General features: G+C 38.5%; 1 non-coding gene across 1 annotated transcript; it reads left to right on the top strand.

The window, feature by feature from the left end:
* The first annotated feature begins 53034 nt into the window (after nt 1–53034).
* On the top strand, nt 53035–53096 carry LOC143678558 (U7 small nuclear RNA). The gene has a single exon (XR_013173345.1). It is a non-coding gene; the product is annotated as a U7 small nuclear RNA (small nuclear RNA).
* The last annotated feature ends 18785 nt before the right edge of the window (nt 53097–71881 follow it).

The raw sequence follows: 71881 nt of genomic DNA, 5'->3' as shown, positions 1-71881 counted from the left end.
CTAACTTAAAGTTCAATTAAGTAAGTGAAATTTGCAGAAGTCCTGCATTCCACATTAACTCAAGGATTATCCACTCAACAATTTCTTGGCCACCACGTATAATGTACGAAGCATTGGAGTAGGCACAAGTGAAATAATAAAATAAATCAAACAATGTCCCTACCCTAAGAAGCTAGCGATCAGATAAGAGTTCTGCTCAGTTTTTAGCTGTGTGAGTTTGAGCAAATCATATAACTTTAAAGCCTTGGTTTCTTCCTTTGTGAAAAGGGAAATAAAATAATATCTATCTACCTGTATTAGTCCTGGCAGGCTAACAGCTACAACAAACCCTCAAATTTTAGTGCCTTAGCACATTAAAAGTTTATTTCTCATCAAGGGCGGGACTCAACAAGGAATTGGGGTGCCCAGGGTGCAAAATTTAAGGAGGCACTCATCCTGCATTTGTCTGGCACTGAGAGGAAGTGACTACTTAAATTTTCCACCCTAAATGCCTTATTCACCTAAGTCTAGTCCTGGCTGTGTTTCTTGCTTCACAGGAGAATGTGAGTCAGCAGGGGTTTCTGTCTCACATTGCTATTTAGGGACTCAGCACACTTCCATCTTGTAGCTCTTACCACCTGTTGATCTTTACAGCATTCTCCATTCAGCTGGCATATGGGGCAAGAAGCAAGGACTGCATACAGGAGTTTTTCTTATGGTCTATGCCTAGAAGTAAAATATATCCTTTTGCTCACATTTCATTGACTAGCTCTCCATCTCATAGCCAAAGAAGGCTGAAAATATTAGTCTAGCTGTCTACTGAGGAAGAAGAGAAAATGGGCATTGGTGAGTCTAATGGTCTCTGCCACCCTATCTTTCACACAAGAGTGTATGGGAATCAATTTAGATAATATGTAAAGGTGTTTCATAAATGCTACAATGCATTCGGTGTAGATATTGCCTATTATTTTAAAAATATTCTTATGACTTTGTGTAGTATAGGACTAGTGCTATATGAGAGCCCTAAGCAGTGATTTGGGTACACATGGGAGGAAGAGACGGTAGATGAGATGAGGTCCAGCGGAGGATGTATGACAGAAGGATGGACAGAAATCTGATAGGCGAAGAGGTGAGTTGGGGCATACCAGGATGAGAATATGTGTGACAAGCAGCTGTGACTCATATGGACCAGATCAGTGAGAATTGAGAGACAACTCAGGGCAGCAACCACATCCTTCTTAAACCATGCTTGCACTTGCCCTCAGCTCACCCTAACTTCCACCCTAAGATTCTATGCCCAGCCCTAATCCTAAGAGGCATTTATTTTTCTTTTTCTCACTGCTTCCCCTGATTCTACTTTGTAAAACTTTTAAAAAGTATCTGGCAAGGCAGGACTTCCTTTGGAAAATCTAAGAGGTGAGGACCCTAAGAGAGCCAAGACAGAACCTCTTCAGCAGTTGGAAGAGGGCAAATGTTGGGGAAATAAAGCATTGTTTTTATTATTCTAATTTTATTAAACTGCTCTATTACTAGTGGCAGCATAGCATTGAGTCAGAAACTAAGTACTGCAACTTAAAACCTCGGATAACTTGGGTGGAGGAGACATAAACACCCAGAGTCAGGTAGACTGCAGTCAAAACCTATATTCACGTCTGGCCTCCAAGGTATCCCTTTGTTGTGGCATTGCATCAGGCTTCTCTAGTGTTGATGAAGAATCAGACAAATGAGAACAACCTGCTGCCAAGGGGCCTAGGCAAGTTGGAGGAGAACTTCAACCCTTCAGGATTAACCTGATCCCTCCAGGAAGGTTCATGATTAAAGTGCAGTTGAACTTAACCTAGATGAGTTTACCTAGCCTGAGCTGCCTGTGGTGGCCTGGGCCTTCTGAAAGTATGAAAAGACTTGTAAGGATCAGAGGACCTACATTTAGAGCAAACCTAAACTTCTTGGGCATGCCACTGACTCTCAGTTTACATGGAATTCCATGGTGACCCAAAAAGAGGTTAAGTTCTGATCCGTGGGTTCCTCCCAGTGACACAAAAAGAGGAACCAAGTTGCAAAACATGGTCAGTCCCAGTAAGGACCAGAGAACCCAGGGGAAGGTATGCAACCTGAAGTAAACACATTAGGACTGGTGAGAAGAGGTTTAGTATGAAAATGCTTAGGCTATTTCCTAAAAACACCTTGAAATATTTGTCAGTGCCATGGAGGACAGCACCAGTTCTATGCCAGTTTCCCACTTTCTCAGCTCCAAAAGGCCCCAGGTAGCTCAAATTTAACACTTATTAATTCAGTCTTGCCCTATAGTGAGCCACATCTGATCAAATCAGAGTTTGCACCAGGGGCCCATTTCTCACCAGTGGAGGGGGTTTAAGATGACTTTGTTCTAAAGTAAGTTTCCTGAGGCCTGTGCATGGCCACTAAGCCCAGCTTTTTCCCTAGACATCGCCTGCATAGCCAACTCTATGTGCTATACCTGCTCACATGGAGGTCTCTACCCAACCATCATATAGTTCTCTCTCTGGTCTGTCATCCATTGGCCAAGCTTTTGTTCCAAACCAAATGGGGTTTCCAAGGTCACAGAGTTATCAAAATCTTGTTTGATTTTGCATGTAGCAATTCCTGCTAGTATGAGATGCTGTGTTTACTAGGCTTTGTCAGGGTTCTCTAGAGAAACAGAACCAACAGGAGAGATCTGTAAATATGAGATTTTTAAAGGTGTCTCATGTAACCATGGGAATGGAAGAGTCCAAAATCCATAGGACAGGCTGTGAAGCTGGGGCTCCAATGAATGGTCTGGATGAACTCTACAAGAGAGGCTTACAGGCTGAAGAAGCAATGAGAGAGTCTCTCTTCTCCCTTAAAAGCCTTCAACTGATTGGATTATCTTGTCATGGGGTCATGCTTCAGTTGATTGTAGATGTGATCAGCCACAGATACAATCAACTAACTGATGACTTAATACATCAGCCCTCCAGTGTATCAACCAGCAACAAAATATCCTTGCAGCAATGGTCAGACCATTGCATGCCTAACCAAGACAACTGGGCATAATCATTTGGCATCAGCCACCAGAACCTAACCATCACACAGGCCCTGAGGAGTATGGATGTGTCCTTCTCAGCTCTGCGTAAGGTAAAGTGGGTCCAAATCAAGATGGGCCTTGGCTGCCATTACAGGGTCTAATAATGATGACAATAACAAGTTGATATCAGACTGTGTTGGGATGAGCTCACACAGGAATCTTTAACTTTTCTGTCATGGTATTAAATTGCGTACACTTTCTAAAATGTTCCACTAATTTTAACAAATGAAAAATTGTTGCAAAAATTTCTTATTCTCTAAGCTCTTATGAAACAATTTGCATTTAAAGGTGTCTTAAGTGGTAATATTTCTCAACTACTATTACTGCTGAGATTTAAATTGCATATAAATTAAAATGCTAAAATGTGGATAAATATAACATAATCAGTAAGATTTATTCTCTGTAACTGTACAGGAAATACTTTAATTTAGAATTTTCCTCAGTTAAACCATGTTTTAAGGTATTACAAAAGAAACTAAATGCCTATTTATATTAATACCATACGTTTCCTCTTTTTTTTGTTGTTTTCTTATTAAAATAAGATCAGGAAGTGTGAGACACCCAACTTCATTCTTCTTTTCAAGATGGCTTTGGCTATTGAGGCCTCCTTACCCTTCTATATAAATCTGAAGATTGGCTTTTCCATTTCTACAAAGAAAGTTGTTGGGAATTTTATTGGGATTGTATTGAATCTGTAAACCACTTTGGGTAGAAATGACATCTTAATATTTGGTATTTCAGTCCAAGAACATGCAATTTCTATTTATTTAGGTCTTCTTTCATTTCTTTTAGCAATGTTCTGTAGTTTTCTATGTACAAGACCTTTTTATTTTTGGTTACTTTAATTCTTAGGTATTTGATTCTTTTAGTTGATATTGTGAATGAGGTTTTTATTCTTGATTTCTTCTTCTAATTGTTCATTATAAATTTATAGGAATGCTACTGATATATGCATGTTCATCTTGTATTCCACTACTTTGCTGAATTCATTGATTAAATTGAGGAGATTTGTTATGGAATTTTTTTCAGGATTTTATGTATATGTCATTTGCAAATAAGGAAAGTTTTTCACCTTCTTTCCAATTTGGATTCTTTTATTTCTTTTTTTTTTTTTGCCTAATTGCTTGGGCTTGAACTTTCAGTACAATGTTGAATAACAATGGTGGCAGTGAGCATCCTTTTCTTGTTCTTGATCTTAGTGGGGAAGCTTTCAGTCTTTACATTAAATAAGAGGATAGCTGTGGTTTTTCATATAGGTAATTTATCACGTTAAAATGTTTCTTTCTATTCGCTGTTTTTAAATGTTTCATCAAGAAGGATGTTGGATTTTATGACATGCCTTTTCTCTCTCAATTGAGATGGTCATGCAGTTTTTTATCCCTCATTCTTTTAATGAGGTGAATTATTTTCTTATGTTGAACCACCCTTACATATCAGGATAAATCCACCTAATCATGGATTATACTTATTTTAATGTATGTTGGCTTTGATTTGTTAGTATTCAGTTGAGGGTTCTATATCTGTATTGATAAAATACATTAGTCCATACTTTTTTTTCCTTGTAGTATCTTTATCAGGCTTTGGTATAAGGGTGATTTGGGCCTCATAAAATGAATTAGAGAATGTTCCCTCCTCTTCCATTGTTTGGAAGAGTTTGAGCAGGATTGGTGTAGATTCTTGGAATTTTTGTTAAAATTTCCTTATGAAGTCATCTGGTCCTGTGCCTTTCTTTGTTGGGAGGTTATGATTACTGATTCAATTTCTCTACTAGTTTTGGTCTGCTGAGTTCTTTTAGTTCTTCTTGAGTCAGTGTAGGTAGGTAGTTTTATTGTTTATAAGAATTTGTCCATTTCATCTAGATTATTTAATTTGTTGGCATAAGTTTACCATAGTATCCTCTTAAAGTCTTTTTTTTTTATTTTTATTTTTTTTTATTTTTTTATTTTTTTTATTAACGGAAAGAAAAAAAAAGGAAATTAACACAACATTTAGAAATCATACCGTTCTACATATGCACTCAGTAATTCTTAACATCATCACATAGATGCATGATCATTGTTTCTTAGTACATTTGCATCGGTTTAGAGGAACTAGCAACACAACAGAAAAAGATATAAAATGTTAATATAAAGAAAAGAAATAAAAGTAGTAATAATAATAAACAACAACAACAACAAACAAACAAACACGCAATCAAAAACAAAAAAAACCCTATAGCTCAGATGCAGCTTCATTCAGTGTTTTAACATGATTACTTTACAATTAGGTATTATTGTGCTGTCCATTTTTGAGTTTTTGTATCTAGTCCTGTTGCACAGTCTGTATCCTTTCAGCTTCAATTACCCATTGTCTTACCCTGTTTCTAACTCCTGCTGAACTCTGTTACCAATGACATATTTCAAGTTTATTCTCGAATGTCCGTTCACATCAGTGGGACCATACAGTATTTGTCCTTTAGTTTTTGGCTAGACTCACTCAGCATAATATTCTCTAGGTCCATCCATGTTACTACATGGTTCATAAGTTTATCTTGTCTTAAAGCTGCATAATATTCCATCGTATGTATATACCACAGTTTGTTTAGCCACTCTTCTGTTGATGGAGATTTTGGCTGTTTCCATCTCTTTGCAATTGTAAATAACGCTGCTATAAACATTGGTGTGCAAATGTCCGTTTGTGTCTTTGCCCTTAAGTCCTTTGAGTAGATACCTAGCAATGGTATTGCTGGGTCATATGGCAATTCTATATTCAGCTTTTTGAGGAACCGCCAAACTGCCTTCCACAGTGGTTGCACCCTTTGACATTCCCACCAACAGTGGATAAGTGTGCCTCTTTCTCCGCATCCTCTCCAGCACTTGTCATTCTCTGTTTTGTTGATAATAGCCATTCTGGTGGGTGTGAGATGAAATCTCATTGTGGTTTTGTTTTACATTTCTCTAATAGCCAGGGACATTGAGCATCTCTTCATGTGCCTCTTGGCCATCCGTATTTCTTCTTCTGGTAGGTGTCTGTTCAAGTCTTTTTCCCATTTTGTAATTGGGTTAGCTGTCTTTTTGTTGTTGAGTTGAACAATCTCTTTATAAATTCTGGATACTAGACCTTTATCTGATATGTCGTTTCCAAATATTGTCTCCCATTGTGTAGGCTGTCTGTCTACTTTCTTGATGAAGTTCTTTGATGCACAAAAGTGTTTAATTTTGAGGAGCTCCCATTTATTTATTTCTTTCTTCAGTGCTCTTGCTTTAGGTTTAAGGTCCATAAAACCGCCTCCAGTTGTAAGATTCATAAGATATCTCCCTACATTTTCCTCTAACTGTTTTATGGTCTTAGACCTAATGTTTAGATCTTTGATCCATTTTGAGTTAATTTTTGTATAAGGTGTGAGATACGGGTCTTCTTTCACTAATTCTGAATACATGAACAGAAATGGAAAACCTCTTCAAAAACCAAATCAATAAATTGAGGGAGGACATGAAGAAGGCATGGGATCAACAAAAAGAAGAAATGGAAAGTCTGAAAAAACAAATCACAGAACTTATGGAAGTGAAGGATAAAGTAGAAAAGATGGAAAAAACAATGGATACCTACAATGGTAGATTTAAAGAGACAGAGGCTAGAATCAGTGAACTGGAGGATGGAACATCTGAAATCCAAAAAGAAACAGAAACTATAGGGAAAAGAATGGAAAAATTTGAGCAGGGGCTCAGGGAACTGAATGATAATATGAAGTGCACAAATATACGTGTTGTGGGTGTCCCAAAAGGAGAAGAGAAGGGAAAAGGAGGAGAAAAACTAATGGAAGAAATTATCACTGAAAATTTCCCAACTCTTATGAAAGACCTAAAATTACAGATCCAAGAAGTGCAGCACACCCCAAAAAGAATAGATCCAAATAGGCATTCTTCAAGACACTTACTAGTTAGAATGTCAGAGGTCAAAGAGAAAGAGAGGATCTTGAAGGCAGCAAGAGAAAAACAATCCATCACATACAAGGGAAACCCAATAAGACTATGTGTAGATATCTCAGCAGAAACCATGGAAGTTAGAAGACAGTGGGATGATATATTTAAATTACTAAAAGAGAAAAACTGCCAACCAAGACTCCTATATCCAGCAAAATTGTCCTTAAAAAATGAGGGAGAAATTAAAACATTTTCAGACAAAAAGTCACTGAGAGAATTTGTGACCAAGAGACCAACTCTGCAAGAAATACTAAAGGGAGCACTAGAGTCAGATACAAAAAGACAAAAGAGAGAGGTGTGGAGAAGAGTGTAGAAAGAAGGAAAATCAGATATGATATATATAATACAAAAGGCAAAATGGTAGAGGAAAATATTATCCAAACAGTAATAACACTAAATGTTAATGGACTGAATTCCCCAATCAAAAGACATAGACTGGCAGAATGGATTAAAAAACAGGATCCTTCTATATGCTGTCTACAGGAAACACATCTCAGACCCAAATATAAACATAGGTTGAAAGTGAAAGGTTGGGAAAAGATATTTCATGCAAATAACAACCAGAAAAGAGCAGGAGAAGCTATACCAATATCCAAGAAATTAGACTTCGAATGTAAAACAGTTAAAAGAGACAAAGAAGGACACTATCTACTAATAAAAGGAACAATTAAACAAGAAGACATAACAATCATAAATATTTATGCACCGAACCAGAATGCCCCAAAATACGTGAGGAATGCACTGCAAACACTGAAAAGGGAAATAGACACATATACCATAATAGTTGGAGACTTCAATTCGCCACTCTCATCAATGGACAGAACATCTAGACAGAGGATCAATAAAGAAATAGAGAATCTGAATATTACTATAAATGAGCTAGACTTAACAGACATTTATAGGACATTACATCCCACAACAGCAGGATACACCTTTTTCTCAAGTGCTCATGGATCATTCTCAAAGATAGACCATATGCTGGGTCACAAAGCAAGTCTTAACAAATTTAAAAAGATTGAAATCATACACAACACTTTCTCAGATCATAAAGGAATGAAGTTGGAAATCAATAATAGATGGAGTGCCAGAAATTCACAAATACGTGGAGGCTCAACAACACACTCTTAAACGACAAGTGGGTCAAAGAAGAAATTGCAAGAGAAATTAGTAAATACCTCGAGGCAAATGAAAACGAAAACACGACATATCAAAACCTATGGGACGCAGCAAAGGCAGTGCTAAGAGGGAACTTTATTGCCCTAAATGCCTATATCAGAAAAGAAGAAAAGGCAAAAATTCAGGAATTAACTGTCCACTTGGAAAAACTGGAGAAAGAACAGCAAACTAACCCCAAAGCAAGCAAAAGGAAAGAAATAACAAAGATTAGAGCAGAAATAAATGAAACTGAGAACATGAAAACAATAGAGAAAATCAATAAGACCAGAAGTTGATTCTATGAGAAAATCAATAAGATTGATGGGCCCTTAGCAAGATTGACAAAAAGACGAAGAGAGAGGACACAAATAAATAAGATCAGAAATGGAAGAGGAGACATAATCACTGACCTCACAGAAATAAAGGAGGTAATAACAGGATACTATGAACAACTTTACGCTAATAAATACAACAATGTAGATGAAATGGACAAGTTCCTAGAAAGGCATGAACAGCCAACTTTGACTCAAGAAGAACTAGATGACCTCAACAAACCAATCACAAGTAAAGAAATTGAATCAGTCATTCAAAAGCTTCCTAAAAAGAAAAGTCCAGGAGCAGACGGCTTCACATGTGAATTTTATCAAACATTCCAGAAACAATTAGTACCAACTCTCCTCAAACTCTTCAAAAAAATCGAAGTGGAGGGAAAACTACCTAATTCATTCTATGAAGCCAACATCACCCTCATACCAAAACCAGGCAAAGATATTACAAAAAAAGAAAACTACAGACCAATCTCTCTAATGAATATAGATGCAAAAATCCTCAACAAAATTCTAGCGAATCGAATCCAACAACACATTAAAAAGAATTATACATCATGACCAAGTAGGATTCATCTCAGGTATGCAAGGATGGTTCAACATAAGAAAATCAATTAATGTAATACACCATATCAACAAATCAAAGCAGAAAAATCACATGATCATCTCAATTGATGCAGAGAAGGCATTTGACAAGATTCAACATCCTTTCCTGTTGAAAACACTTCAAAAGATAGGAATACAAGGAAACTTCCTTAAAATGATAGAGGGAATATATGAAAAACCCACAGCTAATATCATCCTCAATGGGGAAAAATTGAAAACTTTCCCCCTAAGATCAGGAACAAGACAAGGATGTCCATTATCACCACTATTATTCAACATCGTGTTGGAGGTTCTAGCCAGAGCAATTAGACAAGAAAAAGAAATACAAGGCATCAAAATTGGAAAGGAAGAAGTAAAACTATCACTGTTTGCAGACGATATGATACTATACGTTGAAAACCTGGGAAAATCCACAACAAAACTACTAGAGCTAATAAATGAGTACAGCAAGTAGCAGGTTACAAGATCAGCATTCAAAAATCTGTAGCATTTCTATACACTAGTAATGAACAAGCTGAGGGGGAAATCAAGAAATGAATCCCATTTACAATTGCAACTAAAAGAATAAAATACCTAGGAATAAATTTAACTAAAGAGACAAAAAACCTATACAAAGAAAACTACAAAAAACTGTTAAAAGAAATCACAGAAGACCTAAATAAATGGAAGGGCATACTGTGTTCATGGACTGGAAGACTAAATATAGTTAAGATGTCAATCCTACCTAAATTGATTTACAGATTCAATGCAATACCAATCAAAATCCCAACAACTTATTTTTCAGAAATAGAAAAACCAATAAGCAAATTTATCTGGAAGGGCAGGGTGCCCCGAATTGCTAAAAGTATCTTGAGGAAAAAAAACGAAGCTGGAGGTCTCATGCTGCCGGACTTTAAGGCATATTATGAAGCCACAGTGGTCAGAACAGCATGGTATTGGCATAAAGATAGATATATCGACCAATGGAATCGAATAGAGTGCTCAGATATAGACCCTCTCATCTATGGACATTTGATCTTTGATATGGCAGTCAAGCCAACTCACCTGGGACAGAACAGTCTCTTCAATAAATGGTGCCTAGAGAACTGGATATCCATATGCAAAAGAATGAAAGAGGACCCATATCTCACACCCTATACAAAAGTTGACTCAAAATGGATCAAAGATCTAAACATTAGGTCTAAGGCCATAAAACAGTTAGAGGAAAATGTAGGGAGATATCTTATGAAACTTACAATTGGAGGCAGTTTTATGGACCTTAAACCTAAAGCAAGAGCACTGAAGAAAGAAAGAAAGAAATAGGAGCTTCTCAAAATTAAACACTTTTGTGCATCAAAGAACTTCATCAAGAAAGTAGAAAGCCTACACAATGGGAGACAATATTTGGAAACGACATATCAGATAAAGGTCTAGTATCCAGAATTTATAAAGAGATTGTCCAACTCAACAACAAAAACACAGCCAACCCACTTACAAAATTGGGAAAAGACTTGAACAGACACCTCTCAGAAGAGGAAGTACAAATGGCCAAAAGGCACATGAAGAGATGCTCAATGTCCCTGGCCATTAGAGAAATGCAAATCAAAACCACAATGAGATATCATCTCACACCCACCAGAATGGCCATTATCAACAAAACAAAAAATGATAAGTGCTGGAGAGGATGCGGAGAAAGAGGCACACTTATCCACTGTTGGTGGGAATGTCAAATGGTGCAAGCACTGTGGAAGGCAGTTTGGCGGTTCCTCAAAAAACTGAATATAGAATTGCCATACGACCCAGCAATACCATTGCTAGGTATCTACTCAAAGGACTTAAGGGCAAAGACACGAACGGACATTTGCACACCAATGTTTATAGCAGCGTTATTTACAATTGCAAAGAGATGGAAACAGCCAAAATGTCCATCAACAGACGAGTGGCTAAACAAACTGTGGTATATACATACGATGGAATATTATGCAGCTTTAAGACAGAATAAACTTATGAAGCATGTAATAACATGGATGGACTAGAGAACATTATGCTGAGTGAGTCTAGCCAGAAACTAAAGGACAAATACTGTATGGTCCCACTGATATGAACCGACATTCGAGAATAAACTTGGACTATGTCATTGGTAACAGAGACCAACAGGACTTAGAAACAGGATAAGATAATGGGTAATTGGAGCTGAAGAGATACAGACTGTGCAACAGGACTAGATACAAAAACTCAAAAATGGACAGCACAATAATACCTAATTGTAAAGTAATCATGTTAAAATACTGAATGAAGCTGCATCTGAGCCTTAGTTTTTTTTTTGTTTGTCTGTTTGTTTATTTGTGTCTTTTTTTTTTACTATTAGTATTACTTTTATTTTTTTCTCTATATTAACATTCTATATCTTTTTCTGTTGTTTTGCTAGTTCTTTTCCTAGATCGATGCAAACGTACTAAGAAATGATGATCATGCATCTATGTGATGATGTTAAGAATTGCTGATTGCATATGTAGAATGGAATGATTTCTAAATGTTGTGTTAATTTCTTTTTTTTCTTTAATTAATAAAAAAAAAGTCTAGTTGGTTTCAAATATCATTCAAGTCTTTTATTACCTTATTGATCTGTCTGGATGTTCTAGTCATTGTTGAAAATGATGTACTAGAGTTCCCTCCTATTAATGTAGAAATATTTCTCTCTTCATATGTATCTGCATTTGTTTCATGTTTTTTGGGGGGCTCTGCTAGTGGGTGCATTTATACTCATAATTTTTACAATTTCTTGTTTAATTGACCCCCTTTTCAGTATATAATGACCATCTTTCTCCCACGTGACAGTTTTTTACTTAAAGTCTTTTTTAATTGATATTAGCATAGCTACTATAGTTCTTTATTGGTTAAGACTTACATTGTTTATTTTTTCCATCCCTTCATTTTCAGCTTATTTATGTCTGAAATTAAGGTGAGTCTCTTGTAAACAGAACATAGTTGGGTCTTGCTGTTTAATAGTATATATCATACTAATAACAGGCTTTGACTGGACATTTTAATCCATTTACATTTAAAGTCACTACTAAAAATGGAGGATTTTCCTCACGATTTTGCAATTTAGTCTTTGTAAGTGTTATATCTTTTTGTCCCTCCATTTTTTTGTTAATACTTACTTTCATGTTTATTTTTTGTATTGAACCCCTTGTCATTTCTATCTGGATATATTTTTTCATATATTTTCATGTGATTAAAATCTAACACCCCCAATATATAGCAATCATATTTATTTTGACACCAACTTGACTTCAATAGCATACACACACATTATTCCTATACTCCTTCATCTCCTCACTCTTTTTGTACTTATTAAAATTGTATCTTTGTATACTGTATGTCCAAAATGACAGATATATCATTACTTTTTCTGCATTTATGTTTTAGCACCTGTAGGAAGTAAGAAATGGAGTTACATACCAAAAATTTGATACAATAGCATTGGCATTTAAATTACCCAAGTGGTTGATTTGACTAGAGCCCTTTATTTCTTTGTGCAATTTTTTTGTTTTCCTGACACTGTCTAGTGTCTTTTCCTTTCAGTTTGAAGAGCTCCCTTTAGCATCGCTTGTAGGGCAGGTCTAGTGTTGATGAGCTTCTTCAGCTTTTGTTTATCTGTTAATCTCTTAATCTCTTCCTCATTTCTGAAAGAGAATTTTCTTGGATATAAAATTCTTTTATTTGGCTTCTTTTTTCTTTCAGTACTTTAAGTATTTCAACTCACTGCTTTCTTTACTCCATAGTTTCTGATGAGAAATCAGCACTTAATCTAATTGGGACTCCCTTGTCCATAAAATGATGCTATTGCCTTACAGCATTCACAACTCTCTCCTTGTCCTTTGCATTTGAAAGAGTCATCAGCATGTGTGGGATGTATTTTTCTTCATATTCTTCCTGTTTGCTGTCTGGGTTTCTTGGATGTGCATAGTCATGTCTTATGGTAAATTTGCAAAGCTTTCTGGCATTATTTCTTTGAATATTCCTTCTGTCCCTTTCTTTATTGTCCTTCTGGGACTCCTGTGATGCATATATTGAGGTGCTTCATGGTGTCCCAGAGGTCTCTCCAGCTATTTTTGCTTTTTATATATTTTTTCATTGTGTTCCTCAGTCTGATTCATTTCAATTGTCATATTTTCAGGTTAGCTGTTTCTTTCTTCTGTCAATTTGCTATTGACACCTTCCTGAGTATTTTACACATCAGTCATTTTGGTCTTCAACTCCAGCAGTCCTGTTTAAAATTTTTCTTTCTTTATGGAGATTCTCTTGTTTTTCATTCTTTCTTTCCTGATAGCCTTTAGCTCTTTCTCTTTATTTTCTTTCATCTCTTTGAGCACATTAATGATCATCTATTAAATGTCTTTGTCCAGTATGTCCACAGTATGGTCTTCTACAATGATTTTTCTTGATCTATCTTATTCCTCTGATGGGCCATCATATATTATTTCTTTGATTGTTCTATAATCTTTTATTGCACACTGTACATTTTAATATTTGAAAATATTAACTCTGGGATTTATTCTTTGAGATGTTTATTTCTTGGGTTTCTAACCAGCTGATGATATGACAGAGATTTATTTCAGTATTGAGAGCTAAGCAAACCTAAGCAAAAAACATCTTCCACGTCTTTGCAAATTGCTTTTGCATTGGTTGGTGCTCTCCTTCAGAGTCTTTTATTAGGAAGGTCAGCTCAAGGCAAATCAAAGTGAAGGGTCCTCCCTGTGTCTTGTCCTGGTCCTGATCTTGCTAATGGCCTTAGGAGTTCTCTTGTTTACAGGAGTTTGAATATTTCCACTACTTTCCAGGAAACAGAGCTTTTCCCTCTCCTGGCTCTTCAGCACTGCAGGACTTTTGCTGATAAGCCTTTAGTCCAGGCTACCACTTCGATTGTTTCTTACAGGTTTTCATTGTCTCAAACTACCTTTGTCTTGCCACAAATTCTTAGAGAGAGGTCCCACTGGAGAGGAATTTCCAAAGTTTCTCTTTCAGAGCACCTGGCTCCAAACTGCTCTGGGAAGGGGTTAGGAGATGAGACCAGTAAGAACACTAGGTGCTTCTTCCAGTGTTCTCCAAATCTGTACTTTCTTGATGTGGCCCTTGCCCAGGCAATGCAGACCTTCAACTATCCTCTGCATCTTTGAGGGAGCAAATGTACCGTATTTAAGTCTGTTTTGCTGCCTCTTCCAGGTGGAGGTTGGTACAATGGCTGACCTCACAGCTGGGCCCCAAGTGATCTGAAGTAGCTCATTAAAAACAGTGATCAGCAAGTGACCTGCACACTTCTCTGTTTTGGGGAATTGGATTTTTCTGTCCCCCTCTGACACCATTAAGCTATGCCAATGACCAGATCCAGCTCCTGCTGCTGCAATAGTGGGCTGGCAACTGCCAGGCAAAGAGAGCATTTTGCTGGTATTTACCAGCATTTACCAGCCTCTTCCTCTGGCTCTTCTTTGGATACTGCACAGTGTCCTACCGGATTCCAGAGTTTCATATACTTTATTCAGACAGTTCCTGCCTGTTTAGTAGTTCTCTGGTGAATCACTACAGGAAACTCCTGCTTTGCCACAGCCCCACAATTCCAGGAATATAGAGTTTTGTTGTTCCATTTGGGTTGATTATCAAGACCATTAAGTGTAGCAAATCAAGCTTTACAGCTAAACCAAGATGCAATGTTTCCTGAGTAAACTGAAAATAAGAATATTATACAAACTCGTTGGACAATGATAAAGTGAAAAACCAGCCCTGACAGAGGTCTGCCACTCAAAGAAAACATGTGAACATATTTCTGTTGAAAAGAAGGATGTTCACAGAACTCTATCAAGACCACCTCTATAATTCTTTTTGAACATGGCAAAAAAAAGTGTATTGTCCAAATGACAAAATAACAAAACATCCCCTTTTCCTGGCTATTTTAGTTTGCTAGCTGCCAGAATGCAACAAACCAGAAATAGGATGGCTTTTAAAAGGGGGGAGTTTATTAAGTTGCAAGTTTATAGTTCGAAAGCCATGAAAATGTCCCAATTAAAGCAAGTCTATAAAAAATGTCTAAATTAAGGCACCAAGAGGTTACCATTGATCAAAAAAGGCTGATGAAATCCAGGGTTCCTCTCAACTGGAAAGGCGCATGGTGAACATGGTGATGTCTGCTAGCTTTCTCTCCAGGCTTCTTATTTCATGAAGCTCCCCTGGGGGCAATTTCCTTCTTGATCTCCAAAGGTCTCTGACTGCATGGGCTCTATCATGCTGAAGCTTTTTCCAAAATGTTTCCCCTTTTAAAGGATTCCAGTAAACTAATCAAGACCTACATGGAATGGGTGGAGCCACATCTCTCTCTAATGAAAGGTTAATACCCACAATTGGGCACGTCACATCTCTGTGGAGATAATCTAATCAATCCCCAGCCTGCAATATTGAATAGGGATTAAAAGAAAGCCCCCACAAGTTTGGATCAGGATTAAAATATGGCTTTTCTAGGGGTATATAATCCTTTCAAGCCATCACACTGGCTAATATGACTTATTGATGCTTCTTTAAAGATTAAAAGAAAATATACAACTTTAGTACTGCATTCTTCCCACCTCCTGGTTAGGATTGATTAGAACATCCAAATATAATATTACCCCCACTTTCTGACATCAACCAAACCAGAGTACACCCACGTATTGGGGATTGAGTCACATTCCCCACAAAAGGCATGCTTATGTCCAATGCTTGGTCTGTGGGTGCAAACCCATTTGTAAATAGAACCTTTGAAGTTGTTATTATTAAGATATGCTCAAATTGAGTGGAGGTGGGCTTTAATCTATTGTGGCTCAAAGGAAATTGGTCACAGAAAAGAGGCCATGAAAAGCTATAAGCTGGAAGGGAAAAAAGAGGACATTGGCATGGGATGGAAAAGCAAAGAACCCCAAAGATTGCTGGCAGCCAGTCCCAGAACACTGCAGTCTTTTGGGAGAAAATATAACAATGCTGATGCACCAGTTTGAACTTCTCTTGGCTTCAAAATCAAGAGCCAATAAATTTCCATTGTCTAAGCCAACTTGTCACCCGAACCCTCCCCCAAATGACCTTTAACATGAGTCTACATCCTATAGTAGGTCCTTCGTAATACCCTCTTACTGAGATACCTCATAACTCCCCATGGTGTATTTTCTCCCTTTATGTGGACTAGCCAATAAATCCAAATTTGTTTGACTCCAAGTATGTTCCTAGTCAGCTCTAATTGAGGGGCATCAATAACAGAAATATGCTTCCTTGATGTTCATTCAACTGTTCTGAACTGGGAGAGTAATGCATTCCTAAGAGACATTTGGGAATGGTAGGATGCTTTTAGTTGTTACAATAACAGCATAACTTGGGCATTTGATGGAGACCAGCCAGGTAGTGGAACTATCTCATATAAACTATGTCTGTCTAAAACAGCAACAATGCTGAGAATTACTAGGTCATTGATCATTCCTAAGAAACCTCAGTAAGTATAAGTCCACACATCAGTCCTTCTGGACATAAACAATAACTGCAAGTCTCCTTCTATTTCATACCAGTTCATAGGACATTTCTTGGCTCGGCTCCCTGTTGTCATTTGGGCAGGATCTACCTCACCAGTAGTATAAAAGTGAAGGAAGTCTTGTGGGTATTTGCTAATTCTCCCATTCAACAAACATTGACTGTACATGTTACAATGTGCCAGGCAGTGTGCCAAGTTTGAGATACCAAGAGAAAAATGTATGGCTGTCTCCTTTATGGAGCTCAGAGTTCACTGAGGGTAGGCAGACCTTATAATGCAATGTAATGTGATGGTAAGAGAAGCCTGCATGAGGTGCTGAAGTGGTGGGTGGAAGGGAGGAGAGCTCTAGGAGGGGAACATGGTAAAGGGGAAACTACCAAGGAACAGCTACTTAAGCTAGGATAGAAAGCACAGGTTTTCCAGGCAGAGAGAACTAGCAGTTAATGAAAATATGAAACACATGGTGTGCTTGGGAAACAAAATGTGAGATAGCTGCTAAATTAGATGTAATCTTGGGGAGTCAGAATAGACAGATCATGAAAAGCCTGCTTCTGGACACCACCTGCGTTTCTTTACTCACGGACCTGCATCACTACAGCCTCTGCTTCGTCATCACATCTTGTCTAATTCTGACTCTCCTGCTTCCCATTCTTCATTATAAGGACTCTTATGATGACACTGACTCTGCTCAGATAACCCAGGGTAACCTCCCCATCACAAGATCCTCAACTTAATCATATCTGCAAAAATCCCTTTTGCCATGAAGGTGACATACTTACAGATTCTGGGGATTAGGACACGGATGTACTTGGGGGAGGGGGCATTATTTAGTCTACCACAGCCAATATACAGAGCAATGTTCACTGTAATACTGAAGTGCACAAAGCAAAAAGTGGTTTGTGTGAGAACAGCATGAAGACAGCTCCAGCCTTTTTCTAAGGGATATGGACTTGATAATAAAGAGCAGTGATGTGATCAGGTTTATATTGCAGCTAATGGTAAGGATGAGTTGGAGGAGAGAGGGAGGGCTATTTCTTTGAAGTTAACCATCCTCATATTGGTTTAAGTCTCCCATTACCAAAAGGACAGTGTACTAAATCTTTCTGCGAGCAGGTTCAGGAAATAATAAATGCAACACCAGTCTTAGATTATTTCCATAAATCTAACTCTTGGTCTCATCTCACATCAGGGAAGTTTGCTTCGTCCCTTGGCCATCTTCCAGAGATTTGAGGCTGCCTTTGTTTCTCCCAGATCATGGCCTCTTCATCTCTTTCATCCCCCATGGAGCCTTCATGAAAGGAAGACTCCAGGGTTGTGAACTAACAAAAAGAGCTTCAGTTAATTTATTGAACATTTTTGGCTCAATTTATTGACAGTCTCCATCAAGCATTCTCCTAGCTGCAACCACGTACGTTACTTTAAGACCTTCAACAAGTATTTGAGATGGTTGCCAATGCAGTATCTCCATTTCACACTGAGAACTAAGTTTCAGACAGGTCACGGGACGTTTTCAGAGCAGCCCGGTAAAGCCGGTTTTCCTGATTGTGAATCCAATGCACTTTCCACTGCACCACAATGTCCCAAATGCCAAAGCTGGCTTGCACAGTAGCCCCTACTGTGACCCTGGAAGGCATAAACGGAAAAATTTGATTATGGGCAAATACTGTAAAATAGTTCCAATATTTTACTATCATTTTTATTATATTTCAAAAACCTTCATTGATTTTGTTCATAGAAAAGAGTAATGAAGGTTATTCACTGGTGGTCTTATTGTCCAAAGCAGTTTGTAAATCTTTTCCTTGCAAGAATGAGAGTAAAAGCCATTTTGTGTATGCTTTGTGATTGGATATGGGAACTTTTTTCAAGCGGCTTCTTGTATGGCCCCACTTATGCCTCCGATGATACTAAGGCAGGGGAGGACATCTCTTCCATGTGGTGACATTGAGGCGTCTGTGTTTCAGGAAGTCTGTGACTAACTCAAGGTCACTCAGCCCAACATGTGAGGTTCCCCAGCTTGCCAGAAAAGCAGTAAGCATCAAAGCCACAAGCTCTTTGCTCTCAGCATTTTAAAAATTTCCTTTGGTAATATGACATGTAAAAATGAAAAGAATATGAGCTCTGAAGCCAGGTAGAACTACTGCATTTCTCTCCAGTTCTACCCTGTAGAGCAGGGAAAATGCCCACTTTGCTAAATTGAGAGGATTAAATGAAATAACGTGTGTGAAGCACCAGCGCAGTGCCTTTTGCAGAGTGAGGAGGTGCTGAACAAATGGCAGTTCCTTTTCCTCTTTCCAGCCGACACACAATCTCTAGAGTTTACCTCTCAGCCCGTTTCAGTGTGTGGCTGACACTGGTGAGGAATAGATTTTCCTCGCTGACATTTCATCTCCACCCGCAGATTTCTGTTTCACTGAGCCTGGGAATAGCTCAAGTAGGCTGTGACCTCGGCAAGCACCCTTGAGAGGCTCTTGAGGTGCCTTGAGAAATTGCACAGGAGGCGCTCTGCATCTGGGTTGGATCTATTATTCATGCATGCATGTTTCCGAGAGCACAGTAATTTAGAGTCTCTCAGAGAGCACACTCTGCAGCAACCATAAACCACGTTCCATGTGCTCCAGGGGAAAATTATCTTTTCCTTGCTTAAGTGAGGGGTCATGCAAGAGGATTCACACAGATTAAGCAGGGGAGCAAGGAGATGGGCGGGAGGCTGTCCAGTACTTTCCAGAGAGAACTGCCAGACTCCTGCAATGGGTTAAATCTCCACTGTTGCCATTTTTTTTCTGGATGACCTTCCAGAGTTTCCATTCCCTAATTTGTAAAATGAAACACTGGGACTAGACATTCTTAAAGTTATGCGAGTCAAACAGCTCTAGTGGACCCCCTGTTCAATCCCTTGCTCCCTGCATGACCCTACAGCAAGAAACTAAATCCTCTCCACAAGTAAATAGGCTAATTGATGCCCGTCTTTAGTGTTTCAAGAATCAGAAACAATATACAGCACCTGGTACATTGAGACAAGACTATATGTATGTGTTGTGTGTGTATTTATAATTTATATCTTCATAATTCTATTTTTTATAAAAGGATACATGGTCTTTTTGTCTACAGAGAATATATCAAATGCTGAAGCACAGAATTCCAGAAAATTTACCACTGAGATGGCAAATTAACAAACAGTAATTCATACTGTACATAGTAAGGAGTGAAGATGAAAATAAATAAAACTAAAGGATGGAGCACCCATCTATTTTGAGTTGCTGAAAATAAGATTAGGAAAATGCACGGAAAGAAATTTTGGAGATATGGTCAGTGCTGATTTCCAGTTTTATTCATTTATTATCATTATAATGTGAGGAATCTGGGTGTGGCTGCAGTCCTTTCCTCCTGCTGCAGTGCCAGATTCTCATCTCCATTCCCCCCAGAGTTCCGCTCCTCTGCGGAGAATGAAGGGCAGTGCTGGATGTTAGCTGGGATTGAGGCTTCAGCAGCCCCAGGTGTGTCCTGTGCCCTGGCGCTGGGACTGTGCCGGGGACTGGCCAGAGCCTCCTGCCTCCGGCTGAGGACCTGACTTACCACAAGCCCCTTTACAGCTCTCCGGGGATTTCCTCTTCCTTCAAGCCCAATCCTGTCAGAATGTTTCCTCTTTTACCACTGGACCCAGACTCGGCCTTTTCTCAAGTTTTCCTTGTGCTTACGGTGATGCAGACTGCGCCTGAAAGCTTCTGGCTTAAATGCAGAGCCTGAGGTAAGAGAACAGCACTGCCCAAGCCTGAAAACGTGGAGTTCCAATTGGGTTTGGTGACGCCAGCACCAGGGCGGACAGGAGGCAGAGCATGGGGATGCCCCATAGGTAGGTGAATGCTGAGGTTTCATTCTTCTTGAATGTGGAGTTTCTTGTACTCGTCTCTACTCAGACAGTCCCCAGGACATCAGAGAGTTACACTGGGGCAATCCTAAGAGCCAGAACATCCCTCTTTAGTTGCTGAGGATGTTTGTTTTATCTCTCTCCAGCCTACACAAAAAATAATCCATCTGTAAAGTATCATTCTGAAATTCTTAGATTTTTAAAGTTATATAGAACCTCAAAGATCATCTTTTCCAATTCCCTCATTTAACAGACCAGGAAACAGAGGTCATTCTCAAGTTCACACAAGGGAAGCCTGAACTAAAACCCGGATCTCTTAACCATGCCCTATGCTCAAAGAGTCACACAGATTATGGTACTACCCCCATCGGCCCCATTTTATTACTTGTTTGGGCATACGTGAGATTTGGAAGAGGCTGAAATCTCCAAAATACTGGAGCTCTTACGAGCCTCAAAAGGGGAATGGTTATTTTGCTGGCTGTTTTTGATCACTGGATTTTGCTTCCAGGCTGGCATGGTTTGGGAAAATGAATGCCTGTCACTCCAACAGCTGTAGTTCGAGGTAACTCCGCACTGTGATAGAAAGCATTGATCTCTGAGGTCCCTTTAACATTTTAATTAATCTTTGATTAACAGCCCTCAGCCACAGAGGGTCTCCATGACCCCTCAAGCCATCCTAGGTTAGTTCCTCACAGCTTCAGGCAGCTGGAAAGTCAGCCATCAGGCATTTCCAGGCCAAGAGCCCTCACAAGGGCTCAGTTAAACACAGCCCAGGCAATTCTGCGCTGTCCACCTGGGAGGCGAGACTCATCCAGAAGCTTCTCAGGTTACTGTGCCCTTTATGCATGATGGAGAACCAAAGCTATCCAAGCTTCTGGAAAAAAAATGGTGCAGCCCTGTGAGAGGGCTCTGTGATGGCATAAGAAACACTCTGAATCCCACCTTGGATACTTCTAGAGTGGACTTCACCAAGATCCGCTGAACTAAGGTCAAGACTTTATAAGGGTAACAATAGGATCAGCTACAAAGAAACTGAACTTGCCTCATATAAGTTTACACACAGTAATTTATTTCAGATTGACTCAACAACTTCTTTAGGACATTAGCGAAGTCCTGTGTCATCAAGGTGCTATATGTCTCAGTTTGTGTTGGGGGTCTTGTTTCTGGGCCACCACTCATTGAGTAAATGCATATTTATTAAGTGGGCACCACATGACAGGCACAACACTAGCTTCCACTATTGGAGTCATGAAAAGAGCACAATGCCTGTTGACAAGGAGTTCCCTGACTCATGTGGCATGAGAACCACAAGCAGGCAGATTCAGTACTGGGTGATGAGGACCATAAAGGGAGATGGGACCCCATGACACCTAAAAGAGCACTGAGGCATCTGGAGACATTTCCTTGGGCAGATCTATCTAAACAGAAGTCTGAAAGACAAACAATAGATGTGCAGATGAAGGTAGGAGAGCACACAGAAGGCCTCATTAGAGAGGTCTGGAAGAGAGAAATAGCATGGGGAGTTTGGGAAATACTGCAATGGCTCAGGATGACTTGAAAACAGATCTGGAGGTAGAAAAGTGGAAAAGAGAAGGCTAGACAGCGGCCAGGGCATGAAAGGTCTTAAATGCCAGGGTAAGGAATATAGAATCTATTAGGAAGGAAAGCCAGAGCCATTAATGGGTTTAAGAAGGAGCAATGCGATCAGATTTACTCTTTGAAAGATTCCACTAGCTCCAATATGGAGAATGGATTAGGGGTGATGGGGAAGTTTGGGGAAAGGCAAATGTGTTAAGAGTAATCAGGGTAAGAGAGAAAGGTAGCTTGTATTATATATGTGGCAATGGGAATGGAGAGGTGGACAGATTTAAGAGCTATTAAAAAGTCTGAATCCAAAGCCAAAGGTGACTGATTGCAGAGCTGCGGAAGGCTACTCAGCCATCTGCTTTTGAATCTTGAATTTTTCCACATAAGAGCGGTTGACTCATACAAATGTCCATGTCCAAATTCTGAAATCCACCCTCTAAGGGTGGATGGCACTGTCTCTCTAGATAAAAATCAGTGACTTAAGCTACAACCCAGTCTTTAGTGTACAATATACTGAGTCCTTGAACTCAGGTCTTTCCAACATTGGAAAGTGTTCCCCTTCCACAAGTTTCTTATTTGCTCTGAGGCAGTTTCTTTATCTACAAAATAAGAACAAGCAATTCTAAATTGTGATGCTGATATAAAGATTAAATAAACTAACTACATGTAGCTCATACAGGGATGCTTGGGGTATAATGGTTGCTCCAGAAATATTAGTTTTCTTTCCCTACCCCCCCCATATATCCAATGTAACAAATTTTTGTTATTAGAAAAGTTATAGATTTACAGACATATCATGCATAAAATGCAGAGTTCCCATACACCACCCTGTTATTAACACCTTATATTAGCGTGGTACATTTGTTACAATTCATGAAAGAACATTTTTATAATTGTGCTATTAACCATAGCCCATTATTTACAATAGGGTTCAGTTTGTGTTGTAAAATCCTATTTTTAAAAAATTTTTTATTCTAGTAACATATGTACAACCTAAAATTTCCCCTCTTAACCCATATTCACATTAATAATTCAGTACTGTTGATTACATTCACAATGTTGGCTACCATCAGCACCATTCATTACCAAGCTTTACTATCAACCCAAATAAAAACTCTGTACAGTTTAAGCATTAACTCCTCATTCCCCAATGTTCCATTTTTGCTTCCTTGATGCTAATTTACATGTTAAATCTGCATCAAGTGATTGCTTATTTTACCAAGTAAGCTTTGGGGTAGTCATCCCTTAGAGTAAGCCGCATTGAGTCATACTCTTGTATAATCCCTCTCTCCTTGAGTGTGGCAGAAGCAGTGACTTGCTTCTCGCCAAAAGAATATGGCAAAGGTGATGAGATTATGTTGCATTACATGGCAAAGATGAAGGTGCTTTTCATATGTAAAGTCCCCAATCAGTTTGCCTTTAAGTAAATCAAAAGGAAGATTACCCTGGATGGGTCTGACCTAATCAGGCAATTAGCAAAAAAGGGCTTAAGCCTTCCCTGAGTTCAGAGACAGAAACTAGCACAGAGATTCACCTGCTGTCCTTAAAGAAGAAAGTTGCCGTCTTGTGAGAGGGCCACGTGACAGAATTGCCAGTGACTTGCAGTTGATGAGAGCAATTTTTGCCCAATAGCCAGCAAGAAAATAGGGACAAGGTAATTCTATGCATAACTATGTGTACTTGCAGGAAGACACTAAAATCCAAAAAGGAGCACAGCCCATCTGAGACCTTGATTTATGCCTGAGCAGAGGACCCAGCTAAGGCATTCCCAGATTCCTGCCCCACAGAAATTATGAGAAATAAGTGTTTGTTATTTTTAAGCTGCTAAATGTGTGGCAATTTGTTCCACAGCAACAGAGGGTCAGAACAGTTTTTAAAGCATATTTCTGCTTTGTGCCTGTTCTAGTTTGCTAGCTGCTAGAATGCGATATACCAGAAACAGAATGGCTTTTAAAAGGGGGAATTTATTAAGTTGCAAGTTTACAGTTCTAAGGCTGTGCAGATGTCCCAATTAAAGCAAGTCTATAGAAATGTCCAAGTTAAGACCCGAAAACAAGTTACCTTCATTCAAGAAAAGCTAATGAAGTTCAAGGTGAACGTATGGTGAACATGGTGAAGTCTGCTAGCTTTTCTCTCCAGGCTTCTTGTTTCATGAAGCTCCCCAGGGGGTCATTTCCTTCTTCATCTCCAAAGGGCTCTGTGGCTCTGAAACTTTTTCCAAAATGTCTCCTTTTTAAAAGGATTCCAGTAAACTAATCAAGACCCACCTGGAATGGGTGGAGCCACATCTCCCTCTAATCAAAGGTTAATACACACGATTTGATGTGGCACATCTCTGTGGAGATAATCTAATCAAGTTTCCAGCCTACAGTACTGAATAGGGATTAAAAGAAACAGCTGCCTCCCCAAGATGGATCAGGATTAAAACATGGATTTTCTAGGGTACATAACCCTTTCAAACTGGGACAGTGCCATTCATTATTTATTGTCCCAACAGAGCCAGTAACTCCTTCTTGAATTTCATGGATAAATCTTGTTAGAGAACTCAGAGACTGGCATACGCTTGTTCTTAATCTAATCTCTTGCAATAAGCTGACCTCCACAAACTCATATGCAAGCTATCTAAGACCATGGATCATTGAATTCCTTTTTAATCTCAAGGAAGATGTGTTAGAACTCTACTTGAGGGGAGTGGCAGATCTGAAGACCTCTTTGAGGGTGTGTGTGTATATATATAAAATAATTATTATTATTATGCATGGTCTGGGAATCGAACTCAGCTCTCCCTCATGGAAGGCAAGTTCTATCACTGAACCACCGTGTACCTATAAATATTATTTTTATTTTAAGATAAATGTGACAACAGCTAGCGAGTTGTCATTTTCTTGGGGTAGAAAAGGCTTTCTCTGAAAGTAAAATTTGGGCCCTGTGGATCTAAGACAGCAAACATCAATATGCACAAATTTAAAAAACTTTAAAGCTTTAGGATCAGCAGCCACAAAACAGGCAAGGATTGCATTTAAGATAAAAAGAAGGAGATATCGATAAAAATGCAGTGGGACATATTTGGATAGAAGAAACACTGTGAGCAAAAATGCGGAGGAAAAAATATGGAGGAAGCATGCATTAAAATCAAGGAGATTAGATTAAAACTGAAAGATAGATTGCAAGTAAAGGAGAAAGGAAAGCAATATTGAGAGACAACTAGCAGCTAAAATGTAGAGGGCAAGGCCACAGAATGAGAATTTTTCAAAAGGAAAGTAACAGGCTACAAAGTATACATCAGGAAAATTAATTTGGCAGAGTAGGATGGTTTGGAGGGAAAACCTCCAAAGTGAAAGTGGAGAGAAGCCTTTGTGTATCTAGATGAGTGGTAATATGAATTTGAATTTGTTGGAGCATGGTGGAAATGGAATAGAAATGAGAAATATAAATTTGTTAGGGATCCCTCCTGAACTAAAATTCCAAATCCTGTGAGTGTAAGAATCTTAATTCCATGTGATTAAGAGTTCATACTGTAGCCCCTCATTTCCAGAGAAAGATTCTGAGAATCCAGTGGGTTTTTCCCAAGGTCACACAGCAAATTAGTCACCAAGTCAGCATCAGTCATAGAATTGACAAATTTAAAGAAAACTCTACGATCCTCTTGTCTGAAGCCATCTTCAACAGCATCATAGTCCAGTGCTCTTACTACAATCCCATTGTACTAAGATTGTAATAAGATTTACTACAATCCCATGCTGTCAACTATGCTGAAGAAAATTTATATCATAAATCGATGATTCCAAATTCTTTACCAGACTTTTGTTTATTTATTACCATTTTTTTCTGAGCATCTCTTAAGATGTGAAACATGGCCCCCATTTGACAATGTCAAGTGTGGATCTGCCTACAATGGCATTGGGAGATAATACATTTCTCTTATATCTTTCTTCATTGGCTGGGTTTCACAGGATAGTTTATCAAAATCTTGTGGACTTTTCTTCTGGCTCTTTGTCAAAAGCTTAAGAAAGACAGTCTATTTGCATGTTAAGATGAGGAAAAAGAACAACCATTTTAAAAGATAAGAGTTGGAATTTATAAGGTTTTACAAAGTGTTATTTCTTTCACTGAGAGAAAATAAAAATGGGAGATAATAAGGAGAGGCAATGGTATTACAGATAGCATCTTTTAGAGGGTTTTGAAACCTGGTATAATTTATCATTATATAAGATGCTTTGGTCTGCAAGATCAAGAGCAACTGACGTGATCTATCTACACACAGCCAATTGAATTGCCTCTTCAGAATCCTAGACAAACATTTCATTAGTTGCCATTCATCAGTAAATTGGGATGAAATGCCAAAACACTTCTTTAAAAAAGCTGGATTGCATTTCCTACATATGGTGCTTTAAAAAATAATCATTTATATTGCACTTTTCTTTTAAGTGTTCAAACTATGCTGTTTTCTAAATATTTGCATAATCTTCATGACCCTCTTTTTCAGTTACAAGTATTATTCTGTTCATTTTTTTGGGGAATGTGGGGGGAGGTACAAACTATTCCTACATAAGAAGTTCGTCTGAATTTAGCCAAGAAAACATGATTTCATGAAGAAAGCTTCAGTTCAATCAGACAATTGCTGTGTTACTTTTTGCCTGAAGTTGGCAGGTGTTTGACCAAAATGACTCAGTAGCCACTGTCAAAAATCTGAAAGTGGATGCGATGGAGAGGTTTAATTTAATGTGACTACCTAGAGTTATATGTTAAGAAAAATTCTGAGATAACATTGTGGATTCAAAAATAGGAAAATGGTCAATTAGGCATATCATCTATAGCTTTGCATTGCACAGTTGGTGAACCATTAGCTTTATATTTTCCATCCTTAACTGGAAGCAATGATGGAGTAAAAGGGGTGTCCAGATTTCACAATTTAGCAAACTGAAGATTTCTATTTCCAACCGAGTAAAGAATGTAGCTGCAGATTAATTGACAAGAAGATATTAAATTTAAAAATAAGTTGGTTTGAGGATTCTGGGAAGATGGCAAAGTACAAAGGTCCAGGAATCAGTCCCTCCATGTATTAGTCAGGGTTTTCTAGGAAAACAAAACCAACAGGAGATATCCATAAATATGAGATTTATAAAAGTATCTCACACAACTGTGGGGGGATGCATGAGTCCAAATTCCGTACATCTGGCCACAAGCTAGCAACTCTGATGGAGGTCTTTGATGGATTTTCCCAAAGAGGCTGGATGGTTGAAGCAGAAACAAAAATTCTCTCTTCTGTGTATGGTGATGTTGTCACCTCTCCCTTAAAAGTCTTCAACTGATTGGATTGAATCCAACTGATTGGATTGTCTCATTGCAGAAGACACTCCCTTGATTGTAGATGTAATCAGCCACAGATGCAATCAACTGACTGATAACTTAATAACCAGCCTCCTGGTTTATTAACCAGCCATGAACTGTCCTTGCAATAATGGTTAGTTAGGTCAGTATTTGGTTGACCAGATGATTGGGCGCCAAATTGACGCATCACCAAGCCAAATTGACGCATGTTCCCAACAGTAGTACCATACCAGAAAAACTATTAGATAGACAGGAACAGTTTGAACCAATTATTTCAAAACTCCAGAGTCCAATAAAAAACTTTAGTATCCAGGGAAAAGCAGGAGGAAGAGGCAATAAAGTAGTGGCAAATACCACTGAATTACACTCTCCAGGAAGTGGCTACCATCCCCCATCCCCCACCTCATGACAGACAGCAGAGAGGTACTTCTGCAGCTTATTGGTGCTAGATTGTGACATAAAGAGCCAGTTCATCAAGATCTGGTGTTGTACAGTCCAATCACTAATCACTGCTTTTGATTAGCTAGGGGCTCAGCTCTGAGGGCTTCCATTGTCTCACTTGACCAGCCAGCCAAAGTTGGTGGTGTCTTCTAGTTTATTAGCTGCCAGAATGCAAAATACCAGAAATGGAATGGTTTTAAAAGGGAAATTTAATACGTTGCTAGTTTACATTTCTAAGGCTGAGAAAATGTTCCAATTAAGCAAGTCTATAGAGATGTCCAATCAAAGGCATCAAGAGAAAGATACGGTTCAAGAAGGCCGATGAAGTTCAGGGTTTCTCTCTCAGCTGGAAGGGCACATGGCAAACATGGTGGTGTCTGCTGGCTTTCTTGTGGCTTTACAAAAAGGGAGTGTCTCCAAAATGTTTCCTCTTTTAAAGGATTCCAGTAAGCAACTCCACCTTCAATGGGTGGAGACACACCTCCATGGAAATCATCTAATCAAAAGTTACCACCCACAATTGGGTGGGTCACATCTCCATGCAAACAATCAAAATGCTTGCAGCCAGTAATATTGAATGAGGATTAAAGGACACAGCTTTTCTGGGGTCCACCATAGATTCAAACCAGCACATGATGGAAACTTAAAGACAGTGTATTTCTTCAGAACTATGGAGAAGAATTGAAGAGGCTGCATTTTCTGGGCAAGTGTGGAGTTGAGAAAGCCCAGCTTGATGAATCATGGGAGAAGCTCTGGTTCCCTTTCTGGCCCCATTCTGCCCTCATCCCCAGAGAAATGTGGAGCTAGCCAAGTGCTCTTTATGGGTCCTATCCTTGTTCCAGCTGGTAAAGACAGGCTTGGAAAAATAGTCTCCTGCATGGCCTCTGCTTTAGTATCCTGAGCTTCTTAGGAAAATACCATGAAATGGGAGGGTTTAAATAATGCAAGTCATTTTTTCAGAATTTCAAGACTAAAAGACAATCCAAATCAAGGAATGATCAAAGCTACTCCTTCTTCCCAAAGACTGACATTCTGTGGCTGACTACCAGCAGTAGGTGGTCGTTAGCTTGTCATGTGGCAAGGCTTGTGACACTGATTCCTGGCCTCTTCCTTCTCTTCCTGGTTCCCTTGATGTTCCACTTCTGGATGCTCACTCTGTGGCTTTCTCTCTTTATGTCTGAATTTCATTCTGCTTATAAAGGATTCCAGAAATAGGATTAAGACCCATCCTGATTGAGGTGGGATATATCTTAACTGAAGTAACCTCATCAAAACATCCTACCTACAATGGATTCACACCTCTAGGGATAGATTAGGTTTAAGAACATGTTTTTTTGAATCTACATACAGATTCAAACGACCAAACGTAACCCTCTGGACCTCAGAAACCATGTTCTTTTTATATACTAAATACATTCATTTCATTACAATACCCCAGAAACAAAGTATGAATTCTCATCAAAAATCGGCTATGACTATGGTCTGCTTTGTGGTACAATTACCCTCTGTCTGTGGACCTATGAAATTTAGAGAACAAGTTACCTTCTTATTATATGTAATGGAGGAACAGATAAAGGATGAACATTCCCATTCCAATAGGAAAAAAATTGAAAGAAAATAGGGATAATGGGTCACGAACAATCCCAAACCCAACAGGGCAAATTCCATTAGATTTCAAGGTCTGAGCATCATCTCTTCTTTTAGTTTGCTATTCCTGGTCGAATACAGTACACCAGAAATGGACCGGCTTTCATAAAGGGGATTTATCTAGTTTTAAATGTACAGTTCTTTGGAGGAAAAGCAGTTGACTTTCCTCTGGCTTTCACTGGCACATATCAAGGCATACGGGACGTCTGCTGGCCTTCCCTCCTGGCTTCTGGGTTCAAACAGCTTTGACCAGGACTTCCTTTCTGCATCTCCAAAAGTCTTGGCCTGAGCTGGCTGTAAACTCTGAGCTGCACTGTCCTGGGATGCTGAGTTCAGTCTCTCTTTTGTGACTCTCCTTTTTAAGCCTCCAGATAATCAAGCTAAATATCATGCATTGCAGAAGGCACTCCCTTAGCTGACCTCAGATGTAATCAACCATAGATAAATTTTACATGTTCATGATTTAAGTCCACAGCAATAGAATAACTGGGCACAATCACCTGCTCAAATTGACACCAAAACATAACTACTACAGAGTCTATCCCTTATCAACTTGGTAACTGTGATGGTTAGGTTCAGGTGTCAACTTGGCCAGCTGATGGTACCCACTTGTCTGGTCAGGCAAGCACTGGCCTGACCATTGCTGAAAGGATATTTCCTGGCTGGTGATAAATTGGAAGATGGGTGTATTAAATCATCAGTCAGTTGATTGCATATGTGGCTGATTACATCTGTGATCAACTAAGGTATGTCCCACAATGAGATAATCCCTAATCAGTTGAAGGCTCTTAAGGAAGAGAAGAGAATCTTTCACTGCTTCTTTAGCCAGTGAGACTCTCCTGTGGAGTTCGTCTATTTTCTTCATCAGAACCACCAGCTTCACAGCCTGCCCTATGGATTTTGGACTCTTCCATTCCCACAGTTGCATGAAATACCTTTATAATCTCATAGTCACAGATCTCTCCTGTTGGTTGTTTCTCTAGAGAACCTGACGAACACAACTTGGTACTGGGAGTGGTTCTTGAGAAAAAAGAATCTTTAAAATGGGCTTTTATAATTGGTTTTCTACTCTTACTAGACTCAAAGGCACTAATGACTCTTTCCAATAATTGAGGTGGCACTGACAGTCCATGGGTTAAGTTGGCAGAGATACTCAAAATATCACCATTAGATTTTGCCAATTGTATGCTTATACAAAGCAAGGCTCTGGGTAAGGATGTTTGTGACACCTTTATGGAGTTTTGTGGAGTTAAGTAGTATAATGATGTTGGCTGGTTGTTGGACATGCTGGATACAGTGATAAGGGAAAAGGATGAGCTGAAGCCTTCAAATTTGCACCTTGCATGCTGTATGAACAATGTAAAAGTTTCCATATGTACCCTGAAAGAGAATCTTATTTCCTGTGGTCACAGATTTGAGATCTCTGAAAAGTAGACACAAAGCTTCATTGTGCAAATAGCAGATTTATAACATAAATTAAAATCTCAACCTTGCAGAGTATCTACATTAAAATAAAGGCTTTGACTGGAAAATAATGGGATCCTGAAATGTGGAGTGGTGATATATGCCTTGATAATGATGACAATGGGAAGACTGTGTCCCTGAACTGCTGAACCTTTGCTAGATAGATCTGTAATGGACTGCCCTGAGGAAAGAGATTCCCAGCCTCCAAACTGCCTTGAGAAAATAGCTTCCTGGACTTCAGTCTTCCCCAGAAGAGTCTGCCATCCAAACTCCACCTAATGAAATTAACTCTTTAGTGACTGCTAACTATGTAACCACCTCCTCTGGGAAAACAACACTCACTCCTCTCTCTGGAATGACTAATTCCGTTTAACCAGAGGAAACTGAAGGGGAAATGCTCTGTGGTAATTGGCTTGAGAGACACTGCTATTTTTTCATGACCCACCCCCACCACCTCTCTTTTCTTCAAGACCTATAACTAGACTAAAGTCCCAATAGGCCCCTAAAGGTGAGGTGCAAAATGTGACCCAAGAGAAAGTATGCTATACTTCAAAAGAACTGCATGAGTTTTCCAACCTATTCTGATAGACAGAAATCTGGGGAACATGTGTGGGAATAGATATTAAGGGTGTGGGATAATGATGAAAGGAATATTAAAGTTGGATCAAGCTGAACTTATTGATATGGGCCCACTAAGTAGAGATTCTGCATTCAATGTTGTAGCTCAAAGGGCATTAACAGTTTAGATGGTTAGCTGAAACATGGATCCCACATTACCTGAGCTAGAGATACCAGAACTGACCTGGTAGAATATGGATGAGGTGATCCAGATGCTTAGAAAGATTAAAATGTTAGAGTGAATTTATCATGGAAGACCTGCTCACACACCCCAGGATGTCCGGAGGACACATCTTTCACCAGAACCTTGAGAAATAAATTTGTGAGACTAACCCCATCATCCCTGAAGAGCTTTGTAGTTGCCCTTCTCTGTATGTCAGAAAATACTGTGGGAACTGTTGTCACTGAGCTGGAATCCTTAAACTCAGTGGGGATGATTGGATCCTGAGTCTGCAGAATCCATGTGGCAACAATTAATCACCATAGATGAGGTGGGTGTGGCCACCATAATAGATAGCAGACTCAAAGCAGCAGTCAAAATAATCTGACTCACAGAGAACTCTGTTGTTGGTTAGTAGATCATTGGTACCTAGAAGTGCAATAGATGGACAGTCTGCTAACTTCTTGTTTGAGCTGTAAAAGCAGAAGAATTCTAGGTTGAGTGAACAGCAGTCTGACCTGAATTACAAAAACAAAGAGTCATGGTTCTCTAATCAATTCCTAGACTTGAGAGAGTTTACAGACCTTGAGGCCCTTAAATGAGAGGAGGGTTGGTTACCCTTGAGGAAGGAACCTTTTACATGCCCAAAATTTATAGTTAAACTTCTTCTCAGCCTTACCCAAGGATACCTATGACCTTTTACCATGGTGACTGTGCACTGGGGAAAAGGAAATGATCAGATATTCAGGGATTATTGGATGCTGGCTCAGAAGTGACACCAATTTCAAGAGACCCAAGACATTACTCTGGTCCACTAGTCAGAGTAGAGGCTTATAGGAATCAGGTCATTGGAGTTTTAGCACAAGTCCATCTCACAGTGGTTCCAGTGTAGTTATTTCCCCGGTTCTAGAATGCACAATTTGAACTGACATAATCAGCAACTGGCAGAATCCCCACATTGGTCTCTGACTCATGGCATGAAACCTATTATGGTAGGAAAGGCCAAGCTTAAGCCACTAGAACTTCCCCTATCTAGCAAAATAGTGAATCAGAAGTGATACTATATTCCTGGAGGGATTGAGGAGATTAGTGCCACTCTTAAGGACTTGAAAGACTCAGAAGTGGTGAGTCCCACCACATCCCCTTTCAATTCTCTTATTTCACCTGTGTGGAAAACAGATGGGACTTGGAGGCTGACAGTGAATTAGCATAAACTTAACCACATGGTGACTCCAATTGCAGCTCCTGTCCAAGATGCGGTATCATTGCTTGAGCAAATCAACACATTACCTGGTACCTGATATGCAGCTATTGATCTGATGAATGCTTTTTTCTCAATAGCTGTCAATAAGGGCCACCATAAACAGTTTGCATTCAGCAGGAAAGGCCAGCAGTACACCTTCATTGTGTGGCCTCAAGAGTATATCAACTCTCTGCTCTATGTCACAATCTTGTTCACAGGGACCTTGATGGTTTCTCCTACCCACAAGACATCATACTGGTCCATTATATTGATGATCTCATGTTGATTGGACCATGTGAAGGAAGTAGCAACTACTCTAGACTTATTGGTAAGGCATTTGCATGTCAGGGGTGGAAGATAAATCCAACAAAAATACAAGGGCCTTCCACCTCAACGAAATTTCCAGGTGTTCAGTGGTGTAGGGCATGTCAAAATATTCCTTTTAAGGAAGGATAAGCTATTGCATCTGGCCCCTCCTATGACCTAAAAAGAGGCACAATGCCTAGTTGGCCTCTTTGGAGACAACATATTCCTCATTTGGGTGTGCCACCCTGGCCCATTTACTGAGTGACCAGTAAAGCTGCCAATTTTGAGTGGGAACCAGATCAAGAGGAGGTTCTGTGATACATCCAGGCTGCTGTGCAAGCTGTTCTGCCACTTGGGCCATATGATCCAGGAGATTCAATTGTTCTGGAAGTGTCAGTGGCAAGTAGGGATGCTGTCTGGAGCTTTGGCAGGCCCCTTTAGGAGAATCACAACATGACCCTTAGGTTTTGGAGCAAAGCCTTACCATCTGCCGCAAGTAAATACTCCCCTTTTGAGATACAGCTTTTAGCCTGATACTGGACCTTAGTAGAGACTGAATGCCCATGGGCCACCAAGTTACTATGAGAACTGAATTACCTATCATAAGCTGCATATTGTCTGACCCACCAAGCCATAAAGTTGGGCATGTGCAGTAGCACTCCATCATAAAATGGAAATGGTATATTAGAGATAGGGCTTTAGCAGGTCCTGAAGGCACAAGTAAATTACACGAGGAAGTGCCCCAAATGCCCATGGCCCCTTAAGGAAATTCCTCACAGTCAGTTGACTAAGGAAGAGAAAACTCAGGCCTTGTTTATGGATTATTCTGCATGATATGCAAGGACCACTCAGAAGTGGACAGCTGCAGCACTACAACCCCATTCTGGGATGTCCTTAAAGGACAGTGTTGAGGGGAGTTCTTCCTAGTGGGCAGAACTTCCAACAGTATACCTGGTTGTTCATTTTGCTTGGAAGGGGAAATGGCCAGAGGTATATTTGAATACAAACTCATGGGTTGTTGCTAATGGTTTGGCTGGATGGTTAGAGGCTTTGGAAGAGCATGATTGGAAAATTGGTGACAAAGAGGTCTGGGGAAGAGGTTTGTGGATAGACCTTTCTGAGTAGACAAAGAGCATGAAGATATTTCTGTCTCAGGTGAATGATCACCAGAAGGTGAATTTAGCAGAAGTTTTAATAATCAAGTGAATAAGATGACCCATCCTGTGTTTACAGTTTGACCTTTTTCCTTAGCCACTTCTGCCATTGCCCAATGGGTTCATGAACAACGTGGACGTAGTGGTAGGGATAGAGGTTATGCATGGGTTCAGTAACTTGGACTTCTGCTCACCAAGGCTGACCTGGCTATGGCCACTGCTGAGTGCCCAATCTGCCAGTAGCAGAGACCCACACTCAGTCCCCAATACGGCACCATTCCCCAAGATGATCAGCTTGCTACTTGGTGGCAGGTTCATTACATTGGACCACTTCCATCATGGAAGGGAAAGTGGCTTTTTAAACTAGAATAGACACATACTCCAGATATTTCTTGCACACTTTATTTGCACCAACACTACCATTCCTGGACTTGTGGAATGTCTTATCCACTATCATGTATGCCACACAGCATTGCTTCTGTGCTGGTTTGAAAGGATGTATGTACCCTAGAAAAGCCATGTTTTAATCTTAATCCCATTTTGTAAAGGCAGCCATTTCTTCTAATCCTTATTCAGTATTGTATATTGGAAAGTTTAATTAGATTATCTCCATGGAGATGTGACTCTATTAGTCATTTCAGAGAAAGCCAGGATTGGACATGGAGTTATCCAGGAGGGATTCATGGAAGCTCCTTATGTCTGAGGGGCATGAGCCAAGGCTACTGCATAGAAAGCCAACAGGAGTGTCGCAGGATCTGTGTAAAGTGAATCACTGCCAGTTGGGGTTGAGAGGGACAGAGAAGGGACACACTGGAGGAAAAATAACTTCAGAGGCAAGGCCATGGAAGCTGGGGTCTGAAGTCAAGAAATCTCAGGCTAGAAGAGTGGACCCACCCAAGTATGTGGAGAGGATGCGTTTGCCCTGAAGGCAGAGGATGGGCCTTCCACCTCATTGCAGTGGAAGGGTCATACCTCCTCACACCTTGGAGAGGGTGAAGCACATTCCTTGGGATTTGGGGAGAGCCTGGCTGCCAACACATGGCAGGGTTGAGCATGTGCCTTGGAAATGGCAAAGAGCCCTGGTGCAGCCCTGATCCTTAGAGAGGGTGGAGCTGAGAAAAGGGTGATCTTCCCAATGTCTCCCCGGGTTGCATTCAGAGAGAGGCAGGCCTGGGCTTAGGCCCTTGGAAAGAGTAAGACTACCACTTTCTAAAGCTCCAAAGATAAATGACTCTCAGACTTCGAAATCTAATGGACTCTGCCCTGTGGGTTTTTGAAATGAGTCCAGTGACCCCTATGCTCGTTACTCCCTATGGAAATGGGTATATGTATCTTATGACTGTTCCTCTTTTGTATGTGGGCAGTAAATAACTTGTTTTGAATTCTACAGGTCAAGAACCTGAAGAGAATTTTACCTTAGAACAGACTATACGTGTAACTGACTTTGATGAGATTTTATAATGTTTCTGACTTTGTATTGTATTTGTAATGTACTGGAATGGTTTAAGTTTTCTGATATTGTGATGGAATGAATCTATTTTGTATGTGGGGAAAACAAGTCTTTTTTAGGGTCCAGAGGGTGGAATATGCTGGTTTGAAAGGATGTATATACCCTAGAAAAGCTATGTTTTAATCCTAATCCCATTCTGTAAATGCAGCCATTTCTTCTAATCCCTATTCGGTACTATATGTTGGAAACTTTAATTAGGTTATCTCCTTGGAGATGTGGCTCGATCATTGTGGGTATTAAACCTGATTAGGTGGAGACATGTCTCCACCCATTCCAAGTGAGTCTTGATTAGTTTACTGGAATCCTATGAAAGAAGAAGTATTTTGGAGAAAGCTTCAGAAGCAGAGAACAACAAGAGAGAAAGCCGGGAGATTCAGAGAGAGCAGAGAGGGATGACAAAACCACTAGAAAGCCACAACAAAGAACGCCGCAGAACCACGGAGCAGAGAGTCCACCAGCCAGTGACCTTTGGAGATAAAGAAGGCAAACAACTCCTGGCGAGCGGGAGAGGAAGCTAGCAGATGACACCGTAGTCTCCATGTGCCCTTCCAGCTGAGAGAGAAACCCTGACTATGTTTGCCAAGTGCCTTTCCACTCCAATGAGAAACCTTGAATTTCATAAGCCTTGAATCAAGGTATCTTTCCCTAGATGCCTTAGATGGGACAGTTCTATAAATTTGCTTTAATTGGGACATTCCCATAGCCTAAAAACTGGTAACTTGCAACTTATTAAATTCCTCTTTTTAAAAGCCATTCTGTTTATGGTGTATTTCATTCCAGCAGCTAGGAAAATAGAACAGCTTCTAATCAAGGAATCTACTTCACAACAAATGGAGTGTGGGAATAGACACATACTCATGGAATTCTGTAGTCTCACCATAGTCCTCACCATCCAGAGGCAGCTGGATTGATAGAACAGTGAAATGGCCTTTTGAAGGCCCAACTACTGTGCAAACTAGGTGGCAAAACCATGCAAGGCTGGGGCAATGTTCTCCAGGAGGCTGTGTATCCTCTGAATCAGCATCCATACTATAGTGCTGTTTTTCCCATAGCGAGGATTCATGGGCCCAGGTATTAAGGGGTGGAAATGGAAGTGACCACTCACTATCACCCCTAGTTACCCACTAGGAAAATTTTTGCTTTTTGTCCCTGAAACCTTAAGCTCTGCTGGTCTACAGGTCTTATTTCCAAAGGGAGGAGTGCTTCTATCAGGAGACATAACAATGACTCCATTGAACTGGAAGTTAAGATTGTCACCTGGCCACTTTGGGTTTCTTATGCCACTGAATCAATAGGCACAAAAGAGGACTACTGTTCTGTCTGGAGTGGTTGATCCTGATGTTCATGGGGAAATAGGACTGCAATTACATGATGTAGGTACAAAAGAGCATGCGTGGAATATACGAGTACTATCAAGCCCTGTGATTAAAATCAATGGAAAACTGCCACAACAAAACACTGACAGAACTACCAATGGCCCCAAAACTTCAGGAATAAAGGTCTGGATCACCCCACAAGGCAAAGTACCATGGCCAGTTGCTGTGCTTGTAAGGGTAAAGGAAACATGAAATGGGTAGTAGAAGAAAGTATTGATGAGTATGAATTATGAAGACATGGCCAGTTACAGAAATGAGGTTTATAATTATATGAATATTTTCTTCCTTTTTAATGAACATTTTGTTATGAGTATTTTCATATTTGTACATGAGCAAAATCTTTTTTTCCTCTTATCATATAACATAAGTTGTATTGTACATGTCATAGTATTTAAGTCATAGGGTATGAAGTTTAAAAGTGAATGTTACCTGAGGGCTTGTACCCTATTCCAGAGAGATGTACAGTGTTTCTGGTTGTACGCAGGACAGTTGAGTATTGTTAAGCAAAACATATGTCTGTCATGTTCTATTTAGAAATTAAGCCTATTTCAAGGTGATGTGTATAGCTGCCAAGTTGACAAGAGTTGGACTATAATGGTTAGATTCAGTTGTCAACTTGACCAAATGATTATGCCCAGTTGTCTAGTCAGGCAAGTACTGGCCTGGCCACTGCCTCAAGGATATTTTGTGGCTGACTGATAAACTAGAAGGCTGGTATATTAAATCCTCAGTCAGTTGATTGTATATGTGGCTGATCACATCTGCCATCAATTATGGTGTTTCTCCCACAATGAGATAATTCAATCATCTGAAGGCTTTTAAGGAAGAGTGAGAATATTTCACTGCTTCTTCAGCCAGTGAGATTCTCCCTGTGCAATCCACCCAAACTGTTCATCAGAGCCACCAGCTTCACAACCTGCCTTATGAATTTTGGCAGTTGTATGAGACACCTTATAAATCTCATATTTATACATCTTTCCTGTTGCTTCTGTTTCTCTAGAGAAACCTGAATAACACAGCAATCATGCACGTCACCTTAAACCATACTTAATCTCTAAATAGAAAACAATAACAGACATATTTTTTAGCCTAGCAATGCTCATCTGTCCTGCAGTGGTTCCATTTACACAGGAATTGAAGCAATCAAGCAATAAGACCTTCCACAAATCATTTCTGGATAACTGTTTCCAATCCTGGCTTGCCCTATAATGACTGACCGGTTCCATATTTGGTTAAGTCCTCACATGGGGCACTATTCTCTGGGTTCTCACTTTCTGGAAACACAGAATTTTCCACATCATCAGTTTCTGGTTTCTTTGCACCCCAGAATTCAGTTCTTACATTATCCCTTTCTTGTCACATTTTACTATAAACTGCAAAGAGAAACCATGTTGCTTCCTCCACAATTAACTTGGAAATTTCCTCAGGCAAGTATCACAGATCACCACCTTCAGTTTCTCCCTTCCATCCAGCACTAGGATTCATATTTGCCACACTTTCTGTCACTTCAAAACAAAGGTCATCTTCCTTCCAATCTGCAATGGAAATATCTTTAGAGTCCATATTTCTACCAACAATCTCTTCAAAGCAATCTAGGCTTTCTTGATCAAATTTCCCACAATTCTTCCAGCATTCTCCCTTTTTCATTTAAAAACATTCCAAAATATTTCATATTTTCAAACACAGCAGGATACCACTATTTGAGTACCAAAATCTGTTTTAGTTTGCTAACGCTGTTTGAATGCAATACACCAGAAATGGACAGGTTTTCACAGAGGAGATTTATTTAGTTTCAAATGTACAGTTCTTTGGAAGAAAAGCAGGTGACTTTCCTCTGGCTTTGACTGTCACATGGAAAAGCACATGGTGACATCTGCTGGCCTTCCCTGCTGGCTTCTGGGATCAAACAAATTTCCCCAAGGCAATTCCTTTCTGCATCCCCAAAAGTCTGTATCTGAGATGGCTCTGAGCTCTGAACTGCATTGTGCTGTACTGTGCTGAGTTCCTTCTCTCTTTTCTGACTCTCCTTTTAAGCCTCCAGGTAATCAAATCAAATGTCACTCATTCCAGAAGGCACTCCCCTTAACTGACCACAAATTTGATCAGTAATAGATGAATTTCACATGCTGATGATTTAAGTCCACAGCAACAGAACAACAGGGCACCATCACCTGGCCAACTTGATAGATAAACCTAACTACTACATCTATGTATTGATGATCCATCTTCCAGACCTGTTGAAGGAGCAGCCCCACCCCTTCCAAGGGCCTGCACAAAGGTCATGCACTTCCAAACATTAGGTGAAGATCCATCATCTCCTGGCCCCACACTCTGCAAGAACTGGGTTGGTGACCAGGCTCTCATGAATTCCATGGCACAGATGTCATGACCTCTGAGTGTTAGGGTGGGAGCATTCTTCTTGAACAGTGGGGCAGAAGGCACAGCCCCTCCCAGTGCATGGGCAGACCAGCCCTTTTTGAAAACATGGATCAGCCACTCTTTTTGCCAAAGGAGATGTCTTTAGATCAGACTTTGGCTTCCATGGTTCTGCCCTTGAAGTCATTATACCTACAATTTCTCCCTTCTCTGTCTCTTTTAGTCAAGGCTGGTGGTGGTTACACTCATACAAATCTCACAAAAACTTTGTTGGTTTTTCATGCACTTTACACGGGCTGATTTATCAGACAGAAGGACTTTCCACAGATCCTTCTTACATAACTGCACCTCCAATCCTGACTTGCACTGAAATGGCTGGCTGGATCCATGTTCAGTAAAACCTTCATATGTAGCCCTCTTCTATATATTATCAAAATTGCCTATATCATCAATTTTTATTTCTTTGTGCCCAGGAATTCAGTTCTCAGCTATCCCTTTCATCTTGCTGTTTACTATAAACTGCAAGGAAAATCCAGGCTGCACTTTCCAAACTAGCTTGTAAATCAGTTAAATATCCAAGTTCATTGCTTTCAAGTTCTGCCCTCCATCAGACATCAGAACTCAATTTCACTGAGTTTCCTGCCACTTTAAAACAAGGATTTCCTTCCTTCTGCTTTCAATAACACATTCATCATTTTCTTCTAAGGCCTTATTGGAAGTACCTTTAGCAGCCATATTTCCATCAACAATCTCCTTAAAGCAATCTAGGCTTTTTCCATCAAACACTTAAAAATTCTTCTGACCTTTACTTATTATGCAATTCCACTTCTGTTTCCACATTTTTTTAAATCTGCAATAGCAGCATCTTACTCCTGACACCAAAATCTGTGTCAGTTTCCTGGGCTGCTCAAGCAAATACTCTGAAAAGGATCATCTTAAGCAATGGGGGGTTATTTGTTCATGGTTTTGAGGCTAAAAGAGAGTCCAAATCAAGGTGTCATCAAGATTATATTTTTTTGGATGGGCCATGATGACTCAGCAGGCAGAGATCTCGCCTGCCATGCCAGAGGACCTGGGTTCGATTCCCAGTGCCTGCCTATGAAAAAAAAAGATTTTTTTTTTTTCCTGAAGACTGATGTTCTGGGGCTCGCTGTTGGTGATTCTTGTTCCTTAGTCTGTCACATAGCAAAGCACAGGGTGGTGTTTCCTGATCTCTCCTGTCTCTTCTTTGTTCCATTGCTGTTTAGTTTCTGGCTGTTCCCTTCTGACTTTCTCTATATCTAAATTTCAGTTAGCTTATAAAGGTCTCCATTAATAAGATTAAGACCCATCCTGACTGAGGCAAGACACACCTTAACTGAAGCAACCTTATTAAAAGGTCCTACTTACAGTGGTTTCATATTCACCCAAATAGAATGGGTTTAAGACCATGTATTTCTGAAGTACATATATCTTCAAATGACCACATACACTCTCTTTGAATTTGCTTTCCAGGCAAAAAGTCTTGAGACAGAAGAAGAAGAGTAAGAAACATTTGAGTCTGACAGCTTGGGGCAAAGGCTAAGCTGCTTCAAGTCCTTCAGTGGAGTATCCAAGACAAGAAGAAAGAATCTTTTCTGGGAGTAGAGGGTGAATTCAAATTCCTGTAAGTTGAGGATCTTACACTAGCAAGCATAAGCCCAGGAAAGGTCACTAGCAAGCATAAGCCCAGGAAAATATACAGGCTCAGAGAGACAGGGAGGACTCTGCACCTTGCATTTACCTTAGGTTGACCTTCTTTATAGGAAGGCTGAACTCTAAAGAAGAGAACTAGCCAAGACAAAGCAAATTTGGATAGACAATAAAAGTTGCTTTTTGCTTAGACTGCTGGCAATCAGGAAAATATCTGTTTTATCACTAGCTGGATACAAACTCAAAAAACAGCATCTCAGGGTATATTTCCAGGTAACAATTAAGAATGTTAAAATGTACAGTGTACAAACAAATATTGCAAGGCACAGAAAGAAACCAGAAATGATGGCCCAACCAAAGGAAGAGGATAAAAATTCAAGAAACCTCAAGAAGACCAGAGAAAAATTTTTTTTAAATGAAATGATCCTCAATATGTGCAAGAAGTTAAAGGAAAGCACAAAGAAAGAACTAAAGAATACCAGGGAAACAGGGAATGAACAATATAAGAATCGCAATAAAGAGATATAATTTTTTTAAATTAACAAAACATTATCAGAGTTCATGGTGAAAATAACTGAAATGAAAACTTCCTAGGTGGCTATCAATGTTAGACTGCAGTTGACAGAAGAAAGACTCAGTGAGCTTGAAGACAAGACAAAAGAAATGAGTCGAGCTGAGAAGCAGAAAGAAAGTGTTTTGACCAGCATAAATAACATAAGCAAACTCTGGGACACCATCAGACATACTAATATACATTATAGGAATTCCAGAAGAAGAAAGAAAGATGCAGAAGTAATATGCAAAAAACAAAATACCAGAAAACCTTCCACACTTAGCAAAAGGCGTGAATATGCACGTTCAAGAATCCCAGAGAACACTAAACAGGAAAAACTGAAGAGAAATACAATCTAACCCATAATGGTCAAACTGCTGAATGCAAAGGACAAAAAGTGAGTTCTAAAAGCGCCAAGAAAATTAATGTGATATGTACAAGGTAGTGCCAATTAGCTCAAGTTCCTATTTTCACCAAACAAAAAATAAAGGGGGGGGGGGGGTCAGAAACCAATGGATCGAAATACTTAAAGTGCTGAGAGAAAATATTTGCCATCCAAATATTTCATATCCAGTGAGACTTTTTTTTCAAAAATGAAGGAGACATTAAGACATTTCCAAATCAAGAAAAGCTGAAGGAGTTCATCACCACTAGATATGCCCTGCAAACAATGCTACAAGCAATTCTTCAAGTGAAAAGGAAAAGACACTAGACAATGGTTCAAAGCATCAAAAGAAGTAGTTAGTAAAGTTAGCCATCTGGGTAATTATAAATGCCAGTACCATCAAATTGTATTTTTTTGGTATGCAACTCCACTTCTTACAGGTGCTAATATGCAAAGACATATAAATAATGAAAATCTTGGCTTTGGATATGAAATATATAAAGATATAATTTGTAAGAAGTATAACCAAAAAAGTGAGGGATGATAGGGGTGTATGAGCAGTATATGTGTATTTTATTGAACTTAAGTTGGTATGAAATCAAATGTGATGGTTATAGATTTAGGATATTAAATTTTATCCCATGTAACCACAAAGAAAATATATGAAAAATACATATTTTGAAAGAAATAAGAAGGGACTCAAAATGATACATTACAAAAGCCAAATAAATATGAAAGTTGGCATTAAAGGAAGAATTAAGGGTCACAAAAAGATATGAATATACAAAGAAATAAGAGCAAACTGGAAGAAGAAATTCCTGGATTATCTGAAGTGCTTTTAAATGTAAATGGAGTAAATTCTCCAGTCAAAAAGCAGAAGCTGGAAGAATGGATAAAACAGCATGACCCAACTATCTGCTGTTTATAAGAGACTTGCCTTAGATTAAAAAACTCAAGCAGTTTGCAAATGAAAGGATGGAAGAATGTACCATGCAAATAATTATGAAAAGAGAGCTGGGGTACTATACCAAAATCAGATGAAATAGACTTTTGGTCAAAAACTATTATGAGGGATAAAGAATGTGACTATATAATGAAAAAGGGATCAATTCAATAAGACATAACAATTATGAATAGTTCTGACACCTTGGGACAGAGTCCCCAAAATATATTGTTTTAGTGTGCTAATGCTGCCAGAATGCAATATAACAGAAGTGGAATAGCTTTTATAAAAGGGATTTATTAAGTTACAAGTTTACATTTCTAAGGCCATAAAAATGTCCAAACTAAGAAGACACCTTGACTCAAGAAAGGCTAATGGCATCCAGAATAACTCTTTCAGCTGGGATGGCACATGGTTGGTGTCTGCTGGCCCTTTGGCTTCTGGTTTCAAACAGTTTCCCTGGGGGTATTTTTCTTCTGCATCCCCAAATGTCCTTCTGTGTGAGCTCTGAGCTTTTTACAAAATGGTTCCCTCTTAAAGGACTCCAGTAAGTGGATTAAGACCCATTTTGAATGGGTGAAGATACAGCTCCATGAAAACCACCTAATCAAAAGCCCCACCTCCAATTGGATGGGTCATATCTCCATGGAAACAAATAATCAAAAGGCCTCAACCTAAACAATAAGTCTGCCCCCACAAGATTGGATTAAGAAAAAGAACACGGCTTTTCTGGAGTGCATAACAGTTTTAAACCAGCACATATATGAAGCACATACTGACAGATTTGAAGCGAGAAAGAGACATTAAGAGTAGGAGACATTAATATACCACTTTCAATCATGGATAAAATATCTAGACAGAATATCAATAAGGAAATAGAGGAATTGAATGATATTGTAAACCAACTATATCTAACATGTATATAAAACACTCCACTAAAAGCAGCAACTGCACATTCTTCTCTAGGGCATATGGATCATTCTCCAGAATAGTCAATATGTTTGAGAACAAAATAAGTCTCTAAATTCAAAAATATTAAAATCATGCAATGTCTCTCCTCAGACATCAATGAATTGAAGCTAGATATAAGTAACATAGGGAGAAATGGAAAATTCACAAATATGTGGAAATTAAATAGTGTATTCTTAGGCAACTTATGGGTCAAAGAAGAAATCACAATGGAAATTTGAAAATATCTTGAGACAAATGAAAATGAAAACACAACACACCGAACCTTATGAAATGTGGTAAAGGCAGTGCACAGTGAGAAATTTATAGTTCTAAATGCATACATTATAGCAGAAAAACACATTTTAGATCAGTGACCTAAATTCAAATATTGAGGAACTAGAAAAAGAAAAACAAACTAAATCCAAAGTGAGCAGAAGGTAGGAAATAACATTTAGCACAGAAACAAATGAAATAGAGAATTACAAATATAGAGAGGGGGTGCGAGGGTAGTTCAGTGGTAGAATTCTCACATGCCATGTGGAAGACCTGGGTCTGATTCCTGGTCCATGCAGTCCCCAAAACAAACAAACAAAAGAAACCAACAAAAGCAAACAAACAACAACTAAAGATTCAACACATGGTGCTGCAAAAATGGGACACTTACATGGAAAAAGTATGAAATGTGAGTATGAAAATAAAGCACACAAAAACAAACGAAGAAAAAAATAGAATCAACAGTACCAAACATCTGTTTTTTTGAAAAGATCAATAAAATTGACAAAACTCTGGCTAGATTAATAAAGAGAGGGGATGCAAATTAAATTCAGAAATAAAAAGTGAGAGGCATTATTAATGAATCCACTGAAATGAAAGGGCTTATAGGAGAATATTACAAACAACTGAGCACAGACAAATTAGATAACCTAGATGAAATGGACAAATTCCTAGAAGCACTCAACCTACCACACTGACTCAAGAAGAAATAGAACATCACAATAGATCGATAATTAATGAACAGGTTGAATCAGTAATCAAAAACATCCCAATAAAGAAAAGCACAGAACCAGATGGCTCCACAGGAGAATTTGACCAAATATTCCAGGAAAAATTAGCCCAATGCTTCTCAAAGTTATCCAAAAAATTGAAGAGGAGTGAACACTCTGTAATTCTGTAACATATTCCTCATAGCAAAGACAGATAAGAAAACTGAAGACCAATATCTTTTGTGTATAATGATGCAAAAATCCTCAACAAAGTACTAGCAAGATGAATTCAACAGCACATTAAAAGAATTATCAAGAGGGATTTATCCCACGTATGCAGAGGTGGTTCAACACACAAATATCAGTTAATGTAATGCCTCACGTTAACACAATGAAGGAAAAACAGCACAATGATAATCACAAGTGATGCAGTAAAGGCATTTGTAACATTCCAGCATGGCTTCTTGATTAAATACTGAGAAAAGTAGGAATAGAGGAAACTTCCTCAACACAACAAAGGGCACCTAGGAAAAACTCACAGTTAACATCCTATTTAATGGTGAAAGTGTAAAAGCTTTCCCTCTAAGATCAGGAACAAGATACAGATGTCTACAGTCAGCACTGTTACTCAACATCACATTGAAAGTTCTAGCCAGAGCAATTAAACAAGAAAAAGAAAGATAATCATCCAAATAGGAAAGGGAGAAGTAAAACTTCCACTATTTGCAGGTGACATGATCCTACCAAATTCCGAAAAATACTCAAGCAATCCTCTAGAGATAATACATGAATTCAGCAAAATGGAAAAATATAAGCTCAACATATTATATCAGTAGTTTTGTATACACTAGTAATAAAAAATCAGAAGAGGAAATCAAGAAAAAATTCATTTAAAATAGCAACTAAAAGAATCAAATACCTAGGATTAAATCTAACCAATGATGTAAAGGGCCTTTGCACAGAAAACTACAAAACTTTGCTAAAAGAAATTAACAGGACGTAAATAAATGGAAAGACATTCAGTGTTATCAGTTGGAGACTAAATATATTAAGATGTTAGTTCTATCCTATGTTATTTACAGATTCAATACAATCCCAATAAAAATTCCAATTGCTGACTTTACAGAATAGAAAAGCCAATCATCAGATTTACATGGAAGCACAAGGGACCCTTAATAGCCAAAGCCATTTTGCAAAAAGAAGAACAAAATTGTAGGACTCACTTTCTTATCTTAAACTTTTTACAGAGCTACCTTAATCAAAAGAGCATAGTTCTTTCACAAGTGATGACATACAGGCAAATGGAATCAAATTGAGAGTTCATAAATCAACCATCATGTATATCCAACTGATGTTTGACAAGGAGCAAAGAACCATTCAATTGGGAAACAATAGCCTCTTCAACTAAATGTATTGGGAAAAATTGATCTCCACTTGCAAAATAAAGGAGGACCCCTACCTAATACCTCATACAAAAATCAACTCACAATAGATCAAAAACCTAAATATAAAAGCCAGAACTATAAAACTCATAGAGGAATACATAGGGAAGCATCTTCAGGACCTTAAGGTAGGCAGTGGTTGCTTAGACTTTACTCTTGAAGCACAAGCAACAAAAGGATTAATATATAAATAGGGCTTCATCAAAATTGGAAACGTTTGTGCATCAAAGGATGTTATACTGAAATAAAAACTCAATCTACATAATGGGAGAAAAATTTTCAGACCACATATCTAACAGGTGTTTAATATCCAGAAATCATGTCACTCAAGAATAAAAAGAAAAGCAACCCAATTTAAATATGGGCAGAAGACCTGAATAATCATTTCTCTGACTAAGATATAGAAATAGCCAAAAAAAAAAAAGCACGCTTGAAAATATGTGCTATAGGGTAATGTAAACTAAAACCAAAATGAAATACCATTTCATACTCACTAGAATGACTACGATTTAAAAAAAAAAATTGCAAGTGTGATAGAAGATTTGGAGAAATAGGAGCACTCGCGCATTGTTTTAGGGAACATAAAATGTTACACCCACTGTGAAAAACACCTTTTCTGGATTATCACAGTTAAAAATAGAATTACCAAAAAAAAAAAAAAATAGAATTATCATATGACCCAGAAGTTCCATTTCTATGTACATACCCCAAAGAACTGAAAGCAGGGACTCAAACACATATTTGCATACCATTGAGTAAGGACATTATTCACAATTTTCAAAAGACTGAAGCAGGGCAGTGCAATGGTGGCTCAGTGGCAGAGTTTTCGCCTGCCATGCTGGAGATCCGGGTTTTATTTCCAGTGCTTGCCCGTGCAAAAAAAAAAAAAAGAAAGAGATTGAAGCAACCCAACATTCTATCGATTGATTAAATGGCTAAACAAAATGTGTTATATACATACAATGGAATATTATCTTGCCCTAAAAGGGAATGAATTCCTGATACATGAAATGCATTTTAAAGAGGACATTTTGATGAAGTTACTTCAGTTAAGGTGTGGCCCAAACTGATTAGGATGGTCTTAATCCTATTACTAAGGCCTTATAAAGAAGGCCACAGATGACTGAAGGAACAGCCAAAAGCTGGAGGTCAGTGGAAGCCAAAAGAGAGAGGAAAAGACACAGTTAGGTGCGTTGCCATGTGACAAAAAAGCAAGGACTAAGGATCGCTGTTAATCAGTCCCAGAATGGCACAGTCTTCAGAAAGCATTACCTTACTGATGTCTAGAGTTTGGACTTCTCTCAACCTCTAATCATGATTCAATAAATTCCCATTGTTTAAGCCAATCCATTTTATATTTGCTTTATCATCTGGGAATCTAAAACAAATCCCATTTTATAACATAAAAAAAACAGTAAACTCAAATGTGAATGGTAAAACACCAAAACTTTCAGAGAGATAATAAGGTAATATTGTCATGTACTTATACTGTTGAAACAATTCCTTATACATGGCCAAATGTCACTAACTTCAAGTCTAGATAGCAGATTTTACTAAATGTGAGAGCTTTTATTCAAAATATAGCATTAAGAATGTCAAAATGCAGAGTTCTTGCCTGCCATGCCGGACACCTGGGTTTGATTCCTGACGCCTGCCCATGTTAAAAAAAAAAAAAAAAAGAGTGTCAAAATGCAAGCCACATAGTGGGAGAAAGTATTTGCGATACATAAGTCCTTCAACAAACCAGAATATTTTAAAAACTACAAATAAAGATAGTTTTGATAATATATTTATTGATAAGAAACTTCACAAAAAAGGATATCCAATATCCTATTAACTTGTCAAAAGGTGCTCAATGTTACTACTCATCAGAAAAAATGTAAGTGACAAATACATAATTATGCACACACACACACACACACACACACACACACACACACGAATGGCTTACAAATCGGCAATACTAAGTATTTACAAGGCTCTGGAGCTACAAGAGTTCTCTTGCATTGCAGCTGGAAATATAAAATTGGCCTAAATACTTTGGGGAACACGATTTGGCAGTATCTCTTAAAAAATGCAAATCTTCTGATCTGATGATTCCACTTCTGAGCCAAGACACCAAAAAAATGTGCCCATTTGTTTACCAAAAGCCATGAACAAAAATATTCATAACAACAACAACAGCAAAATGTTCATAGTAGCATTGCTCATAATAACCCCAAATTGGAAACAAGCCATCAAGTGTCCACAAAAAGTAGAATAAATAAGATTTTGTGGACTATTTTTATAATGGAATTCTAAAGAGCAAAGAATAATAATAAAACATTGCTACATGCAAGAGCATTAGAAAATGTGAAAAACATAAGATTGTATGAAAGAGTACAAAATAACCTACAATAATGAATGTCAAAATAGTGCCTCCTGGGTGGGCCACAGTGGCTCAGCAGGCAGGGTTCTTGTCTGCCGTGCCAGAGGACCCGGGTTGGATTCCCGGTGCCTGCCCATGTTTAAAAAAAAAAAAAAGTGCCTGCTTGGATGGACTATTACCTCGGCAGGGATATAAAGGAGATTTCATGGAGGCTAGTGTTCATCTATATTTTGAACTGAGGGGCAGTTATAAGGGGATGTTCAATTTCTGAAAATTAATTAAGCTGTATATTGGTAATTATGTACTTTTTGTCTGTTATCCTTCAATAAACAATACAAATTAATAATTAAAACAAAAGTGGATTTCTTATTCTTTTGTTTTTCTTTATTAGAGAAATTGTGGATTTACAGAACAATCATGCATAAAATACAGGGTTCTTTTATATACCACCCTCTTATTAACACCTTGCATTTTTTAGAATTGATGGTAGCATTTTTTTTTTTAATAATTGTACTATTGATATAGACTATAATTTAACTTAGGGTATATTGCTTGTGTAGCATAGTTGCATGGATACTTTTTAAAAATTTTATTCTGCCACCATATATACAATTGAACATTTCCCCTTTTATCATATTCAGGCATATATTTCAGTGCTATTAATTATGTTCACAATGTTGTGCAACCATCAGCACCATCCATTGCCAAAACATTCCAAATATGAACCCTGTACGTTTTAAGCTTTAACTTCCCATTCTCTATCCTCTTCCTGTTCCGTTTTTCTAGATTCTGACCTGAGTTTGCTTGTTTGAATTCTTTCAAATAAGTGAGATCATACAATATTTGTCCTTTTACATCTGGCCTATTTTAGTCAACATGATATCTTCAAGGTTCATTCATGTCACGTGTATCTGGTTACTTCATGGCTGAATAATATTCCATTGTTTGCATATACCACATTTTATTTACCTATTTATTAGTTTCACTTACTTGGGCGGCTTCCATCTGTTGGCAGTAGTGAATGCTGCCATTATGAATATCGGTGTGCAAATTTCTGTTCAAGTCCCTGCTTTCAATTCTTTTGGGTATACATCTAGCAGTGGAATTGATGGGTCATATGATAGTTTTATACTTATCTTTTTGAGGAACTGCCAAACGGTCTTCCACAGTGACTGCACCATTCTACATTGTCACAAGCAACAAATAAGTGGTCCTATTTCCCTACATCTCTCCAATTATTATTTTTTATTTCCTAATAGCAGCCATTGTTTGCTGTGAAATGGTAGCTTATTGTGGTTTTGATTTGCATGTCCCTGATAGCTAAAGATCTTGAGCATCTTTTCATGTGCTTTCTGGCCATTTATATATCTTATTTGGAAAGGGTCTGTTTAAATATTTTGACCACTTTTTATTTGGGTTGTTTGTCTTTTTGTTGTTGAAGTGAAATATTTCTTTATATATTCTGGATATTAAGCCTTTTTCAGGCATGGTGGTTTCCAAATATTTTCTCCCAATTGCGTGGGTTGTCATTTTACTTTCATAATAAAGTTCTATGGGGCACAAAATTTTTAAATTTTGATGAGGTCTCATTTATCTTTTTTTCTTTTGTTGCTTGTGGTTGAATGTAAGGTCTAAGAAACCATTGCTAACTTCAGTGTCCTAAAGATGCCTCCCTACATTTTCTTCTACTATTTTGCTAGTTATGGCTCTTTTATTTAGGTATTTGATCCATTTTGAGTTTATTTTTATATCAGGTTTGTGGTAGAGGTCTTCCTTTATTTGCAAATGGAGATACAGGTTTCCTGGCATCATTTTCTCGACTGACTATTCTTTCTCAATTGAGTGGCCTTTGCCCCTCTGTCAAAAATCAGTTGGCCCTCAGCAGATGAACTCACAGCCCTCTGCCCTCCCAGCTATGTGGGACATGACTCCCAGGGCTCTAAATCTCCCTGGCAACTTGGGACAGGGCTCAGGGCTGAGCAGGGACCAGGCATCATGGGATTGAGAAAGCCTTCTTGACCAAAAAGGGGGGGAGAGAAAGGAAACAAAATAAAGTTTCAGTGGCTGAGAGATTTTAAACAGAATTGAGAGGTTATCCTGGAGGTCATTCTTATGCATTATATAGATATCCTTGTTTTTTTTGCTTTTTGTTTTTTTGGCATGGGCAGGTTCCAGAAATCAAACCCGGGTGCTTGGCATCACAGGCAAGAATTCTGCCACTGAGCCACCATTGCACCACCCTAGATATTCCTTTTCAGCTTATGGTCTATTGGAGTGGCTAGAGGGAAGTTTCTGAAACTGTTGAACTGTGATCTAGTAGCCTTGATTCTTGACAATTGTATAACTATATAGCTTTAATAGGGTGACTCTGTGATCGCGAAAACCTTGTGTCTGATGCTTTTTTTACCCAGGGTGTGGACAGATGAGTATACAAATAAGGAAAATTTCATAAATAAATAATATCTATTTATCCCCTTATCCCATTATTTTATTTGGGATAAGGGGTGAAAAAAAATGGGTAGATTGAAATACTAGTAGACATTGAGAGGAGGGGTAAGGGGTATGGGATGTATGAGCTTTTTTTTTTTATTTCCTTTTCTGGAGTGATACAAATGTTCTAAAAATGATCATGGTGATGAATACACAATTATATGATGATATTGTGGGCCATTGATTGTGTACTGTTCATGCACTGTATGTGTGTGATTTTTCAATAAAATACTCTTTAAAAAAAGAGATGGAGGAGGTATAACAGAGAAAATGGGATTTAACAAACAAGTCTGACTGTAGAATCACTATATTAATACTCTTTCTACCCTCCAGTGTTTTGGCGCAGCTAGAACAAAAATCTGAGATGGTAGGATGGTAGCCCATGACAAACTCTCCAGTCTGTTCTGTAACTACTCATTGAAGTGTGCTTTGAAAATTATTGCTTTTTTTTCTTTGCTTTGTGTATATGTTATATGTTTTTTATTTTAAAATGTTTTTTTAATTGTAAAATATAATATTTTCAAATTACACTTCAAAAAGTACTTACAGAACAGATATCAGAGTTTGTTATGGGTTACCATTCCATTACTTCAGATTTTTCCTTCTAGCTGCTCAAATCCACTGGAGGCTAGATGAAATACCGATATAGTGATTCAGCAGTCATACTAATGTATTAAATCCTGTTTTCTCCATCATAACTCCTCACCCTCATTTGATCTTTCTCCCAATCTATAGGGATCTTTAGGCAATGCCTGTTCTGATTTTTTTCCTGTTGAGAAGGAGTTTCAACACTAAAGCATAGGGGAATGTAATTATTGATAATCTCAGAAAGGCTGGTCCCTCTGGTCTTCAAGATTTATTTGTCCTAGGAATGCTCTGGAAATTATAGGTTCCAGGAAAGCAAGCTTATTGCACGAAACTTTTAAGAGTCTCAGTTCGAGTCCTAGGTATTCTTAAGAGTTAACAGGAGTGTTGTTGGTTGGGGTTTAGCAAACCATGGCAATTAACACAGTCTAACTGAAACTCACAAGAGTAGCCTCCAGAATAGCCTGTTAACACTGTTTGATTTCTCTTAGCCACTGGTGCCTTATTTTATTACACTTCTTTTACCCCTTTCAGTCAGGAAGGTATTTTCACTCCCACGGTACCAGGGCCAGACTCATCCCTGGGAGTCATGTTCCACGTTGTCTGGAACACATTTTCTACAGAATATAATACCACACATGTGGGGGAAGATAATGATTTTCCTTGAAGAGTTGGGCTTAGAGAGAGAAAGGCCAGAATAGCTGAACAACAAAAGAGCTTTCCTGGAAGCAACTCTTTGGCCTTGTTATAGGTAGTCTTAGGGTTTCCATAAGTTTTATAAAGGAAAGCCTCAAAATCAAGGGTTTGGCCAATTTTTATGGGAGTCCCTAGTGGTTAAGAGGGTACCTGGGGTTTCCCTCTGGTCTATTCCTACTTCCTTTCCCAGGTGGGAAAGTTTAATATTGCTTTGTATATATGTTATGTTTTACAATTAAAAATGTTTTAAGTGTTGCAGCTCTTTTAGAATTTGTCCAGTAGGTTTTCTGACTTTAGCTGGAAAACCCTCACTAAAAACAAACAAACAAAAGTACTAAAAAAAAATCAGTTGGCCAAAAATGTGTGAGTTAATTTCTGAGCTCATAGTTCGATTCCATTGTTCTGTATGCCTATCCTTGTGTCCATGCTGGCTTTTTTTGTTTTTTCGCTTGTTTGTTTGAGATGGGGGTGTGCGTGGGTTGGGAAGGGACCTGGGTCTCCCGCATGGGAGGTGAGCATTCTACCACTGAGTCACCCGCCTCGCTGTGCTCATGCTGTTCTGAATGCTGTGACTTTGTAATAATTTTTAAAATCAGGAAGTGTGAGTCCTCCAACTTCATCCTTCTTTTCAAAATGGTTTTAGCTATTTAGGGCTCCTTACCCTTCAATATAAATTTGATGATTGGCTTTTATTTTCCATAAAGAAAGTTGCTGGAATTCATCAAAAGACACAAAAGTTTTGAAAATTTAATAATCAGTTCTCATGGACTGGTATCAACCAGCTCCAGCACACTGTGGATTGAATATCTTGACCAAGATGTCCCATATATCCTTCCCTATAACCTGGTGAGTTGTATTTATTTGTTCCTATTTTATAGATGAACTAGGGCTCATAGCTATAAAAAAGATTTGCAAAAAAAAATCTCATAGAATTTAACAATTAGCAAACTACCCTCTGGTCTATTCCTACCTCCTTTGACATTACTCTAAAGACATATGAGAAAGATGGAAACTATATATTGGCCTGCAGAAGTTCAAAACTCTGCTAATATGCAGATATTTTATAAATAAACAATTATTAAAGAAAACATAATTTATCTGTTTAAAGCTATGATGTTATGTTACAGTGGATCTGTGAAATATCATTTTGAACTTCCTGATTTAAGTGTATTTAAATTCTGGAGCATAATGACTTCCAAGCATTTCTACTTCAATTCATAATTTCCTTGGCAACAAGAAAAAAGGACACCACACACGTAACACACAGCAACAAGCAGATGAGCAAACAAAAGTTGCATATTTTATATGCCTTTACTAGCCAGCACAGTTATGGCTGAGTCTTTTTATTTCCATCTTAAAAATGAGAGGTTAAAAAAGGAAGTGTTCAAACAGTTGCCAGAAAGTAGCTTGTTCCTGGGGCAAATTTAGAAGCATGATTTTTCTGCTCCCAACTGGACTCCCACTCTGCCCTCTGTGCTTGCCTTCAGTGGAAATTAACCTGGTGAGTACTACAGGAGTCGCAGAGCCTATGGTCATAGTGACTCGAAGCAATTCCAGAATGTCAGTTTGTTCTCTTTTCCTTGATGATGGCTATGCAGTCCATTTAGAAAAAGGGCTGCTTGACACACGTCACTATAGCAGAAATGATGTTCAGTGAAACTTCAATTGCTTAAGATTTAGTGTCCTTCACTTCTCTTGAAAAGGGACAACTGATCAGCAAAACCAAAAAGGTGTCTTAAAAATGTTCAGGCTGTATTGTGAGATCAAATAGATGAATCCTATTGTTTCCTAAGCAGTAGTTCTCAAGTGTCTCAGGGGCAGATGGCTAAATAACCAGCATGCTTCAGAGTTAAGAAAACCTTCCTCTTACTCTGCTTCCTACTAATTCGATGTTGGATATGTTAATTAAGCTAGCTTATCCCAGTGTACCCATTTGTTTTACAGTTGTGGAACTGGATGGCTTAATAAAGGTAATATATTTAAAGTGCCTGTACACAGAAGATATTCAGCAAACAAAAGTTACTTTTGTGTCATCCGTAATGATCAAAGAGGTTATTGCATCCTACTCACAGGATAACAGATACCATACTTTGTCTCAGTATGCCTGTCTTTCTACTAGTCTGAGTTTCTGAAAGGTAAATACTTCTCCTTATTCATCTCTATTTCTGGCATCTAGCTCCTTGCTTGGCACAGATTACTTCCTCAACAAATCGAAGAATACACAGAATTTTAAGAAGTTACTGTAACTGTATACTCGATTACATGAAATTTTGTTCATGATTTAATTAAGTACAAAAACCATGTGCTCAATATTCCATTGCATTTATGTACCACATTGTATTCAACCAATTCCCCATTGTAGGACATATGAGTTGTTTCTAATATTTAATAATTATAAACCTAAATTTGATAATCTTCTTACATGGGCTTATTGAATTTCTTGTTTGGTATTGGTAGATGGGTAAATTTATAGAAGTGGAATTTATGGGCTAAAGCGTATATTATTTTAAACCTTTTGATATCTGTTTCATAACTGGCCCCTGAAAGTTTGCTGTGGTCTTCTGTTAATTTCATCAGGTTAAGTAATTTTCCCATGCTGATTTTTAATGTCAGAGTCACTCTTATTATATGCTAAATTGTTACATAAATTGAGTCTCTCGAACTTTCTTTTCTTTTCCGTGTTCAAACTATCTATTCTAGTTCTAACACACTGTTTTAGTTATTGTAGCTTTATAAAGTTTTTATAACTGTTAGGGCACATTTCTTATATTATGTTTTCATCTATGTTATTTTCTAAGGAACTTTAAAATATTTTGAATTTTTCAATTGATATTTTTCACTAGAGATTTTTAAATTTATAAATTAATTTGAGATAAATAGTAATTTAAATCACTGTGAATACCCATTATAGAATATGTGATATCTTTCCATTTAATCAAGTGCTCTTTTATTTTCTTTAGTAGTTTTCTTCATAGAGGCTCTGTTAATCAGGTGCATTTCATTCCTGGGTATTTTATATCTGTTGATTACCCTTGTTGTTATTTGATACCATTTTTTTAATCTGAAACACTTCCTTATAATTTCTTTCAATATGAGTCTGCTAGCAATAAATTCTTTCACTTCATCTGAAAAGTGTCTTTTTTTTCCAAGTTCATTTTTTAAAAAATACTTTTACTTGATACAGAATATAAGGTTGGCAGGGTTTTTGTTGTTGTCCTTTCAGTTCTTTAAAGACGGTCTTCTATTGTTTCTGCACTTGCTTGTTTTCTCTGAGAAATCTGTCATCATTTTTATTAGTTCCTCTGTAATTTAGCTTTATTTTTCTGACAGCTTTTATTTGATACTTATTTTCAGAAATTTGATTATGATGTTCTTCGGTGAAGTTTTCTTTGACACTTATCCTGCTTGGTGGTTCAGCGAGCTCTTTGTATGTGTGGGTTTATAATGCTTGTCATCAAATTTATAGTTTCTGGACATAATTTCTTCAAATAATATTTCTGTCCCCATCTCACCCTGTACAATTTTTTGTTTCATTTTTTATCCTCTCTAGACTTCTTTGAATTCTTCACATTGTCATGTCTTAAATGCACTAGTCTTTTCTTCACTACTCTTTTCTTCTGAATTTGCTGTTAATTCCAAACTGTGACCAGATATTGTCATTTTCATCTCTAGAAGTTCCATTTGGTTATTTCTATGGCTTATATTTCTTTCCTTATTATGTCTATGGTTTCCTTAAATATGTGAGCATATTTATAATATTTGTAATAGCTATTTTAATATTTGTGTGTGCTAATTCCATTTTTTTCTGACATTTCTTGGTCTATTTCTATTGATTGAGTTTCCTTAATAATTTGTAGTTTCTCTGCATGTATAGTGACATATAATTGGCCGCCAGATGTGGCGAAAGCTTCATTGTTGAGAGTTTGGTTTTTCTTTTTTCTTCTCTTAAAGAACGTTGAAATTTGGTTTAACAGGTGGTTAGTTACCTCCAGACAAGGTTAATCCTTTCAAGTCTTGTTTTTAAGCTTTATTATGATGGATCCAGGTAGTCCACATTCTAGGTGTAATACAGCCATACTAAGGGAAAGACAAAACCCTTCTTGTGTTCTTACTGTGGTTTAATAAGGTCTCTACTCTTGGGACAGGCAGAATTCAATTGTTTCCTATTACTGTGTGAGCCACGGAAATTGTTCAAGCTACCTGGCAGTTGTTTTGTTTGTTTGTTTGTTTCTTATTTTTGTCTTGTCTCATGGAATTTCACGATAGATATGTACAGAGCAGTGTTTAGCCAGAAACATACATGAAAACAGTATTTCTGGAGCTCTTTATTTGAATTGCTCTCTCTGTTCTAGGTTGGGTTTTCCTACTACCATCTGCTTCCCCCTCCCTGACTATTGATCTGTGTGTCCTAAATTCAGTGAGATCACTGTACGCTAGGATCTCTCTTCTTGCGTCACAGTCTAGAAAGTGTCCCCAAACAAAAAACCAGAGAAGCAGCCTGTGTACGTGCTTGAGTGTTTGGGGTTTGATATCTATCTATGTGTTGCTCTCTGTGTAATAGCTTCGGGGGCAGGATGCGGCTGAAGTGTGTCAATGATAATAATACATATTAAAATAGAAACAGCTAACCTATTTTATGTGCTCACCCTCTGCCAGACACTATTTTAGTATTTTCCACTAATTATCTCATTAATAACCACCCTAAGGTGTAGGTGCTATTATTATTTCCATTTTGCAGATTAAGAAGGAAGACAGAGGAGACTAAGAATCTGTACCCTCTCCCTCCCTCCAGGATAAATGGCAGGCCTGGGAATCACCTCCCTGTTAATCTACAGGATAACAAAAGATCTGCCTACAGAGGGTTTGTGAGTAAATTTTCCAAACAAGCTCCACCTCCACCTCTAGAGAAACAGAGACACCTCTCTGCAACGAAAAAAAAATATGTGAGGAAGAGACAAAAGAAAAAAAAGGTTAGAAAAAATAACCTTGTCCTATAGGCTCTACATTTAATTTCTTTCTACACAAGGGTTTTGCAGTTGAAAAATGTTTGAAAACTTTTCCGTACAATCTCCCGATTTTACAGAGGATGAAACTGAGGTCTGTCAGGACCAGATACATAATCTTCAGGGTCAAGTGGGAAATGAAAATTCTCAGTCCCTTGCTCAAAAACTATTAAGAATTTCAAGGCGGTGGCAGCATAGAATTAATACTTGTGTGAAACCTTTCTGAGCACAGGGCTCTGATCACATGTCTTGGCATGAAACTGGCCCTGGCAGCTGACACAGGGCTACAAATCCTGGCTCTGTTCACATTAAAATGAGAACTGTTTTCTGTTATTGAATGTAACTTGGCATGACTACTTCCTTGTTTCTCATTGTAATAATGCTTAACTTAGAGCTCATGCAAGACTTAATCGTTTCTTAGTTTTTCTGTTCTCAGTCTTCCATCCTCTCATGCAAACCAGAGTCAAGGACAAAAGTGTTGTCCCTTGCACCAAGATCATGCTGCATATGACCCCTTAGGGAAGTGCCCACAGTAAGACAGCGTTAAGCAGCAGCACTGTGTATGTCTCTGCTGAACCCTGGGGAGAATGAGTAAGACCAGGATGACCTTGCCTCTCATTTCTCTGCAGGAGTCCTATTCAAACATATGAGATGCTGGATTACCACCAGGCAAATCGCAGCTGTGCAGAGCCTCAGTTAGTCTTGGAGAAGCAGCTGTCTTTGTTTGGGTCACAGGACGTCCCTGAAGGTTCAAACCTCCCTAGCTAGGACAATCTCCTTGTGTTGGGCTGGCCTTCTCAGTACTCTGATGAGCTCAGAGCGAGCTAAGGGAGATAACACTGAGCTTCAGCTCGAACTACTACCTGTCTGGGGACAGGAAATCCTCTGCAGATGTCAGCTCAGATAGGGAATACTGGCTCAGTGCTTCCAGTCAATCACAATACTCAGTCTCTGCAACTGACTTTTCTTTTGTAAAAAACAATCACCAACCCAGAAAGGGATTCCTTCTTAGAGGGGGAACAATGCACACAAGCACACACATACTCTCTTAAGCACTCATACCCATGCACTTAAATTTAGATGCACAGGCTTACTGAAGCATACACCCATATCCCAAATTAAAGGAGTCCAGTTTGAAATTATATCTGGCTAGTTGACTTCATGGAAAATGAATACAATCCACTACTCCCCCTAAAACAAGATCTGACTGTCCATGTATGGTCACATTATATTAGAAATTCCCACTTGCTGCACGGCTATTGGAACCATATTTTAAAATGCACGCTATACTCTCTCTAAAATTGTCAGAAGACTTTTCATCCCTAGGCACTATCTGCTACCTGTTTAAGAAAATCAGTATCTAGTAGTGAGAAGAACAGTCATCTTCTCTATTGCAGAGATACCATTTTTCTGGTAGCCAGAATGCAGTCTGTTCTCCTAGTCTTCCCATTCCACCATCAATAGCTCTCATTCTATAAATAGAATAAAAACAGGAAAAACATGTGTGGGCAAGAGGTGGTTCATTGCATTCTGGGAAATGTAGTTCCACAATATTCCTTCTTTGGACAGGAGGAACTGCAGGAGAAGGTCTGTTAGAATGCATGCTGGGGATTGTAGTTTTCTACGAACACCACCATCTTTCCAGGAGTCACACAAAGGTCTGTAGAGCCAGAGAGATTAGAGAAGAGACATTGAGACAAAAGTTTTACACACGACTCAGCTTTCTAGCTACAGATCTGGGAAGGTATTTGACCAGTCATTGAGAGAACAGAGAGTGGAGTAAACAGAGCATGGCAAATATCAGGCTTAGACAACAGTTCTCTGTGAGGAAAAATTAACAAAAAATAAAACCTAGAAAGAAAATAAGAAGAATAAAAAGAAACTTCTTGGGACTTATGAAAAGATATTGCTGAGCAGAGAAAATAGTTGATCTGTCTGAAGACCCAGAGAAAAAGCAGACCTCCGAAAATTATTTTTGAACCTGAAATAAAGAGATTCAGAAAACTGTTTATCATCCTCTATAAAAATGGTCCTTATGAAACAGGGCAAAATTTCATTCTCATTCTATTTATATCAGTCACAATAATAAAAATAATAATGCCTAACAGATATTGAGTGTTTACTTGATGGCAGGTAATTTTTTAAGTACTATACATATATTAATTCATTTAATTCTTAGTAACAGCCTTGTGAGGCAGGCACAATTATTTGTAGATGAGGAGACTAAAGAACAGGGAAGGTAAGTGATTTTCCCAAAGCTTTTCAGCTAATGAGAAGCACTTGCTTGAATACAGGCCAAAGCCTCTTAACATTATTACACTGAATGTTCTAGATATCAATAAATAAGCCAAAGAACAAAGGGCCTGGTTAGGACAAGGAAAGCCTATAACAAAATTAAAATTGAAGTAGTAGGACTAAAATTTTTATTGAAAGTGATAAGAAAAACTTGACATCTGGGTGATGAATAAAATACACAATTTCATAAGAAATTGAGAATACAGTCTTTGAAATGGATAAAAGAAATCCTTCTAGAAAAGACTTTCTAGGAAATAGAATTTACCACCTGTTTCATCAAAGAGTATCATCTTTCCTTGGGAAATGTCCTGTAGGGAAATATACTAAATTATTAATATGGTTATCTTTTTTGGTATGAGGCCATGAATGACAGTTTCATGTTTTCTATGTCTCTGAGTTTTCCAGGTTCCATAGGGTACGTATTTCTTTTTAAAATAAAGGAATATACTTAAGACTACCGGTTTATGAAGAATTTGAATGGAAATGCCCAATGTCAGCGTCATGTTCTTCTCCTCTGCAATTAACCCCACTTCTCAAGATAGGCCCAGGGCCCAAAACACACGTTTATTTTCTCTGGCAGTTGTAATTGTGATCCTAGATGTGGACATCTAGTTCCAATGTGAAGCCTCCTTTAACTCACAAATCACTTGTTATCTGATTCTTTCTAATGCTGTTGAAGCTACAAGCATGTCTCTGCTGTCTGTGAGATACAAGGACCACAGAATATATGAAGCCCTGTAATAGAGAGGCTTATCAAGTGCTGTAGGGATGCAGAGGAGACAGAGGCTAATTAGGGGGAGGAGTGGGATATGGTCAGGGGATTCCCAAAGGAGGGAACATTTGAGAGGGGGTAAGCCCTATTTATTGAAGTCAGAGCATACTACATTCAATAAAAGAAGCAAAAAAAAACATATGTAACATCTCTATTTAAAAGGAATCTAACAAAAACAACCTTTACAAAAGGAGAAGAATTATATAGAAGAGTCCAGAACAAAAAAGGATATGCAATGGCTTGCCTAGGCCTTTGACTGTGGAATGGAGGATTTGCTAGTGACAGAAGAGAAATTCAAGGGCTCCCTCAGAACGAGTATAGTGGTTGATGCCAGTCCCTCTTATCCAATACAATCCTCTACAATATAATGGGTACTCAACAAATATGACCAATTATTGCTCATTTGAGATCTGGATTTCCAAGACAGCCTTACTCTGATGAGCTTCTGGGAGGAATTCCAACCTAAAGTTTAATGAAGTATAAATAGCTGCATTCATGCCATCACTATCAGCTTGATTGTTGCTTAAGTTACCCACCAACAACTCATTCATTCTTTATAAGGACCTCAGAATCAGTGTAATGTGTTCATTCCTCTTTTGGAAATTGATACATTGATTGATTCTTGATGTGTGACTGCCCACTCTGAAAACATGCACTGACTTTGGAATCAAACAAGTTTGTGTTCCTACACTGAATCTTCCTCTTACTATGAGATCTTGTACGCATACTTAGCTCCTCTAAGCCATTGTTATGCATAAAATGAATTAATATTTGTGTCTAACTGTATTAGTCAGGGTTCCTTAGAGAAACAAAACCAACAGGAGTTATCTGTATATATGAGACTCATATATATATATGAGACTTATGCAACTAGGGGATGCAAGATTCCCAAATCTGTAGGGCAGGTCACTAGGCTGGGAACTCTGATGAAGTTCTTCAGTGAACTCCAAAGGAGAGACTGCTGGTTGAAAAAGTGAATATGCTCTCTTCTCCCTTTAAAGTATTCCAACTGATTCGATCAAATCCAACTGATTAGATTCTCTCATTTGTGAATGACACACCCTTAGCTGATCAAAGATGTAATCAACTACAGATGCAATCAACTGACTGATGATTTAATAAACCGGCCTTCAGATTTTTCAACCAACCATGAAATATCCTTGCACTAATGATTAGGCCAGTGCTTGCCTGACTGGACATCTGGGCACCATCACCTGACCAAGTTGACACCTGAACTTGACCATGAAATCCACCCCTTGTCAACTTGGTAGCTATATATATCACATTAAATCATGCTTAATCTCTAAATTTCCATTTTATGATGGAGTGCTGCTGTGCATGCCCAACTTTATGGCTTGATAAGTCAGATAACACTCAGCTCATGGTAGACAACTCAGTTCTTGTTGTAAATTGGTGGTCCATGGTTTAATATTCAGTATTGACTAAGGCCCAGTAGCTGGCAAAAGCTGTTTCTAAAAATAAAACTAGTTATCTGCAGAGGATGGTAAGGCTTTGCTCCAAACTCCTAAGGGCCGGCATTGTGATTCTCCTATAAAAGCCTGACAAAGCCTCCAGACTGCATTTCTACTTGCCACTGACACTTCCAGCACCATTGGGTCTGCTGGTCCATATAGCCCAAGTGGCAGAGCAGCTTGCACAGCAGCCTGAACCTGTTACAGAACCTCCTTTTGTTCTGGTCCCCACTCAGAACTATCAGATTTTCTGGTCACTCAGTAAATGGACTGGAGTAGCACATCCAAATGAGGAATATGTTGCCTACAAAATCCAGAAAGGTCAACTAAGCATCGTGCCTCCTTTTTGGTCTTAGGAAGGGCCAGCTTATCCTTCACCTTACCAGGGATATCTTGATATGCCCTATCCCACTGGACATCTAGAAATTTCAAGGAGGTAGAAGACCCCTATATTTTTATTTGATTTGTCTCCCATCCTCTACAAGCAAATGCCTTACCAATAAATGTAGAGTAGTTGCTACTTCTTGCTCATTAGGTCCAATAACATGATATCACCAATATAGTGGTCCTGTGTGTTATCTTGTGGGAGGGAAAAATGATCAAGGTCCCTGCAGGCAAGACTGTGACATAGAACTGGAGAGCTGATACATCCCTGAGGTAGGATAGTGAAGGTATACTGCTGCCCTTGCCAGCTGAATGTAAACTGTTTCTGGTAGTCCTTACTAACAGCTATTGAAAAAAATAGCCTTTGCCAGATCAAAGGGGATGTGTTGATTTGTTCAAGCAATGATATCACCTCTGGAACAGCAGCTGCAATTAGAGTCACCACCTAGTTAAGTTTACAATAATCCACTGTCACTTTCCAAGTTCCATCCATTTTCCACACAAGCCAAATAGGAGAGTTGAAGAGGAATGTGGTGGAATCATCACTCTGCATTCTTCAAGTTCTTAAGAGTGGCACTAATCTCTGCAATCTCTCCAGGAATCCAGTATTGCTCCTGATTTACAATTTTTACTGAATAGGGGCAGTCCCCTTGTTCTTTCCTACCACAATAACCTTTACTTTATGAGTCAGAGAACTATTGTGGGGATTCTGCCATTTGCTGAGTAGGTACATTCCAATTAGGCATTATGAAACTGGGGAAATATCAACTGATGGGTTGGGGGACTCACTGGACCCACTGTGAGATGGAGCTGAACTAAAATTCCATCAGTCACCTGACCTCCATAAGCACCTACTCTGAGTAGGCTCTCCTGGAATTATTGTCACTTCTGAGCAGCCATTTTTACTGCTGCTTTGAGTCTTCTCTCCATTATGGTAGTCATGCCCACCTTGTCTATGACAATTAACTGTTGCCACATGGCTTCTGCCAATTTAGGATCTGTTATCCCCATTATGTTTAAGGATTCCAGCTCAGTGACAGCAGTTTTCACAGTAATATCTGACCTACAGAGAAGGGTGTCTACAGAGCTCTTCAGTGATAATGGAGCTAGTTTGCAAATTCATTCCCAAAGTCCTGGTAAAAGTGTGTCCTCTGGTCATTGCTGGGATGTGTGAACAGGTCTTCCTTGATAATGTACTCTAACATTCCAATCTCTCTAAGTCCTCGGATCCCCTCCTCTACATTATACCAGGGCAGTTCTGGCAATTCAAACTCAGGTAATGATGGCCACCTTTGGATCCATGTTTCAGCCAACCATTCAAGCAAACTGTTAATACTCTTTCTAACCCCTTGAGCTACAACACTGAACGCAGTCTCTGCTATTCAACTTGATCCAACTTTATATTCCTTCCACTATTATCCCACACCCTTAATATCCATTCCCACACAGATTCTCCTGATTTATGTTTATATGAATTGGAAAACTCAAGCAGTTCTTTTGGAGTATAGCTTACCTTCTCATGGGTCATACATTGTACCTCACCTTTTGGGGCTTGTTGGGACTTTAGTCTAGTTATAGGTCTTAAAGAAAAGAGGGGTGCTGGAGTGAATTAGAAGAAAAGAATTCTAAAAGAATTAGAAGTGTCTTTCAAACCAATTACCTCAGGGCATTTCATTGCAGTTTCATCTGGTGAAACATGATTAATCTCTCCAGAGGAGTAAGGAGAGGTGGTTACAGGCTTCAAATAGCAGACTCCTCAGGGCAGAGGGTGGTGGGAAGCTGTTTCCTTAGGGTGAGCTGGAGGTGGGGTAGTGGTTTCCTCAGGACAGACTATTACAGTCCACCTAGCAAAGACTCAGCAGAATCCAAAGTTTCCATATCCCATTGTCATCATTATCAACCCATATGCCCCCCATCCCAAGTTTCAGGATCCCATTCTTTTCCAATCAAAGCCCTTACTTTAGCAGCAGACATTTCAGCAAGATTGAGAACATAGTTTACATTGTAAATCTGCTTGCCCAGTGAGATTCTAGGTGTTGTTTTCAGAGATCTTAAGTTTGCAACCACAGGGAACAAGATTTTCTTTCAGGGAACACATAGAAATTTTTGCATCATTCATACAGCATTTAAAAGTTGCAAATTTGAAGTTATCAGCACATCCCTTTCTCTCATAACTTTATCCAGTGTATCTAAGAAAAGCAGCCAACATTATTATATACCTTAACTCTACAAAATTCTGTTAAGATGACAAAAACACTCTCACCCAGAGCTTTGCTTCTTATAAACATACAATTAGCAGAATTAAATGGTGATATTATGCATCTCCTTATTGCCATCTCAGACCATAAACTGTCAGTGTCATCTTGATTATTGGAAATACACTCATTAGTGCCTTTGAGTCTAATCAGAATAGAAATCCAATTGTAAAAAAAACAATTTTAAGCTTCTTTTTCTCAAGAACAACTCGTGGTACCAAGCTGTATTAGTCAGGGTTCTCTAGAGATATCCGTAAATATGAGATTTATAAAAGTGTCTCATGCAACCATGGGGGTGCAAGAGTCCAAAATCGGCAGGGTAGGCAGTGAGGTTGGGAACTCCAATGAGATTCCTAGATGAACTCCACAGGCTCCAGAGGTTGGCTGATTGAAGAAGTAAAAATTCTCTTTTCCCTTTAAAGTCTTCAACTGATTGGATCAAATCCACACCCTTAGTTGATCATAGATGTAATCAATTACAGATGCAATCAACTGACTGATGATTTAATAAACCAGCCTTCTGGTTTATCAACCAACCATAAAATATCCCTGCAGTAACTTGATTACCTGGCCAAGTTGACACCTGAACCTAACCATCACACTGCCTTATAGAGTTACTGTGAGGATTATAATAATACCTGCTAAGTGCCTAGCAAGTGTCTGACACATAGTATGACCTCACAAAATGATAGTAGGTAGTGGTTGTGGTGAGAGGGCCACTGAGATAACTCAAAACTCAAAACACTTTATAGAAACAGAGCAGAGCGCATGTCATTCAGGAAATTGAAGTGACTGGTTCCATTACCCAGAATGAGCTTCTGATCGCTTGTCAGAGCCATTTCAAGCTATGCCACAGATGCTTGTTTGCACCAGTTTCCACTCATGCCCTGCAAGGATAACCCTGGTTTTCTTAGTATTCTAGGAGCAAATTTAAGATTTCAGGCATAGAGGCATGCTATTCAACACATGCCTCTGAGGAATAATAGGGAAATTAATGAACTCCTTACTCTAAAGCATCCTGATATACTCAATAGCCTTTTGTTTTATTCAAGTGGAGGCAGAGATATTATCTTTTCAAAAGCAGCATCTAATGCAGAGTACAGTAGGAAACAGCAGCTTCAAACTGTCAATGTAAGTATTATGCCAAGGGGCTGGAATCTGCTCTGGACATGACTATGAATGGGAGAATTTTCTGGTGGTGGTTTTTGTGTGTGAGAGCTTTGAAGAAAACAAATAAGCAAGAGAGTTACCCTCTTCAAAGAGCTGGATGTTTCCTGAAGATCCAAAGCTAGGAAAAAACAGAATGATAAGTTAAGTGCATCATATTCATGGGGCGTGAGAAGAAATTGGGAAGTTATTGACCAGGAAATTAGAGAGAGACAGGATGAGGAGAAGTTCAAGGTCCTTTGAGTTATGAGCAGCTTAGATGTATTTCTGTGCAGGGCCAGGCATGCAGAGTCAAATATGCCCTAAGATGGTAGGATTTGGATGCTCAAAGCAGCTGTACAGACTTGGTTATTAAGCGTGAAGTCTTCCCCCAATAAATCTAGTAGATCATTTATTCCATTTCTAAGTAAGCGCAAGTATATTTTTTCTATTTCTGGATGTTTGTTTTTCACCATTGCTTTCCTCACAAGGCTCCCTGCCTAAGTCTCCAAGGAGTTGAATCTGATCTTGTTCCCCAAGGGAGTCACTGTGACACCTCAGATGTATCATCCTAAGCTAAGCCCCTAGTTTCAAAGAAGAGCTTAATGGTTCAGTGGGTTCCTTGCTGTTACAGATCTTTGTCATTTTAGAGATGCTATGGTCATAAAATGGCATTCAAAATACAAACTCAAGATATGCACAGAGGAAGTTTCAGAAGACCCATTTGGTCCTAAATTTAATTTGGTTCACTTAAAGGGTGTTTCTCTTTCTATATTCATTTTATAATTTGCCTATTGAAAATTTCTACTCTAGTCAAATTAATTTCTTCCATATCTCCAAATAAACTTACATTTTTTTCTGCTTCCACTGTTGGTTTTTGTGATATCCTCCAGCTGGAACTCTCTTTCTCTCTGTCTCTCTCTTTCTGTCTCTCTCTCTCTCTTCCTGAGTACCAGCTCATGCACCTTGAACTCAATCTATACTCCAATAATCTCACCTTCATCTGAAATATACACATGATCCCTTGCACCAGATTCTTTGCTTTTAATCCCATACACTGGTGGGGGGAAGGGTGGTTACCCATAACAGAGATGGCAGATGTGTTACCTGAACGAATTCCCAGAGCCTTCCCAAGCCCTTGGTCAATAGTAACTAATTAGGCGTAGTGTTAGTTTGAATCTGTGTGTATCCCAGAAAAGCCAAGTTCTTTAATCCTCATTCAGTATTGCTGAGTAGGATCTTTTATTGTTTCCATGGAAATGTGACCCACCCTACTGTGGGTGGTAACTTTTGATTAAGTGGTTTCCAAGGAGATGTGCCTCCACCCATTCAAGCTGAGGTTGCTTACTGGAGCCCTTTAAAAGGGAACAATTTTGGAAAATACTTTAGAACCCACCCAGCCAGAAACCTTTGAAGATGAAGAATGAAAAAGGGGGTGTTTCATGAAACAATAAGCCAGGAGAGAAAGCTATCAGACTTCTCCATGTGCCCTTCCACTTAAGAGAGAAACTTGACTTCACTAGCCCCTCTTGAGTGAAGATAACCTCTTGTTGGTGTTGTAATTTGGACATTATCATAGCCTTACCTTAATTCGGACATTTCATGGCATTAGAACTATAAACTTGCAACTTAATAAATTCCCCTTTTTGAAAGCTGCTCTGTTTCTGGTCTATTGCTTTCTTGCAGCTTGCAAACTAGAACACGCATACTTATCAAAACTAGTGCAGGCTCAAGGTCTTCCTCAATAGAGCACTTAAGACAAACACTACCAATCCATCAGGTTTAATCTGTAAGATGAAACCTATTTGCCAAAATTGTTTTATAATATATAATGGGTTATACATGGGTTTTATGACATTTAATTTTTTTCACATATTATGTTTTCTATGAAACTAATTTGATCCCCTGGAATGGAATTTGAACTCCTCAAACTATCTCTTTAACCAATTGTATTAGCTAGGGTTCTCTAGAGAAACAGAATCAGCAGGAAATATCTGTAAATATGAAATTTATAAAAGTGTCTCTTATAACTGTGGGGAATTAGGGTTCAAGTTCGGTAGGGCAGGCTGTGAGAGGGAAGCTTCAATGAAGGTCCTCAACAAACTTTCTCAGGAGAGGCTGGCTGGCTGAAGCAGGAAGAATGATTGTTTCTTTTGAATCATCCTTAAAAAAACATCCAGTGATTAGGTTAAGTGTCATTCGTTGCAGAAGACACTCCCCTTAGCTGATTGCAGCTGTGGATATATCCAACGTGATCATGATTTAAGCCCATGAAATGTCCTCATAGCAACACATAGGCCACCACTTGCCCAACCAGACAACCAGGAACCACCACCTGGCCAAATTGATACATGAAACTGACCATGACACCAGCTGACCATGATAGCTAAGATCCCCACCATTAAGGGTCATTCTTTTAGTTAGGAAACCAAGTTTCTAGGAGACATCTGTTTAAAGGAAAATACCCATTAATTCATTATCAACATAAGTTAGAATGTTAGCAGTCACTTTGAAAATAAGAAAGTAGGGCCTTACATGCTGGTACAGTGCACAGATAGGTTTTCTTTTGGTTGATAGGGAGCAAGGGGTGGGAAGATAGTGTCAAAATAAAGAGTAAAGGTTATAATAAATAAATTATTGCTACTATTGATTTACTGACCCATGCTAGGTATGATTTTCTTTATCCTAAATAATTGCATATGATAGGTTTCACCATCTCCAATTTAGAGATAAGAAAAACAGAGACCCTAAGAGGTTACATAAACTCGCTGTGATTGTGCAGCAAGTTAATGGCAGAGATAGAGCCCAGGCAAGTAAGAGTGTGGTAAACAATCTTGGGAATGATCTTTGAGAAGGACACAAGGACATGCTTGGCTAGAAGGCAAATTCTAAAGGAGTGAGTCCTTCAGTTTCATTCTCAGAGGGACCTCCTCTTACTCCTTGCTGGGCACAGACCAGTTGAAGGTTGAATAGGTGTGCTGGTTGTGTACTCCAGAAAAGCCTTGTTCATTAATCCTCATTCAATGCTGTTGGTTAGAATCTTTTTGATTAAGTTGTTTCCATGGAGATATGACACAATTGGTTGGGACCTTTTGATTAGGTGGTTGCTATGGAGATGTGTCTCCACCCTTTCAGGGTGGAATTGTTTACTGGAGTCCTTAAGAAAGAATCATTCTGGAAAAAGCTTCAGAGCCCACACAGCCAGAGACCTGTGGAGATGTAGAAGGAAAAAGCCCCCAGAGAAGTCCTTTGAAATGAGAAGCCTGGAGAGAAAGCTAGCGGATATCACCATGTACCTTCCCTGCTGACAGAGGTGTTCTGAACCCATCAGCCTTTCTTGAATCAAGGTATCTTTCTCTGGATGCTTTAGTTTGGACATTTTTATAGCTTTAGAAATGTAAATTTGTAAAATAGTACATTCCCTTTTTAAAAGTCATTCTATTTCTGGTATATTGCATTCTGGCAACTTTAATAAACAAAAACATTAAGTGTTCTTTCATCTGTGATCCATAGGCAGATCTTCCGGGCTCTGCCTGCCATGGACGCCAGAGGTTCTGGGACTTCCTTGATATCTGCTGGAGTTACTCTTCTTCAAGTCTCCACGATAAAGGAAACCCTCAAAAATGCAGTCAGGGAATTTGAAAGTGAAAAAAGTATATAGTAACATGTCCTGACAAATGAACACCAATCGCTTGAACATCCACCTGGGATTAGAAACAATATTCTTCAAACATCTAGAATGTGATGAAAATATGAAGACTGAAATGAGTGGATTTATGGAGCAAAACTGGGGCTGCTGGTTTGCTGTCTTTGTGCAAGATTCCAGAATGAATAAAATAACAGAATAGATGTATAATGTATATTCAATCCAACTGAAATTTTACAGTTAAAATTAAATAGGTTTGATGTAAACAGGAAACGATAGCTGTTTGAACCACCAAATAATAGGAACTTTAATTGGCCAGTACTAGGCCAAAAGATTCAGTCAGCTTTTGCATTTGATTTCACCTTCAGTTTTATTGCTAACAAATGCCCCCAAAGAAAGCTTGCATAACTTGTTTATCATATTTGTCATATTATTGAATGTGAAGACCTAAGCTAAAGGGTTAGCTTTTAGAAATAGTGTGATATTTCTCAACTTTACATGATATTCAGGTATCTTTATTTCAGGACATTTGACTCTATACTCCTATGCACAGATTCTGAACAAAAATTCTGTTATACAGAAAACTTAAGATAACAAATAAAAATGTAAATTAACTGTCAATCAGACATTAAAATGGGTTTTTAAGAAGAATGTATCTACTTTAAAAATTGGTAAAGATGATCCTTTTGCCAAACGATTTGAGAGTGTAATTGGATGATGAGGGTGTGGAAAAACAGTAATAAAAAAGAAGTACATTTAATTTTAGCTTGTCATTTCCAGCTTTATAAATTGCTTTATTCCAAATGAATACTCATAGTTCTCAAAATTAAATTACCTTATTTTTTATTTATTTAATATTTTCTTCTCAAACCTATTTATGAGGCTCCTTAAATAATCAGCCAGTAAGCAAAAGCAAAAATTTGGGTTTCTTGTGTGTGTGTGTATATATCAAGGTATGTTAATATAAAGCATTATTTAATGAAATTGTACTACATTGTTATTAACTTACAAACCTGGTAAAACATTTTGGCATTGGTATGTCTTATTCAGAAAAAAACAAAACAAAACAAAATACTTGTTTAGATGTAGCTGGGTTGGGCTGACCAAATCTTACTTCCACCTGTTATTAACTACATGTATGTTCTCCTCCCCACTTTGAGAAAACCTTAACAACTTTCTCATCATGATGAGCAATTAACTGTCATGAGCCAGCTGTGCCAACAAGCTCACCTGGGACCCACAGAGATTTAGTTCTTCAGTGCAGATTTGCCTAGCCACACGACCAGGCAAGTCCAACACAGACATGTATTTAGATGTGAAGATATCCTTCCCTAATAAGAATCAGGTTGAGAACAACTGTTTTGTAGATCACTGGAAAAGGAAAGGAAGAGAGAAAAGCTTTTATTTTATTTAGGAAAGGTGAGTTAGTATAATGCAGTAATTCTCAAAGTGACCAGCAGCAGCAGCATCTTCACCCAAAAGCTGGCTAGAAATGCAAATTCTCAGGTATCACCCCAGATCGACTGAATCAGAAACAATGAGAGTGGAGTCCTGTGTCTTACACAGACCTCCAGGAGACTCAGATGCACACTTAAGGTTGAGAATCATGAGTTTAGTACCTAGGAGAGCTTATGGAGTCTTGTATTCTTGGGATTGGTTCTGAACTCTGACACTTATTACCTGTGTAAACCTGAGCAAGTTACCTAACTTCTCTGAACATGGAGTTATTTGTTTGTAAATGGAGATGATTGAAATCTTGGCAAGGTATTATTAAATATGTCATATATTATGTTAAATACATTCTATAGGATATTGTGCATTATTTGCAAAGTAGGATATTAAAATGGAAATCATCTTGCCTCAATTTCAACTGAAGTATCAATATGCTAGTTAGTAGACAGACAAAATGAGAGTGACACAAAACCCTATATAGAAACTTAACAAAGGAAATAATCAAAAAACAGTTTCTCCACTCTTGAATTTTCTCACCAGTGTTGAATATAAATTTGTTGGAGTTGGGTAGGAAGCGCTTCATGAGCTAAATGTGTTAGTCTTATTGTGTGTCTCCAATCCTAGTGAGAGGGGAGTTCAACGGAAGGTCAACACATGCCCCCTGTGGTTG

Source organism: Tamandua tetradactyla, chromosome 3, assembly GCF_023851605.1.
Source record: "Tamandua tetradactyla isolate mTamTet1 chromosome 3, mTamTet1.pri, whole genome shotgun sequence".
Classification (NCBI taxonomy): domain Eukaryota; kingdom Metazoa; phylum Chordata; class Mammalia; order Pilosa; family Myrmecophagidae; genus Tamandua; species Tamandua tetradactyla.
The sequence above is the reverse complement of the archived record's forward strand: the minus strand, read 5'-3'. Positions and strand labels throughout refer to the sequence as shown.